This window comes from Ranitomeya variabilis, chromosome 2, assembly GCF_051348905.1.
Source record: "Ranitomeya variabilis isolate aRanVar5 chromosome 2, aRanVar5.hap1, whole genome shotgun sequence".
Lineage (NCBI taxonomy): Eukaryota > Metazoa > Chordata > Amphibia > Anura > Dendrobatidae > Ranitomeya > Ranitomeya variabilis.
The window spans coordinates 391366401-391431046 of record NC_135233.1 but is presented as its reverse complement, the minus strand read 5'-3'; the positions used below and the strand labels follow the sequence as shown (position 1 = coordinate 391431046).

Here is a 64646-nt window from a genome sequence, read left to right as displayed (position 1 = left end):
ATACTGCTCCCTATGCACAAGAGTATAACTACTATAATACTGCCCCTATGTACAAGAATATAACTACTATAATACTGCTCCTCACGTAAGGAATATAATAGGGCGATAAGCTCTAAGGGTTTTCGTGCAGATATACATGTCCCTTTACTTGTCTTTAAAATTTGGGAGGAAATATATATATATATATATATATATATATATATATATATATATATATATATATATATATATATATATATATATATATATATATATATATATATATACTAGCTGTACTACCCGGCTTCGCCCGGGGTAATGGCTGCTGTTAGCAAAATAGAATGTCTTAACAAAAATTTATTCTGCACAAAAAAACCACAAAACAAATAGATAGAAATGTAATTCTTAAAAGGCAAAAACTAAGCTAATAGAAGCATTTTACAACATATATTTCAACACCAGAGATATTCCACACAGATTTAACTAAATTGGCCAAGTAATGTGAAGTAATCTTCTACTACTTATTCGAGAGCCTTTTGATAAACGACATTCTTAGTTTTTCCTTCAGGTGCAAAGACAAACAGATTTTTGGCTGTTCCAACTCTTGAACAGGCCACATAAAGTTGACCATGAGAAAAGCATGGAGATTGAAAATCTAAGCTAGCTGAAGAGCCCGGCGTTGCCTGGGCATAGTAAATATCTGTGGTTAGTTATAGCACCTCACTTCTCTTATTTTCCCAGATCGCCTCTCATTTTCCCCATCACATCTTTCATTTTCCCCCTCACATCTCTCATTTTCTCCCTCACACCTCTCATTTTCCCCCTCACTCCTCTTATTTTCCCCCTCACTCCTCTCATTCCCCCCTAACACTTGTCATTTCGACCTCACATCTGTCATTTTCCGATCACTCCACTATTTTCCCTCACTCCTCTCATTTTGCACTCACACCTTTTCATTTTCACCTCACACCTCTCATTTTCACCTCAGTATATACATGTTTGTCATCTCCCTTATATATAGTATACACCTGTATGTCATCTCCTGTATATAGTATATACCTGTATGTCATCTCCCCTGTATATAGTATATACCTGCTGTGTGTCATCTCCCCTGTATATAGTATATACCTGTATGTCATCTCCTCCCATATATAGTATATACCTGTATGTAATCTCCTCCTGTATATAGTATATACCTGTGTGTCATCTCACCTATATATAGTATATATCTGTGTGTCATCTCCTCCTGTATATAGTATATACCTGTATGTCATCTCCTCCTATTCATAGCATATACCTGTATGTCATCTCCTCATGTATATACTATATACCTGTAGGTAATCTGCTCCTGTATATAGTATATACCTGTGTGTCATCTCCTTCTGTATATAGTATATACCTGTATGTCATCTCCTGCTGTATGTAGTATGTACCTGTATGTCATCTCCTCCTCTATATAGTATATACCTGTTGTGATTTTGCTTTTTGCTCCCTCTAGTGGTCATTAGTGATTTGACTCTGGAGCTTCTGTCTTTTCCTATATCCTCACCTGGGCCGTTAGTTCAGGGGCGTTGCTATATAAGCTCCCTGGACCTTCAGTTCAATGCCTGGCATCGTTGAAATCAGAGCTAATCTGTTGTGCTCTTGTCCTATGATCCGGGTTCCTGTATTTCAAGCTAAGTCTGCTTCCTTGCTTTTTGCTTTTGTTTTGTTTGGTATTTTTGTCCAGCTTGTTCCAATCTGTATCCTGACCTTTGCTGGAAGCTCTAGTGGGCTGGTGTTCTCCCCCCGGACCGTTAGACGGTTCGGGGGTTCTTGAATCTCCAGCGTGGATTTTTATAGGGTTTTTGTTGACCAGATAAGTTATCTTGCTATATTCTGCTATTAGTAAGCTGGCCTCTCTTTGCTGAACCTGGTTCATTTCTGTGTTTGTCATTTCCTCTTACCTCACCGTTATTATTTGTGGGGGGCTTGTATCTTGCTTTGGGGTTCCTTTCTCTGGAGGCAAGAGAGGTCTTTGTTTTCTTCTCCTAGGGGTAGTTAGATTCTCCGGCTGGCGCGAGTCATCTAGCGATCACCGTAGGCATGATCCCCGGCTACTTCTAGTGTTGGCGTTAGGAGTAGCTATTTGGTCAACCCAGTTACCACAGCCCTATGAGCTGGATTTTTGAATCTCGCAGACTTACACGTTCCTCTGAGACCCTGTCCACTGGGGTCATAACATATACCTGTGTGTCATCTCTCCTGTATATAGTATATATCTGTGTGTCATCTCCTCCTGCAGCTAGTATATACCTGTGTGTCATCTCCCCTGTAAATAGTATATAACTGTGTGTCATCTCCTCCTGTATATAGTATATATCTGCAGCGCCCCAGAGTCCTGGTCGTTGCAGTACTGTGGCTCCGCCACTATGGGGAGCTACGGTGCGTCTGATGGCACTGAAGGGGTTCATCTGATCAGGTATCACAGACACCAATACATTTCACAGCTGGGCCTCCGGGGGGAGCTAAGGGTGCTATTCATTAGGCCACTCCCCACCATAGTGGGTAAACTGGGGGTCAGGCAGGAAGTTAGATCAGAAAGCTGACTGGATTGGACGAAGCAACACCTGGTGGCAGAGGGTGTTGTGGAGGAAGAGACAGTAGGGTCTCTGTCAGGGGTGGGATCCTGACAGAGGCTTGGCATTGGAAAGAACGTAACGGGTCCGCGCCAGCTCCGGGAAGCGGCGGGGCCCAAGAAAGGACTAAGAAGCAAGATAGATTGTGCTGAGTGAGAAACGAGATCAAGCGATAGGAGAATACCAGTAGGGGTCGTGCTGTAAGACCAGAGCAACACCCTACTGAGGCGCAGGCAATACTCTAAACAGCGGCAGGACAGTCAGTCTAAGGCGGGCTGTCTCACACAAATCACCTATGAAGTCTTGGGGGGCACCTTGTGGAGAGGGGCGACTCTAGGGTCCCGGAAGAGCTCCGAGCCTACCCGTCAAACGGGTGCCGTCCCAACCAGAACAACAGGGAGGGACGGAGGATTAGAAGAACATCATTTAATCGAGTTGTGAGGGAACTTAAGAAACAGACACAACGGTTGTGGGGACTTTCCGTAAGCACAGCAGGGGAGGACCGCAACACATAGCGCTAGAAGGAAGGCACCGATTTCCACCTGTGAAGTGAGCTCTGGAGGTGCCATCGGACCGGCCGGACTTGCGCAGCCTGGTGAACCGTATTCCGGACTGAGGACCCAGAGATCTTCAGTAAAGAGGTAAAGAGACTGCAACCTGGTGTCCTCGTTATTTACTGCACCGCATCACCACTAACATCATCCACACCTGTTATAGAACTGTGCGCCCCACGGCAGGGTCACGGACCGGGGCCTAGCCGCCGTGACAACCCCAGAGCAGAGACTCCGAGGCTTGGTACCGGGTACCCCTCGGCCCTGCGGCGGTGGGGGCGCTACAACTTGGCGTCACGAACAGGATCTACTTAAGCCTGAAGAATCAGGTCATGTGTGCCTTGGAACTGTAATTTGTTGTGCTTGGACTGTACTTTATTGAGAGACTGTGTGCTGTGCCATTTGCCGCCAAAATCCGCCGCCATTACAGCGCTGAGGAGAGCGCGGGAGAAAAAGAGGGGCGTGAAGTAGGCGTGGGCAAGCTGGAGAGCGCGAACAGCAATGGCCGCCCAGTCTAAATATTTCTGTGTCCTGAGGACGTGTCCGTCAACAGCTGAGGTCCGCCTCCTGATCCTGTTTGGAGGGTGGAGACCATGGAGACGGGGCCGCCCACGAAAGAGACCGCGGGAAGAGGACATTGGAGAGAAGGCAAAGATGGCGACACCAGGAACCCCGCGTGGGACTGACCCGATCCAGCCTGAGGCCGCGCAACCCGACACAGCCCCAGAAGCGCCGACGCTGCGGGGTCTGACCCTTACGGAACCACCGGTGGGCCGACCCCCTTTGCCGCTGTCTGAGGAGTGTGTGGCTGCAGCCGAGGCCCGACAGCTAGCCCGCCGGCTGGAGGCTGATGCCCGCGTGCTTACTCGGCTAGGCCAGCCTACGGAGATCCGTTTGTCCCCAGTGTCCCCTGTTCCCTCCCGCCTGGCCGCGGCTGGAGGTACGCTACAGACGCCGGACCTGAAGATCTTGCCGGACGCCGAACATCTACGGCGTCTGATGGCAGCATGGCGGAGCCGGCCCCAGCCTGCAGCGCCGATTGACTTGGTCAGAGCTCCGGAGATCCCGCTGTCCCACTGGGGTGTAGTGGTCTCCTTCAACCCCCGATATGGACGCGGGGTTATCCAAGAAATCGGGGAGCCGCTACAAATTCACGTGGATCGGGAGGAGGTGGAGCCCTGCAGCGGAAGATTTCCCCGCGACCTGGAGCCAGGTGATGCGGTGACTTATACCAGATGGAGGAGGGCTACGGGAGAGGCTGGCTGGATGGCGCGAGGCGTGCAGCGATGCATTGCCCTCCAGGCTGCTGCCGGAACACCGGAAGAAGATGATCCCGTGGGGAAAACAGCAGAGCCCGGCCCCGCGGAACCTCGAGAAGCCCGGCCTTGCCGTGCCCCGGAGGAGCGTGTGCATCTGCCAGCGAGAAGGGCTTCCCGGCGAGGGATTTTATCGCTGCTGGGACCGGAACTGCTTCCTGGCTCACCAGTGCGATCCGTTGGCCTGGTGAGGCCAGATCGGAGACCACCACAGTAAGATTTTACTGTTCTTTTTTACTTGTAAATAGTTACTGTTTTACTGCTTTTATGTTGCTGCTAAAACCCGTTCAGGGTAAACTTTAAAAGGGATCCCTTTGTTGACCCGGGATCCCTATTGTTTTTGGTTATTTTCTATTTTTCTACGTTATTTAAAAAACTGCTGAAATCATGAACAGTGCATGATCCGAACTTCGTGTATATAGTTTGCACCTTATTAAAGGCGCTCCCTATTGGTTTTACCTAAATAAGGACTCTTTGCGAAGATACCGCACTGGAACCTTTGCTGAGTATGGACTGGTAGCTTGAGAAGATACGCTACCTAACAGAGACTTGGTCCCCTCTTAAAGGGGATGTTCATTTGCCGCACTTCAGTAGTAATATTGCCAAGACAAGTAGCAATAATGTTGATGAGAGAAAAGTGATGATAATGTTTGTACGAGAAAGTTATATGTGTTCAACTGGTTAATTGTGAAGAAATGTTAAGGATGTTATCTGAGAGGAAAAAGGTGAAAGATAGAAGAAGGATGCAGTGGACCCGTAGGGATAGACGTGGTGTCCAGCATGCATGATAGAAAGAAAGAGAGAAAGATAATGAGAAGGCTTAACGTTCAATAGAAAATGTTTTGATAATGCTGATAGATAGTTAGGATAGAAGGTAAACCCTGAGGCCTCATAGGAGTCATGTAGAGATGACTTAGTGCTCTTAAACTGAAAGTAATGTTATGTTCTATACTGTGTATAGTAGTTGAAAAGGCAGTAGGCCCGGGCTGAACGGGGCGGTCCTGTAACAGAAAGGAGAGGCAGTAGGTCTGGTGCCGATAGGACAGGCGGTCCTGCAGATTTAAAGAAGGAGAATGTAAAAGTTAAATTGCCTTATAATGTGATTATAGGAAGGTCTTTAGTGGATGCAGAGTGTATGTCCTTAAAGGCAACGTTAAATTATTGTTTAACAATTTTGTACTTAGTAGAATACTCGGTTGGGTAAGAGAAGCTAATTATAGCATGTTGCTATGATCTTTAACCATGTTTGTAACGTTCAAGTGTCCATACCTCCCATAAAGGGAAGCCTGTTCAAGTATACTTATTGTTATTGCACTCAACAAAATTGTATGTCTTTTTGCTAACTTGTATTGTTGTTTTCTTCCCAGTCCCGGAGTACTGTGTTTAACCAGGGGGGAGTGCAGCGCCCCAGAGTCCTGGTCGTTGCAGTACTGTGGCTCCGCCACTATGGGGAGCTACGGTGCGTCTGATGGCACTGAAGGGGTTCATCTGATCAGGTATCACAGACACCAATACATTTCACAGCTGGGCCTCCGGGGGGAGCTAAGGGTGCTATTCATTAGGCCACTCCCCACCATAGTGGGTAAACTGGGGGTCAGGCAGGAAGTTAGATCAGAAAGCTGACTGGATTGGACGAAGCAACACCTGGTGGCAGAGGGTGTTGTGGAGGAAGAGACAGTAGGGTCTCTATCAGGGGTGGGATCCTGACAGAGGCTTGGCATTGGAAAGAACGTAACGGGTCCGCGCCAGCTCCGGGAAGCGGCGGGGCCCAAGAAAGGACTAAGAAGCGAGATAGATTGTGCTGAGTGAGAAACGAGATCAAGCGATAGGAGAATACCAGTAGGGGTCGTGCTGTAAGACCGGAGCAACACCCTACTGAGGCGCACTACCGGTGGCCGGAACGCCGAGGGAGTATCATAACATTCAGCTTCAGGCAATACTCTAAACAGCGGCAGGACAGTCAGTCTAAGGCGGGCTGTCTCACACAAATCACCTATGAAGTCTTGGGGGGCACCTTGTGGAGAGGGGCGACTCTAGGGTCCCGGAAGAGCTCCGAGCCTACCCGTCAAACGGGTGCCGTCCCAACCAGAACAACAGGGAGGGACGGAGGATTAGAAGAACATCATTTAATCGAGTTGTGAGGGAACTTAAGAAACAGACACAACGGTTGTGGGGACTTTCCGTAAGCACAGCAGGGGAGGACCGCAACACATAGCACTAGAAGGAAGGCACCGATTTCCACCTGTGAAGTGAGCTCTGGAGGTGCCATCGGACCGGCCGGACTTGCGCAGCCTGGTGAACCGTATTCCGGACTGAGGACCCAGAGATCTTCAGTAAAGAGGTAAAGAGACTGCAACCTGGTGTCCTCGTTATTTACTGCACCGCATCACCACTAACATCATCCACACCTGTTATAGAACTGTGCGCCCCACGGCAGGGTCACGGACCGGGGCCTAGCCGCCGTGACAACCCCAGAGCAGAGACTCCGAGGCCCGGTACCGGGTACCCCTCGGCCCTGCGGCGGTGGGGGCGCTACATATCTGTATGTCATCTCCTCCTGTATTAGACCTCGTTCACACGTTATTTGGTCAGTATTTTTACCTCAGTATTTGTAAGCTAAATTGGCAGCCTGATAAATCCCCAGCCAACAGTAAGCCCACCCCCTGGCAGTATATATTAGCTCACACATACACATAATAGACTGGTCATGTGACTGACAGCTGCCGGATTCCTATATGGTACATTTGTTGCTCTTGTAGTTTGTCAGCTTATTAATCAGATTTTTATTTTTGAAGGATACCAGACTTGTGTGTGTTTTAGGGTCGAGTTTCGTGTGTCAAGTTGTGTGTGTTGAGTTGCGTGTGGCGACATGCATGTAGCGACTTTTGTGAGATGAGTTTTGTGTGGCGACATGCGTGTAGCAACTTTTTGTGTGTCGAGTTGCATGTGACAGGTTAGTGTAGCAAGTTGTGTGCAGCAAGTTTTGCGCATGGCGAGTTTTGCGCGTGGCGAGTTTTATGTGTGGTGCCTTTTGAGTATGTGCAAGTTTTGTATGAGGCAACTTTTGCATGTGTTGCAACTTTTGTGCATGTGGCAATTTTTCCGCGTGTGCAAGTTTTGCGTGTGGCGAGTTTTCCATGAGGTGAGTTTTGCACGTGTGGAGAGTTTTGCATGTGGAGAGTTTTGCGCGTGGCGAGTTTTGAGCGGCGACTTTTGTGTTTCAACTTTTATGTGGCGAGGTTGGTGTATGTGTGGTGAAATGTGCGCTGAGGGTGGTATATGTGTTCGAGCACGTGGTAGTGTGTGGCGCATTTTGGGTGTGTGTTCATATCCCCGTGGTGGTGTGATTATCCCATGTCGGGGCCCCACCTTAGCAACTGTACAGTATATACTCTTTGGCGCCATCGCTCTCATTCTTTAAGTCCCCATTGTTCACATCTGGCAGCTGTCAATTTGCCTCCAACACTTTTCCTTTCATTTTTTCCCCATTATGTAGATAGGGGCAAAATTGTTTGGTGAATTGGAAAGCGTGGGGTTAAAATTACACCTCACAATATAGCCTATGACGCTCTCGGGGTCCAGACGTGTGATTGTGCAAAATTTTGTGGCTGTAGCTGCGACGGTGCAGATGCCAATCCCGGACATACATACATACACACATTCAGCTTTATATATTAGAGATATATATATACATACATATATATATATATATATATATATATATATATATATATATACATACATATATATATATATATATATATATATATATATATATATATATATATATATATATATATATATATATATTTCATTTGGGAAGGTCCCCAAATGAAACTGTTGCTGTGGGACCACACAATTTCTATTTAGGTCCCTGTCACAGACATCAGTGCAGCAGGTGGAGGCTGAGAGAAAACTTGCGTACGTACAAAGTCTAAAATAATGCCTTTGGAGTCCTTAATAAAGTTGTATTTGTCTCTGCTGAATTGTGATTGAAACCAAGATAAATCTGTTGGAAATCCATGAAGTTTTCACATTTTTTTTTAGCCATGGAACAGAGGACAGAGTCTTGTGACAATAAAGATAAATCACCCAGATCTCCATACCAGAAGATGTCATTCATTTTACTTACAGTCCTTCCTGGGCTTGTGTCTCACCCTATATATAAGAACATCACAAGAGAGTTCATCAACCCATTGCATCATCTGCACCCAAATCTTAACAGCTATTTGAAAAGAAAAGAAATGGCTAGGCGCTCTTAGCAGCAGTGCTGAATTGGTACCTCTGGTTTCATCCTGTATTTTCCCCAGAGCTGCAATAATTATTCAGCTGGTATAGTCACTATGTACATACATTACTGATCATTAATTACAAACTGTATCATACTCCAGAGCTGCATTCACTATTCTGCTAGTGCAGTCACTGTGTACATACATTACATTACTGATCCTGCGTTACATCCTGTATTATACTCCAGAGCTGCACTCACTATCCTGCTGGAGCAGTCACTGTGTACATACATTAATGATCCTGAGTTACATCCTGTATTATACTCCAGAGCTGCACTCACTATTCTGCTGGTGCAGTCACTGTGTACATACATTACATTACTGATCCTGAGTTACATCCTGTATTATACTCCAGAGTTGCACTCACTATTCTGCTGGTGCAGTCACTGTGTACGTACATTACTGATCCTGAGTTACATCCTGTATTATACCCCAGAGCTGCACCCACTATTCTGCTGGTGCATTCACTGGGTACATACATTACATTACTGATCCTGCTGTATTATACTCCAGAGCTGCACTCACTATTCTGCTGGTGCGGTCACTGTGTACACACATTACATTACTGATCCTGAGTTACATCCTGTATTATACCCCAGAGCTGCACTCACTATTCTGCTGGTGCAGTCACTGTGTACATACATTACATTACTGATCCTGAGTTACATCCTGTATTATACTCCAGAGCTGCACTCACTATTCTGCTGGTGCAGTCACTGTGTACATACATTACATTACTGATCCTGAGTTACATCCTGTATTATACTCCAGAGTTGCACTCACTATTCTGTTGGTGCAGTCACTGTGTACATACATTACTGATCCTGAGTTACATCCTGTATTATACCCCAGAGCTGCACCCACTATTCTGCTGGTGCAGTCACTGTGTACATACATTACATTACTGATCCTGAGTTACATCCTGTATTATACTCCAGAGTTGCACTCAGTATTCTGTTGGTGCAGTCACTGTGTACATACATTACTGATCCTGAGTTACATCCTGTATTATACCCCAGAGCTGCACCCACTATTCTGCTGGTGCAGTCACTGTGTACACATACATTACATTACTGATCCTGATTTACATCCTGTATTACACCCCAGAGCTGCACTCACTATTCTGCTGGTGCAGTCACTGTGTACACATACATTACATTACTGATCCTGATTTACATCCTGTATTACACCCCAGAGCTGCACTCACTATTCTGCTGGTGCAGTAACTGTGTACATACATTACATTTCTGATCCTGAGATACATCCTGTATTATACTCCAGAGCTGCACTCTCTATTCTGCTGGTGCAGTCACTGTGTACATACATTACATTACTGATCCTGAGTTACATCCTGTATTATACTCCAGAGTTGCACTCACTATTCTGCTGGTGCAGTCACTGTGTACATACATTACTGATCCTGAGTTACATCCTGTATTATACCCCAGAGCTGCACCCACTATTCTGCTGGTGCATTCACTGGGTACATACATTACATTACTGATCCTGCTGTATTATACTCCAGAGCTGCACTCACTATTCTGCTGGTGCGGTCACTGTGTACATACATTACATTACTGATCCTGAGTTACATCCTGTATTATACTCCAGAGCTGCATTCACTATTCTGCTGGTGCAGTCACTGTGTACATACATTACTGATCCTGAGTTACATTCTGTATTATACCCCAGAGCTGCACTCACTATTCTGCTGGTGCAGTCACTGTGTACATACATTACATTACTGATCCTGAGTTACATCCTGTATTATACCCCAGAGCTGCACTCACTATTCTGCTGGTACAGTCACTGTGTACATACATTACATTACTGATCCTGAGTTACCACCTGTATTATACCCCAGAGCTGCACTCACTATTCTGCTGGTGCAGTCACTGTGTACATACATTACATTACTGATCCTGTGTTACATCCTGTATTATACTCCAGAGCTGCACTCACTATTCTGCTGGTGCAGTCACTGTGTACATACATTACATCACTGATCCTGTGTTACATCCTGTATTATACTCCAGAGCTGTACTCACTATTCTGCTGGTGCAGTCACTGTGTACATACATTACATTACTGATCATGTTGTATTATACTCCAGAGCTGCGCTCTTGGTTGACATCTGTCCTCTGTGTCCTCCTCAGTGTGGTCACTTTGTTGCAGCCACCTCCCCTCTATAAGACATACAAGATGTGTGAGCTTTGAGTGAAAAGTTACTTGTGTAAGATATTTTTCTTCTAAAATGCAACTTCTTATCTGGCAAAGAGAAGAGATGTGTAAAATGATACAATTCTGGTACAATTATCTGTGTGTTTTCAGGATCACACAGAATATTGCTTTGCTGTCTCTATTGTTATTTACACTGTCAGGCGCCTGTAATTATTTGTCTTTGTATTGTAGTAGCCGTGAGATAGGATAATATATAATTCTCCATCAGTCGCTCGTGACGGCATCACAACAATGGACCAGACCTCAATCAGTGGAAAATAAAACTTTCACGCTTTGCTCTGATCTGCTGCAGTATTCACCATCGCAGCAGTGTGCTCTCCTTCTCATACTGACAGTCCTGCTTCCGTTAGTCATCTCATCACGGCATTATTCCTGTGCCTGGTTGTGTAGAATGTGTTATACCTGAAGCCTGAGGAAGAGACCTGCTGTCCGCTGTCTGGAAGCCGCTATTTGGCGCTGCGGAATATGTTGGCGCAATATAAATAAAGATTATTATTATTATTTATCATCTCCTTCTCAGTTCACCATTCAATGTATCAACCACAGTGGACCCTCCATTGATAGGTTTTAATGTCAGGAGTGAGTAATTTCATTATTTTGGGGATATTTTGCTATTATTCCCTGTCCCAGAACTGTTAGATACAGGGCGGCTTTATCCATAAGGTGGAGACAATAAAAATGAGAGCAGGAGAAAAGAAAACTAAAAAAACGGAATCTTCATTGATATATTCTAACAACGACTTGTAAGGATCAGGAAAACCAGACTCCAGACTACAAAGGGCTCCTCTTCAGGAGGGAGACAATGTCTGAAGAATCACAAAGCGGGGCGGACATACTATCGGTGCAGCCACACAGGGACCCAGACATGAGCGGCCCAGGGCCACGACCAATACAGCAGCTTGTCACAGACACAATATTGGGCAGCAAAGGGCCCATGTACTGTTACTGATCATGCACAGGGGCTCTCTTCTGTCTGAGACCTCCCCGACTCTTGGACGTATACAATCATTTTTCCAGCTGGTGTCATAAAGTATTCTAATTTACTGAGATAATGACTTTTGGGTTTTCATTGGCTGAAAGCCATAATCATCAACATTAACAGAAATAAACATGTGAAATCGATCACTCTGAGTGTAATGACTCTATAGAATATACGAGATTCACTTTTTGTATTGAAGAACTGAAATAAATGAACTTTTTAATGATATTCTAATTTTGTGAGAAATACTTGTAGTATAAATACATAAGGAGAATAAGGCAAGTGATGCGAAAAAGATCAATTTAAGGAGGAGCAGTAAACGGATACGGAGGGAAAAGGTTTTATTTCTTCTGATGGAGATCAGTTCTATGGTTGTGATGCCCCCATCAAGTCTGAAGGGCACATCATAAGGAATGGCATCACGTCTGCCACACATTTATTCCTGGTCTTTATGGCGACAGGTGGCCACCAGATACTGATGATGGAGGCGCAGGGCAGTCACCAGATACTGATGATGGAGGTGATGGGCGGTCACTAGATACTGATGATGAAGGTGATGGGCGGTCACCAGATACTGATGATGGAGGTGACGGGCAGTCACTAGATACTGATGATGGAGGTGACAATAAATCTTGTTGGATTGTTTATCGGCGTGGTGTCTCTTTCTGCTCTGTCGCACACACCGTCACAAACTGGTGGCAAGCAGTGGGGTCAGAGCAGAGGGAATGGAGGACAGCGGCTCATCAATGTCTGGAACCGGAACCTCAGGATACAGGAACTGGGCTGTGGGGAGTTTACAAACTAAGGCCCGTGAATTAGGAGTCTGCTATAAAGGACTGACCAAGGACCAACTAAATAAGGCTTTGGAAGGAGCTTACCTGCAAGATGGAACCGAAGAAGATTCCCACAGCAAAGGAATGAAAGACAGGAGCTGTAGGTAAATACCCAAAAAAGTCAGTGGGTTGTGTGGTATGAGGAGATGGCATTGCTTGGAGATGAGGCCACCATAGAGGATAAGAGAGAGGCTATTCGCACAGCTAAGGAGAGACAGCACATGGTGGAAGCAGCTACAACCCCTGGCAAAAATTATGTAATCACCGGGCTTGGAGGATGTTCATTCAGTTGTTTAATTTTGTAGAAAAAAAGCAGATCACAGACATGGCACAAAACTAAAGTCATTTCAAATGGCAACTTTCTGGCTTTAAGAAACACTAAAAGAAATCAAGAGCAAAACATGTATTAGTCAGTAATGGTTCCTTTTTTAACCAGGCATAGCGAAAAATTATGGAATCACTCAATTCTGAGGAAAAAATTATGGAATCACCCTGTAAATTTTCATACCCAAAAATAACACCTGCATCAAATTAGATCTGCTCGTTAGTCTGCATCTAAATAGGAGTGATCACACCTTGGAGAGCTGTTGCACCAAGTGGACTGACATGAATCATGGCTCCAACACGAGAGATGTCAATTGAAACAAAGGAGAGGATTATCAAACTCTTAAAAGAGGGTAAATCATCACACAATGTTGCAAAAGATGTTGGTTGTTCACAGTCAGTGGTGTCTAAAATCTGGACCAAATACAAACAACATGGGAAGGTTGTTAAAGGCAAACATACTGGTAGGCCAAGGAAGGCATCAAAGCATCAAGACCAGAAACTTAAAGCAATATGTCTCCAAAACAGGAAATGTACAACAAAACAAATGAGGCACGAATGGGTGGAAACTGGAGTCAACGTCTGTGACTGAACTGTAAGAAACAGCCTAAAGGAAATGGGATTTACACACAGAAAAGCTAAACGAAAGCCATCATTAACACCAAAACAGAAAAAAACAAGGTTACAATGGGCTAAGGAAAAGCAATCGTGGACTGTGGATGACTGGATGAAAGTCATATTCAGTGATGAATCACGAATCTGCATTGGGCAAGGTGATGATGCTGGAACTTTTGTTTGGTGCCATTCCTATGAGATTTATAAAGATGACTGCCTGAAGAGAACATGCACATTTCCACAGTCATTGATGATATGGGGCTGTATGTCAGGTAAAGGCACTGGGGAGATGGCTGTCATTACATCTTTAATAAATGCACATGTTTATGTTGATATTTTGGACACTTTTCTTATCCCATCAATTGAAAGGATGTTTGGGGATGATGAAATCATTTTTCAAGATGATAATGCATCCTGCCATAGAGCAAAAACTGTGAAAACATTCCTTGAAAAAAGAGTCAGTCATGGCCTGCAAATAGTCCGGATCTCAATCCAATTGAGAATCTTTGGTGGAAGTTGAAGAAAATAGTCCATGACAAGGCTCCAACCTGCAAAGCTGATCTGGCAACAGCAATCAGAGAAAGTTGGAGCCAGATTGATAAAGAGTCCTGTGTGATGCTCATTAAGTCCATGCCTCAGAGACTGCAAGCTGTTATAAAAGCCGGAGGTGGTGCAACAAAATACTGGTGATGTGTTGGAGGGTTTTTTTGTTCGTTTTTCATGACTTCATAATTTTTTCCTCAGAATTGAGTGACTCCATAATTTTTCTCCTATGCTTGGTTACAAAAAGTAACCATTACTGACTACCACATTTTTTGTTCTTGACTTCTTTTAGTGTTTCTTAAAGCTAGAAAGTTGCCATTTGAAATTATTTTAGTTTCGTGCCATGTCTGTGATCTGCTTTTTTTTCTACAAATTTAAACAACTGAATGAACATCCTCCAAGGCCGGTGATTCCATAATTTTTGCCAGGGGTTGTAGAAGCTCCAGACAGACTGTAACCACAGCACCCACCATAAGGGAATTCCCAAGGCTGTCCCGTGAGTACTGTAAGCGAGGCTGCAGGTGACATTGAGGGCTTCTTCCAGGACATCGAACATCAATGTCAATTAATGGAAGTTCGTGAAAGGGAGCGAGTCAGACATCTGGTGGGGCTCTTAGATGGTGGAGCTGCCAAAGCCTACAGAGCTATGGACCCCCAGTGGAGCAGTGAGTATGAGGAGGTAATAGAGGCCATTCTTGAACATTATGCTGTTACTCCAGACACTTGATGAGCGCAGTTCCGCTCCTTAGCCTGTAAGGGGAAAGTGTCTTTCAAGATATATGCCCACAGGCTCAAACAAGTATGTCACCGCTGGCTGGAGGGAGAGAGGGCCTTAACTTGGGATGCCTTCCTCCAGGTCATCCTAAAAGAACAGTTCTACACCAAATGCCCTGCTGAGATCCGGGAATGGGTGCGTGAGAGGAGACCAGCGACAGTGGAGCAAGCTGCTGCTTTAGCTGATGAGATTCTCACCATCAAGCCTCAGTGGAAAAATTTACTGGTGGATGAAGTAAAAACTGCCAACACCCCACTACCAGTGGTCTCTTGTTCTTCAGTCCCCAAAGTTTGCTGCCCCCCTAGACCACCACCTCATGTTGATACCCATGTGACTCACCTTCCAGCTAGTCCTGCCTCTTCCTCTGAAATGCTACCAGGAGAGAAAGTAGTTGTGCGCAGGTGTTATGGATGTGGGCATCCTGGGCATCTTCAGGCCACCTGCCCAGATATACAGTGGAGAAATCGGTCTCAACCCCAACAACCACCTCATGCACCATCACATAGATATCAGCCTCCAGGTTCCCTTACCTCCATCCCCAGAGTGCACATGTGAAGGACACCTGCCCTCAGAGTCAATTGAGGATTGACTCTGCACCAAATCGGCCTATCAATTATATACAGCCAAACATAATGGAGGAAGAGGTGCCACCCCTACAAATTGATTTGCCTAATAGCTCAGAAAACCATGTTTGACCATTAGGGGTTTATGGGGTGCGGGCCACAGCCACAAGTTCCTTTAATCCTCAAAGAAAGCACTTACAGGAGGTCATGCTGGATGGTCGGAGAGTTCTTGGCTTTTGTGACTGTGGGGCATTTCTCACCATAGCTGATCCCAGAGTGGTTCGGCCAGAGGCAATACAGCATGGACCTGGGATTACCATTGAATTAGTTGGAAGGCCAATGGAAGAATATCCCAAAAGCAAGTGTAGAACTGGACTTTGGCTTTGGGGTCAAGCAATGCGTGGTTGGGGTGATGAGGGGCCTGCCTGCAGATATTGTCTTAGGAAATGATGTGGGAGAGCTACAATGTCGATTTGTGGGTGCAGGAAGCAGAGTTTAAGTCAAAGAGGAGGTAAAATGGAGCCCACCTTTAAGCCTACAACTGCACCATACAATAAAGATGAGGCAGTCGACACAAACGCTAATGGATTGTCCAGGCAGGAGCCATGAGTTGTCTTGGCCACATGTTTACGTGTACTTGACAAGCGACCTGTTGAGGTCACTAGTATGTACACTACTTGAGGGGGGAAGGGGTTGTAACAGCATGTCCCTCCCCCGGCCTGTGTCCCTGGACTGCCATGTAATCAGGCTGGAGTCAACAACCAATAGGGGGGAGCCCTCCCCCATGGAAGGGTGGATCCCAGGACACAGAACAATAGACTCATGTGTTGGCTGATTCAATTGTGTGGTGACTGTGGAAGGGCTGGGATCTTAGGCTGAGTCGAGATCCCTGTGACCGTGTGTATTGTTGGAAGCTGCCACGTGGGACTGTGTTGTGCTCCTCATCTGCTGGATCCATTGAATTCACTCATGGACTATTGCTATTTTCCTGGCATCGGATTGCTGGGTGGCGCCACCGGATCTACTCCCTTTCTGTGGACTCATTGTGGACGCTACAGAATTACTTTCATTTGCGTTGTTCCAGTTCCCTGTTCCAATAAATCTTGTTGGATTGTTTATCGGCCTGGTGTCTCTTTCTGCTCTGTCGCATACCCAGTCACAGAGGGGATAGGTGGTCACCAGATACTGATGATGGAGGCGACAGGCGGTCACCAGATACTGATGATGGAGGTGACAGTTGGTCACCAGATACTGATGATGGAGGTGACGGGCGGTCACCAGATACTGATGATGGAGGTGACAGGTGTCACCAGATACTGATGATGGAGGTGACGGGCGGTCACCAGATACTGATGATGGAGGTGATGGGCAGTCACCAGATACTGATGATGGAGGTGACGGGCGGTCACCAGATACTGATGATGGAGGTGACGGGCGGTCACCAGATACTGATGATGGAGGTGACAGGTGTCACCAGATACTGATGATGGAGGTGACGGGCGGTCACCAGATACTGATGATGGAGGTGATGGGCAGTCACCAGATACTGATGATGGAGGTGACGGGCGGTCACCAGATACTGATGATGGAGGTGACGGGCGGTCACCAGATACTGATGATGGAGGTGATGGGCGGTCACCAGATACTGATGATGGAGGCGATGGGCGGTCACCAGATACTGATGATGGAGGTGACAGGTGGTCAGCAGATACTGATGATGGAGGTGACGGGCGGTCACCAGCTACTGATGATGGAGGTGATGGGTGGTCACCAGATACTGATGATGGAGGTGACGGGCGGTCAGCAGATACTGATGATGGAGGTGACAGGTGGTCACCAGATACTGATGAAGGAGGTGATGGATGGTCACCAGATACTGACGGATTTATATTCTTTTCTTCACTCATTGATAACGATGCACTGTAGCCTTTTCCATGTCTGACGCTTCTCACTCCACAGCATAGTTTCCACACCTGCCTATCTCTTTTGCACAGTGCTGTTTGTCTGCAGCGGTCTCCCACCATTGTGCTCCCCTCCCCCGCACACACTGTCCGCTCCCCGTCTTTTCTTGTCGGCAATATCTCATATTTGGCACGATCTCCCTGACAGTGATGGCGGCTGTCACGTTTCTCACCTCAGCTCCCGATATTGAGACGGAAGTTGATCGTAACATCTGTGTCTGCATTGTGAGCCGCTGTGAAATGAATTGCGCTGCATTAATGGCGCCTGAAACGGAATCAATAAATAACGGATCAGCACTGATTGTGACGGAGCGATCTGATAATTCCTATTGTCAGCCATGATAAATAATCAGCTCATTTATACTCTATTATATTAATTAGAGCGTCGCTGCTCTTCCATCCATCAGCAGTGAAGGATCGCAGGGACATCTGGAGCTCAGTATGAGGGGAATCAGCCATATTGGTGACAGAGGTGGCAGACGTGATGTGCGGGGAGCGACTGTCACTCATCCACCTTACGCTTCATCCAGGAGCCGCACCTGAAAACTCTCTGCAGAAGAATGTTCTTCATTGTATGAACTCCTAGGGGAGGAAGCCTGCAAGGCATCAAACGCATCATAAAGGAGCAAATCAGCGTAAGATCGTGTGCAAGGCCCACAGCTGCACAGAGTATTTCAGGAGTGGATCTCATGAGAGGTCATAGACAGAGTTAGGGCTGTCCCACACGTCCAGATAATTCCGGTACCGGAATAAATCGGTACCGGAGTTATCCGTGTCCGTGTGCCTGGGAACTCACGGAGGCCATACGGGCGGCACACGTGTGCCGCCCGTATGGCGAGTGGGTACCACACGGAGCGTGTGGTACCCACTCTGCATGGTGCTGAAGCTGCGATTCATATCTTCCCTGCAGCAACGTTTGCTGTAGAGAAAATATGAAGAATAGTGTTAAAAATAAAGATCCATGTGTCCGCCGCCCCCCCACCCCCTGTGCGCCCCCCCCCCCGCCGCTGGTCAGAAAATACTTACCCGCCTCCCTCGCTGCTTCCTGGTCTGGCCGCGGCTTCTCCTGCATGCGGTCACGTGGGGCCGATCATTTACAGTCATGAATATGTGGCTCCACCTCCCATAGGGGCGGAGCCGACTATTCATGATTGTAAATGATCGGCCCCACGTGACCGCATACAGTAGGAGGCGCGGCCAGACCAGGAAGGAGCGAGGGAGCGGGTAAGTATTTTCTGACCAGCGGGGGGGCGCACAGGGGGTGGGGGGGCGGCGGACACCTAAATCTTTATTTTTAACACTATTCTTCATATTTTCTCTATAGCAAACGCTGCTACAGGGAAGATATGAATACCGGCTTCAGCACCATGTGGGGGGGACAGCGCTTACTGTAGCGCTGTCTCCTGCACGCACACGGACCCCAGACGGAGAATGTCCGTGTGAGGTCCGTGTTTTACGCGGACCCATTGACTCTATTGGGTCCGTGTAAAACGTGCGCTCCCACGAACACTGACATGTCTCCGTGTTTGGCACACGGAGACACGGTCCGCAAAAAATCAATGACATCTGCACAGATGCATTGATTTTTATGGGTCTACGTGTGTCAGTGTCTCCGGTACGTGAGGAAACTGTCACCTCACGTACCGGAATCACTGACGTGTGAAACCGGCCTTACATAGTGGATGGAGAAGGATCCACAGCAGCGCAGAGTATTTCAGGAGTGGATCTCATGGGAGGTCATAGACTGAGAGTTACATACTGAATAGAGAAGGATCCACAGCAGCGCAGAGTATTGCAGAAGACATGTTTGCTACACTTGTATGAGACAGTAGACAGCAGGATCTCCAACAGCACAGAGTATTTGAGGAGAGATTGCTGATCTCATCAGACTGAGAGTAACAGAGTGGAAGGAGTGGGATTTCCAGCAGCACAGAGTTTTTCAGGAGTGGGACATCCAGCAGCACAGAGTATTTCAGGAGTGGGACATCCAACAGCACACAGTATTTCAAGAGTAGGATGTCCAGCAGCACAGAGTATTTCAGGAGTAGGATGTCCAGCAGCACAGAGTATTTCAGAAGTGGGATGTCCAGCAGCACAGAGTATTTGTGGAGTGGGATGTCCAGCAGCACAGAGTATTTGAGGAGTGGGATGTCCAGCAGCACAGAGTACTTGAGGAGTGGGATGTCCAGCAGCACAGAGTATTTCAGGAGTGGGGCGTCCAGCAGCACAGAGTATTTTAGGAGTGGGGCATGCAGCAACACAGAGTATATCAGGAGTGGGATGTCCAGCAGCACAGAGTATTTCAGGAGTGGGATGTCCAGCAGCACAGAATATTTCAGGAGTGGGATGTCCAGCAGCACAGAGTATTTCAGAAGTGGGATGTCCAGCAGCACAGAGTATTTCAGGAGTGGGATGTCCAGCAGCACAGAGTATTTCAGGAGTAAGCGTCCAGCAGCACAGAGTATTTCAGGGGTGTGGCGTCCAGCAGCACAGAGTATTTCAGGGGTTGGGCGTCCAGCAGCACAGAGTATTTCAGGGGTGGGGCATCCAGCAGCAGAGAGTATTTCAGAAGTGGGGCGTGCAGCAGCACAGAGTATTTCAGAAGTGGGATGTCCAGCAGCACAGAGTATTTCAGGAGTGGGATTTCCAGCAGCACAGAGTATTTCAAGAGTAGGATGTCCAGCAGCACAGAGTATTTCAAGAGTAGGATGTCCAGCAGCACAGAGTATTTCAGGAGTGGGACATCCAACAGCACAGAGTATTTCAAGAGTAGGGCATCCAGCAGCACAGAGTATTTCAGGAGTGGGACATCCAGCAGCACAGAGTATTTCAAGAGTAGGGCATCCAGCAGCACAGAGTATTTCAGGAGTGGGACATCCAGCAGCACAGAGTATTTCAGAAGTGGCATGTCCAGCAGCACAGAGTACTTGAGGAGTGGGATGTCCAGCAGCACAGAGTATTTCAGGAGTGGGGCGTCCAGCAGCACAGAGTATTTTAGGAGTGGGGCATGCAGCAGCACAGAGTATATCAGGAGTGGGATGTCCAGCAGCACAGAGTATTTCAGAAGTGGGACGTCCAGCAGCACAGAGTATTTCAGGAGTGGGATTTCCAGCAGCACAGAGTATTTCAGGAGTGGGATGTCCAGCAGCACAGAGTATTTCAGGAGTAAGCGTCCAGCAGCACAGAGTATTTCAGGGGTGTGGCGTCCAGCAGCACAGAGTATTTCAGGGGTGGGGCGTCCAGCAGCACAGAGTATTTCAGGGGTGGGGCATCCAGCAGCAGAGAGTATTTCAGGAGTGGGGCTTGCAGCAGCACAGAGTATTTCAGAAGTGGGATGTCCAGCAGCACAGAGTATTTCAGGGGTGGGGCGTCCAGCAGCACAGAGTATTTCAGGAGTAGGATGTCCAGCAGCACAGAGTATTTCAGGAGTAGGATGTCCAGCAGCACAGAGTATTTCAGGGGTGGGGCGTCCAGCAGCACAGAGTATTTCAGGAGTAGGATGTCCAGCAGCACAGAGTATTTCAGGGGTGGGGCGTCCAGCAGCACAGAGTATTTGAGTCAGAGAACACTGCAGTGATTCTTTTACTTCCTCCGATTCTATTCTTCTGTAATGATTTCTAGGTGACTACTACTCCTGTCGTGTGCTGTGCTCGGCTGTCTCCGTCAGTCCTGGGAATAGAGGAGCCTCTGACTCTACTGATCGGGGGTCCTGCAGATTCTTCGCACTGTTCCTCCATCCTGTCTATAAACTCCGGGCTCAGATTCTGGGTTACATGTGAGGGGTCTCCTGTGTCCTGCAGGTGGGTTTTTCTCATCATCTCTTCAGTTTTGTTATTAAAAGGCATCAACTACTGGTGACTCTAAACCAGCAGACAGGATCCTCACAAAGTGCCACCCAGTGGACACATCTTGTACCGCATTCTTGCTTTGATACTTTGTAACTGAAAATGCTTTATAAAGACTCCAAATATATTACCATATTACAGCCTCCTTGTCTATAGCACCTATATACGCTGCACAGGAACGCCTCACACATCATAATGAGATTTATAGGCAGATTCAAGTTTAACCCCTTCACCCCCAAGGGTGGTTTGCACGTTAATGACCGGGCCAATTTTTACAATTCTGACCACTGTCCCTTTATGAGGCTATAACTCTGGAACGCTTTGACGGATCTTGGCGATTCTGACATTGTTTTCTCGTGACATATTGTACTTCATGTTAGTGGTAAAATTTATTCGATATAACTTGCGTTTATTTGTGAAAAAAATGGAAATTTGGCGAAAATTATGAAAATTTTGCAATTTTCCAACTTTGAATTTTTATGCCCTTAAATCACAGACATATGTCACGCAAAATACTTAATAAGTAACATTTCCCACATGTCTACTTTACATCAGTACAATTTTGGAACCAAAATTTTTTTTTGTGACGGAGTTATAAGGGTTAAAAGTTGACCAGCAATTTCTCATTTTTACAACACCATTTTTTTTTAGGGACCACATCTCATTTGAAGTCATTTTGAGGGGTCTATATGATAGAAAATACTCAAGTGTGACACCATTCTAAAAACTGCACCCCTCAAGGTGCTCAAAACCACATTCAAGAAGTTTATTAACCCTTCAGGTGTTTCACAGGAATTTTTGGAATGTTTAAATAAAAATGAACATTTAACTTTTTTTCACACAAAATTTATTTCAGCTCCAATTTGTTTTATTTTACCAAGGGTAACAGGAGAAAATGGACCCCCAAAGTTGTTGTATAATTTGTCCTGAGTACGCTGATACCCCATATGTGGGGGTAAACCATTGTTTGGGCGCATGGCAGAGCTTGGAACGGAAGGAGCGCCATTTGACTTTTCAATGCAAAATTGACTGGAATTGAGATGGGACGCCATGTTGCGTTTGGAGAGCCCCTGATGTGCCTAAACATTGAAACTCCCTACAAGTGACACCATTTTGGAAAGTAGACCCCCTAAGGAACTTATCTAGATGTGTGGTGAGCACTTTGACCCACCAAGTGCTTCACAGAAGTTTATAATGCAGAGCCGTAAAAATAAAAAATCATATTTTTTCACAAAAATGATCTTTTCGCCCCCAATTTTTTATTTTCCCAAGGGTAAGAGAAGAAATTGGACCGCAAAAAATGTTGTGCAATTTGTCCTGAGTACGCTGATACCCCATATGTGGGTGTAAACCATTGTTTGGGCGCATGGCAGAGCTTGGAAGGGAAGGAGCGCCATTTGACTTTTCAATGCAAAATTGACTGGAATTGAGATGGGACGCCATGTTGCGTTTGGAGAGCCCCTGATGTGCCTAAACATTGAAACTCCCTACAAGTGACACCATTTTGGAAAGTAGACCCCCTAAGGAACTTATCTAGATGTGTGGTGAGCACTTTGACCCACCAAGTGCTTCACAGAAGTTTATAATGCAGAGCCGTAAAAATAAAAAATCATATTTTTTCACACAAATGATCTTTTCGCCCCCAATTTTTTATTTTCCCAAGGGTAAGAGAAGAAATTGGACCCCAAAAAATGTTGTGCAATTTGTCCTGAGTACGCTGATACCCCATATGTGGGTGTAAACCATTGTTTGGGCGCATGGCAGAGCTTGGAAGGGAAGGAGCGCCATTTGACTTTTCAATGCAAAATTGACTGGAATTGAGATGGGACGCCATGTTGCGTTTGGAGAGCCCCTGATGTGCCTAAACATTGAAACTCCCTACAAGTGACACCATTTTGGAAAGTAGACCCCCTAAGGAACTTATCTAGATGTGTGGTGAGCACTTTGACCCACCAAGTGCTTCACAGAAGTTTATAATGCAGAGCCGTAAAAATAAAAAATCATATTTTTTCACACAAATGATCTTTTCGCCCCCAATTTTTTATTTTCCCAAGGGTAAGAGAAGAAATTGGACCCCAAAAAATGTTGTGCAATTTGTCCTGAGTACGCTGATACCCCATATGTGGGTGTAAACCATTGTTTGGGCGCATGGCAGAGCTTGGAAGGGAAGGAGCGCCATTTGACTTTTCAATGCAAAATTGACTGGAATTGAGATGGGACGCCATGTTGCGTTTGGAGAGCCCCTGATGTGCCTAAACATTGAAACTCCCTACAAGTGACACCATTTTGGAAAGTAGACCCCCTAAGGAACTTATCTAGATGTGTTTTGAGAGCTTTGAACCCCCAAGTGTTTCACTACAGATTATAACGCAGAGCCGTGAAAATAATTTTTTTTTTTTTTCTCAAAAATGATTTTTTAGCCCCCAGCTTTGTATTTTTACAAGGGTAACAGAATAAATTGGACCCCAAAATTTGTTTTCCAATTTGTCCTGAGTACGCTGATACCCCATATGTGGGGGGAACCACTGTTTGGGCGCATGACAGAGCTCGGAAGGGAAGGAGCGCCATTTGGAATGCAGATTTAAATGGATTGGTCAGCAGCCGTCACGTTGCATTTGCAGAGCCCCTGATGTACCCAAACAGTACAAACCCCCCACAAGTGACCCCATATTGGAAACTAGACCTCCCAAGGAACTTATCTAGATGTGCTTTGAGAACTTTGAACCCCCAAGTGTTTCACTAAAGTTTATAGCGCAAATCCGTGAAAATAAAAATTCTTTTTTTTTTTCACAAAAATGATTTTTTAGCCCCCAGTTTTGTATTTTCACAAGGGTAACAGGATAAATTGGACCCCAAAAGTTGTTGTCCAATTTGTCCTGAGTACGCTGATACCCCATATGTGGGGGGGAACCACTGTTTGGGTGCATGACAGAGCTCGGAAGGGAAGGAGCACCATTTGGAATGCAGCCTTAAATGGATTGGTCTGCAGGCGTCACGTTGCATTTGCAGAGCCCCTGATGTACCCAAACAGTACAAACCCCCCACAAGTGACCCCATATTGGAAACTAGACCTCCCAAGGAACTTATCTAGATGTGTTGTGAGAACTTTGAACCCCCAAGTGTTTCACTACAGTTTATAACGCAGAGCCGTGAAAATAAAACATCTTTTTTTTCCCACAAAAATGATTTTTAGCCCCCCAAATTTTTATTTTCCTAAGGATAACAAGAGAGCTTGGACCCCAGAAGTTGTTGTTCAATTTGTCCCGAGTACGCTGATAACACATATGTTGGGGTAAACCCCTTTTTGGGCGCACGGGAGAGCTCGGAAGGGAAGGAGCACTGTTTTACTTTTTCAACGCAGAATTGGCTGGAATTGAGATTGGACGCCATGTCGCGCTTGGAGAGCCCCTGATGTGCCTGGACAGTGGAAACTCCCCAATTCTACCTGAAACCCTAACCCAAACACACCCCTAACCCTAATCCCAACGGTAACCCTAACCACACCCCTAGCCCTGACACACCCATAATTCTAATCCCAACCCTAATCCAAACGTAAATGTAATCCAAACCCTAACCCTAACTTTAGCCCCAACCCTAACTTTAGCCCCAACCCTAACTTTACCTCCAAACCTAGCCCTAACCCTAACCCTACCCCTAACCCTAAACGTGACTGAAATACGTGGCACTGAAATACGTGGCACTGAAATACGTGGCACTGAAATACGTGGCACTGAAATACGTGGCACTGAAATACGTGGCACTGAAATACGTGGCACTGAAATACGTGGCACTATGACTGTCAGAAAATGTTCATTAAACGGTTAGGGGTGAGGTTAGGGGTAGAGTTAGGGTTAGGGTTTGGATCCCTTTATCACAATGATGGTGGTGGGTGGCTTTTCAGTGTGTTTTCTGGTTTTTTTTCGATAAAAATGCATGCGTTTTTAACGCAAACAAACGCATGTGCTTAAAAACGCAAGAAAATACTGCAGGTTGTATTTCTGAAAATTAACGCATGCAGAAAAAAACCGCATGCGTTTGAAAACGCGACCAAACGTGTACAAAAAAACCGCATGCGTTTTCAATGTTAAATATAGGGAAAAAACGCATGCGTTTTTTTGTGCAAAAAACGCTGCAGACAAAAACGCAAGTGTGAAACCAGCGACGCTTTTTATAGCAAAAAAGTTTTTGCGTCTCCACATTTTGAGAGCTATAATTTTTCCACATTTTGCTCCACAGAGTCATGTGAGGTCTTGTTTTTTGCGGGACGAGTTGACGTTTTTATTGGTAACATTTTCGGACACGTGACCGTTTTTGATCGCTTTTTATTCCGATTTTTGTGAGGCAGAATGACCAAAAACCAGCAATTCCTGAATTTCTTTTGGGAGAGGCGTTTATACCGTTCCGCGTTTGGTAAAATTGATAAAGCAGTTTTATTCTTCGGGTCAGTACGATTACAGCGATATCTCATTTATATCATTTTTTTATGTTTTGGCGCTTTTATACGATAAAAACTATTTTATAGAAAAAATAATTATTTTGGTATCGCTTTATTCTCAGGACTATAACTTTTTTATTTTTTTGCTGATGATGCTGTATTGCGGCTTGTTTTTTGCGGGACAAGATGACGTTTTCAGCGGTACCATGGTTATTTATATATGTCTTTTTGATCGCGTGTTATTCCACTTTTTGTTCGGCGGTATGGTAATAAAGCGTTGTTTTTTGCCTCGTTTTTTTTTTTTTTTTCTTACGGTGTTTACTGAAGGGGTTAACTAGTGGGGCAGTTTTATAGGTGGGGTCGTTACGGACGCGGCGATACTAAACATGTGTACTTTTATTGTTTTTTTTTTTTATTTAGATAAAGAAATGTATTTATGGGAATAATATATATATTTTTTTTTTCATTATTTTGGAATATTTTTTTTTATTTTTTTTTACACATTTGGAAATTTTTTTATATACTTTTTTACTTTGCCCCAGGGGGGGACAATACAGATCGGTGATCTGTCAGTTTGCATAGCACTCTGACAGATCACCGATCTGCGAGAGGTGCAGGCTGCTTCACAGTGCCTGCTCTGAGCAGGCTTCTGTGAAGCCACCTCCCTCCCTGCAGGACCCGGATCCGCGGCCATCTTGGATCCGGGTCTGGAGCAGGCAGGGAGGGAGGTAAGACCCTCGCAGCAACGCGATCACATCGCGTTGCTGCGGGGGGCTCAGGGAAGCCCGCAGGGAGCCCCCTCCCTGCGCGATGCTTCCCTGCACCGCCGGCACATCGCGATCATGTTTGATCGCGGTGTGCCGGGGGTTAATGTGCCGGGAGCGGTCCGTGACCGCTCCTGGCACATAGTGCCGGATGTCAGCTGCGATATGCAGCCGACACCCGGCCGCGATCGGCCGCGCTCCCCCCGTGAGCGCGGCCGATCGGCTATGACGTACTATCCCGTCGGCGGTCATGGGGGCCCACCCCACCTCGACGGGATAGTACGTCGGATGTCAGGAAGGGGTTAAAGATGACTTATCTGATGACGTGCCTTCATATTATGCGTCATGCAGGACACAGACACACAGATGTAGGGCTCACACATATAATTCTTAGCTTTGCCATCAGTCTGCAAAATTGGTAGATCATTATTTATTATGCTTACAAAGCCACATCATATTCCACAGAACTTTACAGACATCATCACTGTCCATCAGAATTCACAATCTAGATTCCCAATCAGTCTTTGGAGGGTGAGATGAAGCCCGCTCAAACATGGGGAGAACATACAAACTCCTTGCAGGTGCTGTCCTTGGTGGAATTTGAACTCAGGACCCCAGCACTGCAAAGCAACAGTACTAACTATTGAGTCACGGTGCTGCCCTATATACAGTACAGTGCTAACCACTGAGCCCCCGTGCTCCCATTATATAGTACAGTACTAATCACTGACCAACCATGCGGCGGTATATATAGTACAGTGCTAACCACTGAGCCACCATGCTGCCCTATTTATAGTACAGGGCTAACCATTGACCCATCGTGCAGCCTTATATACAGTGGGTACGGAAAGTATTCAGACCCCTTTCCATTTCTCACTCTTTGTTTCATTGCAGCCATTTGGTAAATTCAAAAAAGTTCATTGTTTCTCATTAATGTTCACTCTGCACCCCATCTTTCACATATAGGATGCGGCCACCACCATCAGGGGCTTATATACAGCATTCTGTAATGCTGTAGATAAGCCCCCGATGTAACCGTAAAGATAAGAAAAACAAATTAGATTATACTCACCCAGGGGCGGTCCCGCTACGGTCCGGTCTGATGGGTCTCACGGTCCGGGTCCAGCACCTCCCATATTCATGCGATGACATCCTCTTCTTGTATTAACGCTGCAGCTCCGGCGCAGGCGTACTTTATCTCCCTGTTGAGGACAGAGCAAAGTACTGCAGTGTACAGGTGCCGGGAAAGGTCAGAGAGGCCCGGCACCTGCGTACTGCAGCAGGGCAAATCAGTACGCCAGCGCCGGAGCCGCAACAGAAGCAAGGAGGATGACATCATCGCATGAAGATGGGAGGCGCCGGACCTGTGATGCCCATCGGACCTGGACCGCCCCTGGGTGAGTATAATATAACTTGTTTTTCTTATCTTTCAGGTTACATCGGGGGCTTATCTACAGCATTACAGAATGCATTCCAGAATGCTATAGATAAGCCCATAATGGCTGTGGCCACATCTTATATGCGAAAAAAGAGGTGACAGATTCCTTTTAATACATCCTAGAACTGTGTTTGCCATTTTTGCTGCTGCATCACACTGCTGACTCATGTGCAGTCTGTGATCTATTAGTATACACAAGTCTTTTTCACACGTGATGTAGAATCCTGCATTTCTCCCTGTTAAATGCCATTCAATTAGTCGCTGCCCTTTGTAGATGCTTCTCTAGATCCTTCTGAATCCTTTCTCTGTCTTTCTAGTGTTAGCTATCCCTCCTAGCTTTGCATTGTATGAAAAATTTAGATCAGTTTACCTTCAGTTTCCTTGTGTACATCATTTATAAAAATGTTGAACACTGAGGCCAGGATAGAACCTTGTGGTCCTCACTGGAAACACTCATCCAACTGGATGTGCAACCATTTATTACCACTCTTTTAAGTACGATCACTGAGCCAGTTATAAATCCACCTAACTGTAGCCTTGTCAATCCCATTCTTGGTAGTTTTTCAATACAGATAGTATGAGATACTTTATCAAATGCTTTGCTGAAGTCGAGATATACTATATCTACCGCATTTCCCTGATCCACCCAGTCAGTGATTCCATCATGTAAGGAAATTAGATTAGTCTGGTTGCTACAAACCCATGCTGGCTCTGGTTAATTACTGTATTCTTATTCAAGTACTTACATACATGCTGTTTAATAATTTGTTCACAGATCTTTCCTAGTATAGAAGTAAGGCTCATTGGCCTGTAATTTCCTGGCTATGTCTTCTTTCCTTTTTGAAGATAGGGACAACATTTGCCCTTCTCCAATCTTCTGGGACTTCTCAACATTATTTTTGATCACTTCACCCTTCATCCTGTAAAAATCCTATAGCACCGTTGACTTTTCTTTTGCTTTTAACATAGCACTCAAATCCTTTTTTGCTGCTTTTGTCTCCTTTACCAACCATTGGACCTTTCCTACCCTCTTTCTGAGTCCATTAAAATCTGCCTTTCTGAAGTCCAACCTTAAAGTCTGAGTCCTCGATGGTCTTCCTCCTCTTGTATTCCAAAATTTGAGGATCGCATGATCACTGCCTCCTAAATTCCCGGACACCTTTACTTCCCCAACCCTGTGCTCCTTGTTGTTAAGAATTAGGTCCAAGATTGCAGATCCTCTTGTTTTCTCTTCTACCTTTTGAAAGATAAAGTTATCAGCGAGAGAGGATAAGAATTTTCTGGACCCAGTACTTTTGCTGGAGAGAGATTCCCAACAAATATCTGAATAGTTATAATCTCCCATGATCACCATGTCTTACTTTTCTGAGAACAGAGACATCTGATGTAAAAAGAGTCCATCCATATCTTCATTCTATAGTAAACGCCTACAATAGTGTCCTTTCTGTTCATGCTCATACAATGGTATTTTCTTACTTAGGTTGTAATTGGATGGAGCTGTAAATCCTCATGAGAAACTCATTCATATACCTTCTGGTTACTCTTCCTGTTGATTTCAGTGGGAATGCACGTTGCGGTTCATAGTAACACAGTGGTCACCAGGTACAGGGTGCAGAAATGTAACCATTAACCCTTTCAATAAAACAGACAACCAATGAATACTACACTGATTAATTAGGATACATTGTAATTATCTGCACAGGGTAACAAAATGCCTGACCTAACCCTAGAGCAGATCACTGTTATTATAGGTGCAGACAATGAGGCCGCAGGCGGTGTAACAACATCGTGCAGCAACGATATCTGTCCGGACAGTCTGACGGGCACATACCTGCGATACATCTGTCACGACCCCTCCCCCGCTCAGGTGAGTAATCACTTCTGACGTTCCCTGTATGGCAGAACAGAGGCAGAATATTATCAATTCTCTTTGTTATTTTAATACCTGGCAAGAGAAACATCTGATTTGCATTTATGTGCTAAACATATGTTCAAAATCCAGATGAGAGCGAGTAAATAAAATCCCAATTCTCAGGTGTCATCTGTTACAGGGCTCACAGGATACATTAACCCTCCATGTCCCTCTGTTCTGCTGCTTCACATCATAACTCAGGGCAGAAAAGAAAGAGAATAAGATCAGAAATAACCTGATAAGCTAACATTTAAAATGTTTTCCTCCTTTCTCCAGCTGCATACAGTTTATACATATTGTATATACACTGCTCAAAAAAATAAAGGGAACACTTACACAACAGAATATAACTCCAAGTAAATCAAACTTCTGTGAAATCAAACTGTCCACTTAGGAAGCAACACTGATTGACAATCAATTTCACCTGCTGTTGTGCAAATGGAATAGACAACAGATGGAAATTATTGGCAATTATCAAGACACCCTCAATAAAGGAGTGGTTCTGCAGGTGGGGACCACAGACCACATCTCGGTACCAATGCTTTCTGGCTGATGTTTGGTCACTTTTGAATGTTGGTTGCACTTTCACACTCGTGGTAGTGCAGCGCCCCAGAGTCCTGGTCGTTGCAGTACTGTTGCTCCGCAACTAAGGGGGGCTATGGTACGTCTGATGGCACTGAAGGAGTTCATCTGACCAGGTATCACAGACACCAATACATTTCACAGTCTGGCCTCCAGGGGGAGCTAAGGGTTCTATTTATTAGGCCACTCCTCACAATCTGGTAAAACTGGGGGTTGCATAGGAAGTTAGATAGAAGCTGACTGGGTTGGAACCAGGCAACACCTTGTGGCAGAGGGTGTTGTAGGGGGAAGATTCAGAGGGGTCCCTGTCAGGGGTGGGATCCTGACAGAGGCCTAGCAAACAGAGAAGAACGTTAGGGGACCGCGCCTGCACGATATAGCGGCGGTACCCCAAGAAAGGACAAGAAGCGAGGTATATTGTGCTGAGTGAGAAACGAGATCAAAGCAACAAGGAGAATACCAGTAGGAGTCGTGCTGTAAGACGAGGCAACATCCTATTGAGGCGCATAACCGGTGGCCGGAACGCAGAGGAAGTATAGAGCTCAGAGCCAAACTTCAAACCTACGGCAGGACAGTCAGTTACAGGCGGGCTGTCTCACCCAGACCCAGGAAGACACAGGGGGGTAACAACAGGAGTGGGGCGACGCTGGAGTCCCGGAAGAGCTCCGAGCCTCCCCGTCATACGGGTGCGTCCTAACCGTAAGATCAGGGGGACGTAGAGGGAGAACATCAGAATCGAGTTGTGAGGGAACACGAGAAACAGACACAACAGTTGTGGGGACTATCCCGTAAGCACAGCAGGGGAGGACCACAACACACAAGCGCAGGAAGGTAGGCACAGATTTCCACCTGCAAAGGGAACTCTGGAGGTGCCATCGGACCGACCAGGCTTGCGCAGCCCGGTTAACCGTATTCCGGATTGAGGACTCAGAAGCCTTCAGTAAAGAGGTAAAGAGACTGCAACCTGGTGTCCTCGTTATTGACCGCAACCGGCACTACACCGCACCATAACCTCAACACCATATCACCACCTTTCATTGGGCGCCCCTCAGCAGGGTCACGGGCCGGGTCTAGCCACCGTGACAACCCCAGAACAGAGACTCAGAGGCCCGGTACCGGGTACCCCTCGGCCCTGCGGCAGTGGGGGCGCTGCAGTAGCATGAGACGGACTCTACAACCCACACAAGTGGCTCAGGTAGTGCAGCTCATCCAGGATGGCACATCAATGCAAACTGTGACAAGAAGGTTTGCTGTGTCTGTCAGCATAGTGTCCAGAGGCTGGAGGCACTACCAGGAGACAGGCCAGTACACCAGGAGACGTGGAGGGGGCCGTAGGAGGGCAAGAACCCAGCAGCAGGACCGCTACCTCAGCCTTTGTGCAAGGAGGAACAGGAGGAGCATTGCCAGAGCCCTGCAAAATGACCTGTCATGAATCCCAATGGCTAGGGATAGCACAGGACAAGCAAAGTACAAGTAAATAACGGACGAGCTCTAGGGTGATGGAACCTGGGCTGACCGCTGCCCTACGCCTGACAAACGCAACTAGAGATAGCCAGGGAGCGTGCCTACGTTGGTTCTAGACGCCACGCACCAGCCTAAGAGCTAACTAGTACTGCAGAGAAAATAAAGACCTCACTTGCCTCCAGAGGAATGAACCCCAAAAAGATATAGTTGCCCCCCACATGTATTGACGGTGAAATGAGAGGAAGGCACACACATAGAGATGATATATATAGTTTTAGCAAATTGAGGCCCGCTGTAAACTAGAAAGCAGAACGATACAAAAGGGGACTGAGCGGTCAGCAAAAAACCCTAATAAAAAAAAACCATCCTGAGATTACAAGAACCCATGTGCCAACTCATGGCACATGGGGAGAACCTCAGTCCACTAGAGCTACCAGCTAGCATAGAGACATAATAAGCAAGCTGGACAAAAAACCAAACAACTGAAAATCAGCACTTAGCTTATCCTGAAAGATCTGGGAGCAGGTAGGCAGGAACCAAACAGAGCACATCTGAATACATTGATAGCCGCCAAGGGAGTGACAGAAAGGCCAGGTAAAATAGGAAACACCCAGCCTCTGATGGACAGGTGGAAACCAAAGGCCGCAACCCACCAAAGTCACCCAATACCAGCAGTAACCACCAGAGGGAGCCCACAAACAGAATCCACAACAGTACCCCCCCCTTGAGGAGGGGTCACCGAACCCTCACGAGAACCCCCAGGGCGATCAGGGTGAGCTCTATGGAAGGCGCGGACCAAATCAGTCGCATGAACATCGGAGGCGACCACCCAGGAATTATCCTCCTGACCATAACCCTTCCACTTAACCAAATACTGGAGTTTGCGTCTGGAAACACGAGAATCCAAGATCTTCTCAACAACATACTCCAATTCTCCCTCCACCAGCACCGGAGCAGGAGGCTCAACCGAAGGAACAACGGGCACCTCATACCTCCGCAACAACGACCGATGGAACACATTATGAATAGCAAACGATGCTGGGAGATCCAAACGAAAAGATACAGGGTTAAGAATCTCCGAGATCCTATAAGGACCGATGAACCGAGGCTTGAACTTAGGAGAAGAGACCTTCATAGGGACAAAACGAGAAGACAACCACACCAAATCCCCAACAAGAAGTCGGGGACCCACGCGGCGACGGCGATTAGCAAACTGCTGAGTCTTCTCCTGAGATAACTTCAAATTGTCCACCACCTGATTCCAAATCTGATGTAGCCTGTCCACCACCACGTCCACTCCAGGACAATCCGAAGGCTCCACCTGACCAGAGGAAAAACGAGGATGAAACCCCGAATTACAAAAAAAAGGAGAGACCAACGTGGCAGAACTAGCCCGATTATTAAGAGCAAATTCGGCCAGTGGCAAAAAAGCAACCCAGTCATCTTGATCAGCAGAAACAAAACACCTCAAATAAGTTTCCAAGGTCTGATTAGTTCGCTCCGTCTGGCCATTCGTCTGAGAATGGAATGCAGACGAGAAAGACAAATCGATGCCCATCTTGGCACAAAACGTCCGCCAAAATCTAGACACAAACTGGGATCCCCTGTCAGAAACGATATTCTCCGGAATCCCATGCAAACGAACCACGTTCTGAAGAAATAAAGGGACCAACTCAGAGGAGGAAGGCAACTTAGGCAAGGGCACCAAATGAACCATCTTAGAAAAGCGGTCACACACAACCCAGATAACGGACATTTTCTGTGAAACCGGGAGATCAGAAATAAAATCCATGGAAATGTGCGTCCAAGGCCTCTTCGGGATGGGCAAGGATAACAACAACCCACTGGCCCGAGAACAGCAAGGCTTAGCTCGAGCACATACTTCACAAGACTGCACAAAGGTACGCACATCCCTAGACAAGGAAGGCCACCAAAAAGACCTGGCCACCAAGTCTCTAGTACCAAATATTCCAGGATGACCAGCCAACACAGAAGAATGGACCTCGGAGATGACTCTACTGGTCCAATCATCCGGAACAAACAGTCTTTCTGGTGGACAACAATCCGGTTTATCCACCTGAAACTCCTGCAATGCACGTCGCAAGTCTGGGGATACGGCGGACAATATTACCCCATCCCTAAGGATACCAGTAGGCCCAGAGTCTCCAGGAGAGTCAGGCACAAAACTCCTGGAAAGAGCATCTGCCTTCACATTCTTTGAACCTGGCAGGTATGAAACCACGAAATTGAAACGAGAAAAAAACAACGACCAACGAGCCTGTCTAGGATTCAAACGCCTGGCAGACTCAAGGTAAATGAGATTCTTGTGATCAGTCAAGACCACCACACGATGTTTAGCACCCTCAAGCCAATGACGCCACTCCTCAAATGCCCACTTCATGGCCAAAAGCTCCCGATTACCCACATCATAATTGCGCTCGGCGGGCGAGAATTTTCTAGAGAAGAATGCACATGGCTTCATCACCGAGCCATTAGAACTTCTCTGTGACAAAACCGCCCCCGCTCCAATCTCGGAAGCATCAACCTCAACCTGAAAAGGAAGTGAAACATCTGGTTGACACAACACAGGAGCAGAAGAAAACCGGCGCTTAAGTTCCTGAAAGGCCTCCACGGCCGCAGGAGACCAATCAGCAACATCAGCACCCTTTTTAGTCAAATCAGTCAAAGGTTTAACAATACTGGAAAAATTAGCAATGAACCGACGATAAAAATTAGCAAATCCCAAGAACTTCTGAAGGCTCTTAACAGATGTAGGTTGTGTCCAGTCACAAATCGCCTGAACCTTGACGGGATCCATCTCAATAGTAGAAGGAGAAAAAATGTACCCCAAAAAAGAAATCTTCTGGACTCCGAAGAGACACTTTGAGCCCTTCACAAACAGAGAATTGGCCCGCAGAACCTGAAACACCTTCCTGACCTGTAGAACATGAGACTCCCAGTCATCAGAAAACACCAAAATATCATCCAAATACACAATCATAAACTTATCCAGATATTCACGGAAAATATTGTGCATAAAGGACTGAAAGACTGACGGAGCATTGGAGAGTCCAAAAGGCATTACCAAATACTCAAAATGGCCCTCAGGCGTATTAAATGCGGTTTTCCACTCATCACCCTGTTTTATCCGCACCAGATTATACGCACCGCGAAGATCTATCTTAGTGAACCACCTAGCCCCCTTAATGCGAGCAAACAAATCAGTCAATAATGGCAGTGGATACTGATATTTGACTGTAATCTTATTCAGAAGGCGATAATCTATACAAGGCCTCAGGGAACCATCTTTTTTTGCCACGAAAAAAAAACCTGCTCCCAGAGGGGACGAAGATGGACGAATATGTCCCTTTTCCAAGGACTCCTTAATATAATTCCGCATAGCAGTATGCTCTGGCAGTGACAGATTAAATAAACGACCCTTAGGGAACTTACTGCCAGGAATCAATTCTATAGCACAGTCACAATCTCAATGAGGAGGGAGCGAATTGAGCTTAGGCTCCTCAAAAACATCCCTATAGTCAGACAAAAACGCAGGGATCTCAGAAGGAGTAGATGAAGCGATTGAAATCGGAGGTGCATCATCATGAACCCCCTGACATCCCCAGCTTAACACAGACATTGTTTTCCAGTCCAGGACAGGATTATGAGTTTGTAACCATGGCAGACCAAGCACTAGTACATCATGTAAATTATACAGTACAAGGAAGCGAATCACCTCCTGATGAACGGGAGTCATGCGCATGGTCACTTGTGTCCAATACTGTGGCTTATTCATAGCCAATGGTGTAGAGTCAATTCCCTTCAGAGGAATAGGAACTTCCAGAGGTTCCAGACTAAAACTGCAGCATTTAGCAAACGACCAATCCATAAGACTCAGGGCAGCGCCCGAATCCACATAGGCATCGACGGAAATTGAAGACAGTGAAAAAATCAGAGTCACAGACAAAATGAACTTAGGCTGCAGAGTACCAATGGCAAAAGATTTATCAACCCTTTTTGTGCGTCTAGAGCATGCTGATATAACATGAGCTGAATCACCACAATAAAAACACAATCCATTTTTCCGCCTATAACTTTGCCGTTCACTTCTGGACTGAATTCTATCACATTGCATAGTCTCAGGTGCCTGTTCAGAAGACACCGCCAACTGGTGCACGGTTTGCGCTCCCGTAAACGCCGATCAATCTGAATGGCCATAGCCATAGACTCATTCAGACCTGTAGGCGCAGGGAACCCCACCATAATATCCTTAATGGCCTCAGAAAGACCATTTCTGAAGTTTGCAGCCAGGGCGCACTCATTCCACTGAGTAAGCACCGACCATCTCCGAAATTTTTGACAATATATTTCCGCTTCATCATGCCCCTGAGAGAGGGCTAATAAAGCCTTTTCAGCCTGAATCTCCAGGTTAGGTTCCTCATAGAGCAATCCCAATGCCAGAAAAAACGCATCCACACTGAGCAACGCAGGATCCCCTGGTGCCAATGCAAATGCCCAATTCTGAGGGTCGCCCCGCAGGAAAGATATTACAATCTTGACCTGTTGAGCAGGGTCTCCAGAGGAGCGAGATTTTAAAGAAAGAAACAATTTACAATTGTTCCTGAAATTCAGGAAGGTAGATCTATCTCCAGAAAAGAACTCTGGAATAGGAATTCTAGGTTCAGACATGGGAGTGTGAACAACAAAATCCTGTATGTTTTGAACTTTTGCCGCGAGATTACTCAGGCTGGAAGCCAAACTCTGGACATCCACAGCTAAGATCAGAGCCATTCAAGGGTTAAGAGGAGGTAAGAAGCAGCTAGACAGCAATTAAGGGCTAGGCAGCAAAACTCTGAAGGGAAAAAAATAAAATAAAATTTCCCTTAAACACTTCTTTTTCTCCTGCTTCAGCCCAAACAATTAACACTTTGTGGGCCGGCTATACTGTCATGAATCCCAATGGCTAGGGATAGCACAGGACAAGCAAAGTACAAGTAAATAACGGACGAGCTCTAGGGTGATGGAACCTGGGCTGACCGCTGCCCTACGCCTGACAAACGCAACTAGAGATAGCCAGGGAGCGTGCCTACGTTGGTTCTAGACGCCACGCACCAGCCTAAGAGCTAACTAGTACTGCAGAGAAAATAAAGACCTCACTTGCCTCCAGAGGAATGAACCCCAAAAAGATATAGTTGCCCCCCACATGTATTGACGGTGAAATGAGAGGAAGGCACACACATAGAGATGATATATATAGTTTTAGCAAATTGAGGCCCGCTGTAAACTAGAAAGCAGAACGATACAAAAGGGGACTGAGCGGTCAGCAAAAAACCCTAATCAAAAAAAACCATCCTGAGATTACAAGAACCCATGTGCCAACTCATGGCACATGGGGAGAACCTCAGTCCACTAGAGCTACCAGCTAGCATAGAGACATAATAAGCAAGCTGGACAAAAAACCAAACAACTGAAAATCAGCACTTAGCTTATCCTGAAAGATCTGGGAGCAGGTAGGCAGGAACCAAACAGAGCACATCTGAATACATTGATAGCCGCCAAGGGAGTGACAGAAAGGCCAGGTAAAATAGGAAACACCCAGCCTCTGATGGACAGGTGGAAACCAAAGGCCGCAACCCACCAAAGTCACCCAATACCAGCAGTAACCACCAGAGGGAGCCCACAAACAGAATCCACAACAGTACCCCCCCCTTGAGGAGGGGTCACCGAACCCTCACGAGAACCCCCAGGGCGATCAGGGTGAGCTCTATGGAAGGCGCGGACCAAATCAGTCGCATGAACATCGGAGGCGACCACCCAGGAATTATCCTCCTGACCATAACCCTTCCACTTAACCAAATACTGGAGTTTGCGTCTGGAAACACGAGAATCCAAGATCTTCTCAACAACATACTCCAATTCTCCCTCCACCAGCACCGGAGCAGGAGGCTCAACCGAAGGAACAACGGGCACCTCATACCTCCGCAACAACGACCGATGGAACACATTATGAATAGCAAACGATGCTGGGAGATCCAAACGAAAAGATACAGGGTTAAGAATCTCCGAGATCCTATAAGGACCGATGAACCGAGGCTTGAACTTAGGAGAAGAGACCTTCATAGGGACAAAACGAGAAGACAACCACACCAAATCCCCAACAAGAAGTCGGGGACCCACGCGGCGACGGCGATTAGCAAACTGCTGAGTCTTCTCCTGAGATAACTTCAAATTGTCCACCACCTGATTCCAAATCTGATGTAGCCTGTCCACCACCACGTCCACTCCAGGACAATCCGAAGGCTCCACCTGACCAGAGGAAAAACGAGGATGAAACCCCGAATTACAAAAAAAAGGAGAGACCAACGTGGCAGAACTAGCCCGATTATTAAGAGCAAATTCGGCCAGTGGCAAAAAAGCAACCCAGTCATCTTGATCAGCAGAAACAAAACACCTCAAATAAGTTTCCAAGGTCTGATTAGTTCGCTCCGTCTGGCCATTCGTCTGAGAATGGAATGCAGACGAGAAAGACAAATCGATGCCCATCTTGGCACAAAACGTCCGCCAAAATCTAGACACAAACTGGGATCCCCTGTCAGAAACGATATTCTCCGGAATCCCATGCAAACGAACCACGTTCTGAAGAAATAAAGGGACCAACTCAGAGGAGGAAGGCAACTTAGGCAAGGGCACCAAATGAACCATCTTAGAAAAGCGGTCACACACAACCCAGATAACGGACATTTTCTGTGAAACCGGGAGATCAGAAATAAAATCCATGGAAATGTGCGTCCAAGGCCTCTTCGGGATGGGCAAGGATAACAACAACCCACTGGCCCGAGAACAGCAAGGCTTAGCTCGAGCACATACTTCACAAGACTGCACAAAGGTACGCACATCCCTAGACAAGGAAGGCCACCAAAAAGACCTGGCCACCAAGTCTCTAGTACCAAATATTCCAGGATGACCAGCCAACACAGAAGAATGGACCTCGGAGATGACTCTACTGGTCCAATCATCCGGAACAAACAGTCTTTCTGGTGGACAACAATCCGGTTTATCCACCTGAAACTCCTGCAATGCACGTCGCAAGTCTGGGGATACGGCGGACAATATTACCCCATCCCTAAGGATACCAGTAGGCCCAGAGTCTCCAGGAGAGTCAGGCACAAAACTCCTGGAAAGAGCATCTGCCTTCACATTCTTTGAACCTGGCAGGTATGAAACCACGAAATTGAAACGAGAAAAAAACAACGACCAACGAGCCTGTCTAGGATTCAAACGCCTGGCAGACTCAAGGTAAATGAGATTCTTGTGATCAGTCAAGACCACCACACGATGTTTAGCACCCTCAAGCCAATGACGCCACTCCTCAAATGCCCACTTCATGGCCAAAAGCTCCCGATTACCCACATCATAATTGCGCTCGGCGGGCGAGAATTTTCTAGAGAAGAATGCACATGGCTTCATCACCGAGCCATTAGAACTTCTCTGTGACAAAACCGCCCCCGCTCCAATCTCGGAAGCATCAACCTCAACCTGAAAAGGAAGTGAAACATCTGGTTGACACAACACAGGAGCAGAAGAAAACCGGCGCTTAAGTTCCTGAAAGGCCTCCACGGCCGCAGGAGACCAATCAGCAACATCAGCACCCTTTTTAGTCAAATCAGTCAAAGGTTTAACAATACTGGAAAAATTAGCAATGAACCGACGATAAAAATTAGCAAATCCCAAGAACTTCTGAAGGCTCTTAACAGATGTAGGTTGTGTCCAGTCACAAATCGCCTGAACCTTGACGGGATCCATCTCAATAGTAGAAGGAGAAAAAATGTACCCCAAAAAAGAAATCTTCTGGACTCCGAAGAGACACTTTGAGCCCTTCACAAACAGAGAATTGGCCCGCAGAACCTGAAACACCTTCCTGACCTGTAGAACATGAGACTCCCAGTCATCAGAAAACACCAAAATATCATCCAAATACACAATCATAAACTTATCCAGATATTCACGGAAAATATTGTGCATAAAGGACTGAAAGACTGACGGAGCATTGGAGAGTCCAAAAGGCATTACCAAATACTCAAAATGGCCCTCAGGCGTATTAAATGCGGTTTTCCACTCATCACCCTGTTTTATCCGCACCAGATTATACGCACCGCGAAGATCTATCTTAGTGAACCACCTAGCCCCCTTAATGCGAGCAAACAAATCAGTCAATAATGGCAGTGGATACTGATATTTGACTGTAATCTTATTCAGAAGGCGATAATCTATACAAGGCCTCAGGGAACCATCTTTTTTTGCCACGAAAAAAAAACCTGCTCCCAGAGGGGACGAAGATGGACGAATATGTCCCTTTTCCAAGGACTCCTTAATATAATTCCGCATAGCAGTATGCTCTGGCAGTGACAGATTAAATAAACGACCCTTAGGGAACTTACTGCCAGGAATCAATTCTATAGCACAGTCACAATCTCTATGAGGAGGGAGCGAATTGAGCTTAGGCTCCTCAAAAACATCCCTATAGTCAGACAAAAACGCAGGGATCTCAGAAGGAGTAGATGAAGCGATTGAAATCGGAGGTGCATCATCATGAACCCCCTGACATCCCCAGCTTAACACAGACATTGTTTTCCAGTCCAGGACAGGATTATGAGTTTGTAACCATGGCAGACCAAGCACTAGTACATCATGTAAATTATACAGTACAAGGAAGCGAATCACCTCCTGATGAACGGGAGTCATGCGCATGGTCACTTGTGTCCAATACTGTGGCTTATTCATAGCCAATGGTGTAGAGTCAATTCCCTTCAGAGGAATAGGAACTTCCAGAGGTTCCAGACTAAAACTGCAGCATTTAGCAAACGACCAATCCATAAGACTCAGGGCAGCGCCCGAATCCACATAGGCATCGACGGAAATTGAAGACAGTGAAAAAATCAGAGTCACAGACAAAATGAACTTAGGCTGCAGAGTACCAATGGCAAAAGATTTATCAACCCTTTTTGTGCGTCTAGAGCATGCTGATATAACATGAGCTGAATCACCACAATAAAAACACAATCCATTTTTCCGCCTATAACTTTGCCGTTCACTTCTGGACTGAATTCTATCACATTGCATAGTCTCAGGTGCCTGTTCAGAAGACACCGCCAACTGGTGCACGGTTTGCGCTCCCGTAAACGCCGATCAATCTGAATGGCCATAGCCATAGACTCATTCAGACCTGTAGGCGCAGGGAACCCCACCATAATATCCTTAATGGCCTCAGAAAGACCATTTCTGAAGTTTGCAGCCAGGGCGCACTCATTCCACTGAGTAAGCACCGACCATCTCCGAAATTTTTGACAATATATTTCCGCTTCATCATGCCCCTGAGAGAGGGCTAATAAAGCCTTTTCAGCCTGAATCTCCAGGTTAGGTTCCTCATAGAGCAATCCCAATGCCAGAAAAAACGCATCCACACTGAGCAACGCAGGATCCCCTGGTGCCAATGCAAATGCCCAATTCTGAGGGTCGCCCCGCAGGAAAGATATTACAATCTTGACCTGTTGAGCAGGGTCTCCAGAGGAGCGAGATTTTAAAGAAAGAAACAATTTACAATTGTTCCTGAAATTCAGGAAGGTAGATCTATCTCCAGAAAAGAACTCTGGAATAGGAATTCTAGGTTCAGACATGGGAGTGTGAACAACAAAATCCTGTATGTTTTGAACTTTTGCCGCGAGATTACTCAGGCTGGAAGCCAAACTCTGGACATCCACAGCTAAGATCAGAGCCATTCAAGGGTTAAGAGGAGGTAAGAAGCAGCTAGACAGCAATTAAGGGCTAGGCAGCAAAACTCTGAAGGGAAAAAAATAAAATAAAATTTCCCTTAAACACTTCTTTTTCTCCTGCTTCAGCCCAAACAATTAACACTTTGTGGGCCGGCTATACTGTCATGAATCCCAATGGCTAGGGATAGCACAGGACAAGCAAAGTACAAGTAAATAACGGACGAGCTCTAGGGTGATGGAACCTGGGCTGACCGCTGCCCTACGCCTGACAAACGCAACTAGAGATAGCCAGGGAGCGTGCCTACGTTGGTTCTAGACGCCACGCACCAGCCTAAGAGCTAACTAGTACTGCAGAGAAAATAAAGACCTCACTTGCCTCCAGAGGAATGAACCCCAAAAAGATATAGTTGCCCCCCACATGTATTGACGGTGAAATGAGAGGAAGGCACACACATAGAGATGATATATATAGTTTTAGCAAATTGAGGCCCGCTGTAAACTAGAAAGCAGAACGATACAAAAGGGGACTGAGCGGTCAGCAAAAAACCCTAATCAAAAAAAACCCATCCTGAGATTACAAGAACCCATGTGCCAACTCATGGCACATGGGGAGAACCTCAGTCCACTAGAGCTACCAGCTAGCATAGAGACATAATAAGCAAGCTGGACAAAAAACCAAACAACTGAAAATCAGCACTTAGCTTATCCTGAAAGATCTGGGAGCAGGTAGGCAGGAACCAAACAGAGCACATCTGAATACATTGATAGCCGGCAAGGGAGTGACAGAAAGGCCAGGTAAAATAGGAAACACCCAGCCTCTGATGGACAGGTGGAAACCAAAGGCCGCAACCCACCAAAGTCACCCAGTACCAGCAGTAACCACCAGAGGGAGCCCACAAACAGAATCCACAACAATGACCTCTAGCAGGCCACAAATGTGCATGTGTCTGCACAAACTGTTAGAAACCGACTCCATGAGGATGGTCTGAGTGCCCGACATCCACAGATGGGGGTTGTGCTCACAGCCCAACACCGTGCAGGACGCTTGCCATTTGCCACAAAACACCAGGATTGGCAAATTCACCACTGGCGCCCTGTGCTCTTCACAGATGAAAGCATGTTCACACTGAGCACATGTGACACACGTGACAGAGTCAGGGGATGCCGTGGAGAGTGATTTGCTGCCTGCAACATCCTTCAGCATGACCGGTTTGGCAGTGGGTCGGTAATGGTGTGGGGTGGCATTTCTTTGGAAGGCCGCACAGCCCTCCATGTTCTCGCCAGAGGTAGCCTGACAGCCAATAGGTATGGAGATGAGATCCTCAGACCCCTTGTGAGACCATATGCTGATGCTGTTGGCCCTGGGTTCCTCCTAATGCAGGACAATGCCAGGCCTCATGTGGCTGGAGTGTGTCAGCAGTTCCTGCAAGATGAAGGCATTGAAGCTATGGACTGGCCCGCCAGTTCCCCAGACCTGAATCCGATTGAACACATCATGTCTCGCACCATCCACCAACGTCACGTTGCACCACAGACTGTCCAGGAGTTGGCGGATGCTTTAGTCCAGGTCTGGGAGGAGATTCCCCAGGAGACAATCCAGCGCCTCATCAGTAGCATGCCCAGGCATTGTAGGGAGGTCATACAGGCACGTGGTGACCACACACACTACTGAGCGTCATTTCCTTGTCTTGAGGCATTTCCACTGAAGTTGGATCAGCCTGTAACTTCATTTTCCACTTTGATTTTGAGCATCATTTCAAATCCAGACCTCCGTGGGATATTAGTTGTGATTTACGTTGATCATTTTTAGGTTTTATTGTTTTCAACACATTCCACTATGTAATGAATAAAGATTTACAACTGGAATATTTCATTCAGTGATATCTAGGATGTATACATATATATAAACACTCAGTCATCCCCACAGACTCTGACTTCATATGTAACAATCATAGTGTGAATAAAGTATCAACAATTTACCTGAAAAATGCGTATCAGGATTGTAAAAACAGATTACATCTAACCCACATTTTATTTATTACTAAATGTATTCTATATAAACAGTGGAATCTATGTGTACATACATTACATCACTGATCCTGAGATACATCCTGTATTATACTCCAGAGCTGCACTCAATATTCTGCTGGTGCAATCACTGTGTACATACGTTACATTACTGATCCTGAGTTACATCCTGTATAATACCCCAGAGCTGCACTCACTATTCTGCTGGTGCAGTCACTGTGTACATACATTACATTACCGATCCTGAGTTACATCCTGTATTATACCCCAGAGCTGCACTCAATATTCTGCTGGTGCAATCACTGTGTACATACATTACATTACTGATCCTGAGTTACATCCTGTATTATACCCCAGAGCTGCACTCACTATTCTGCTGGTGCAGTGACTGTGTACATACATTACATTACTGATCCTGAGTTACATCCTGTATTATACTCCAGAGCTGCACTCACTATTCTGCTGCTGCAGTCACTGTGTACATACATTACATTACTGATCCTGAGTTACATCCTGTATTATGCCCCAGAGCTGCACTCACTATTCTGCTGGTGCAGTCACTGTGTACATATATTACATTACTGATCCTGAGTTACATCCTGTATGAGGGTATGTTTCCACGTTCAGGAAACGCTGCGTTTTTGACGCTGCGTTTTTCCGCAGCGTCAAAAACGCAGCGTCCAGATGTTACAGCATAGTGGAGGGGATTTCATGAAATCCCGACTCCACTATGCGTTAAAAATGCATGCGTTTTTGCCGCAAAAACGCATGCGCGGTGCGTTTTTTCAAAACGCAGCATGTTGCTACATTGAGCAAAACACGCAGGCACACCGCAGGTGACCTGCCAGTGACCTCAGGTGCAGTTTTGGTCAGGATTATACTTGCATAAAATCCTGACCAAAGCCTGAAGCAAGCCTGAACGTGGACACATACCCTTATACTCCAGAGCTACACTCACTATTCTGCTGGTGTAGTCACTATGTACATACATTACATTACTGATCCTGAGTTACATCCTGTATTATACTCCAGAGCTGCACTCACAATTTTGCTGGTGCAGTCACTGTGTACATTCATTACATTACTGATCCTGAGTTACATTCTGTATTATACCCCAGAGCTGCACTCACTATTCTGCTGGTGCGGTTACTGTGTACATACATTACATTACTGATCCTGAGTTACATCCTGTATTATACTACAGAGCTGCACTCGCTATTTTGCTGGTGCAGTCACTGTGTACATTCATTACATTACTGATCCGGAGTTACATCCTGTATCTCTTTTTTATTATAAAAGTACAAAACAAAACTTACAGGCAAAACTTACAGACAAACTCAATAACAAAACAAATTATTCACAGTCCCCAAAAGTCCAATGTCCAGCATATTTATACAAACAAAATGTTCCTCCATTTCATTAATACCCCCCAGCAAGGGAAGAGACCTCAACCTACCGTATTTTCCGGCGTATAAGACGACTTTTTAACCCCTGAAAATCATCTTAAAAGTCGGGGGTCGTCTTATACGCCGGGTATCGCATTGCCGGGTGTATATGGTGGGTGGGGGGGGAGTGGGCCTGATGACGACGAGGGGGCGTCTCACAGGAAAGTGAGTATCCCCCATTACCTCATTGTATCATTGCAGCGTGGGGTCTCTGCTGGGAGCGGCGGCGGCTGCTGTGCTGTGCGTGGGGCGGCGGCTCCTCTTCTTCAGTGTGGGGCCTCAATGCTGCTGGGCGGCGGCGGCGGCTTATCTTCAGGCAGTCGGGGCTCCTCCGGTATCTCCTTAAAGCCCGGAGGCCCTGCCGGCAACTCCATCGGTGCAATGCAGTGGCCTCCGGGAACATGGCCGCTGCTCAGATTCAGAGATCTGAATCTGAGCATGCGCAGCCCCCAGCGGCCGGGCCACCGCATAGCAGCAATGGAGCTGTCTCCGGGAAAATGGCCGCTGCTCAGATTCAGATCTCGTCTCCCGAGATCTCGGGACGAGATCTGAATCTGAGCAGCGGCCATGTTCCTGAAGGCCACTGCATTGCACCGATGGAGTTGCCGGCAGGGCCTCCGGGCTTTAAGGAGATACCGGAGGAGCCCCGACTGCCTGAAGATAAGCCGCCGCCGCCGCCGCCCAGCTGCACAGAGGCCCCACACTGAAGAAGAGGAGCCGCCACAGCACAGCACCCACGCTGCACAATGAGGAGCAGCAGCCGCCGCTCCCAGCAGAGACCCCACGCTGCAGCGATACAATGAGGTAATGGGGGATACTCACTTTCCTGTGAGACGCCCCCTCGTCATCATCAGGCCCACTCCCCCCCCCCCAAAAGGCACATTAGTTACCGGTCCTATAAGACGACACGGTTTATAAGAAGACCCCCGACTTTTAAGGAGATTTTACATTTTAACTGGAAAAGTTGGGGGGTCGTCTTATACGCCCAGTCGTCTTATACGCCGGAAAATACGGTATATCCTTTTTCCTCTCCCCTTGTACCTTTTTCCCTCATACACACATACCCATGCATTCATCCCTAGAAAAATAAACAAAAGTCGGCCAACTGCCCTAAAGAAAGCAAATAGGCCACCTGGCCAAAACTTATTCATATATTTTATATATATATATATATATATATATATATATATATATATATATATATATATATATATATATATATTTTTTTTTTTTAACCTCCTAAACTAAACCACCACCATTCCCCCAAAGGTCCCACGAAAGTCTGTGGCCTATCACACCAGGTCCCACGAGAGTTTGTGGCCTATCACACAAGGTCCCACGAGAGTTTGTGGCCTATCACACAAGGTCCCACGAAAGTTTGTGGCCTTCACTATAGAACAAGGTCCATAGAAGTTTATGGCCCTTTTTTCCTCTTCTTGGCATCCCGCCGGACGTCCATTCTCCAAAACCCATCCCCCCACCCCCCAAGAAACCCCCCACCCCACCTAAACTAAATCCCCCCTACACGCATCATAGTACACATGTAACATGTATACAACCTTATAATAACATATAATCAATAATAACATAATAACCAATACACACCTTAACCATGACCAAAGAACAGGCCCAAGTTCAATGCTTGCAAGCCCTATACCCGGGTTACCAATTACAAAACAAAAATCTATAAGTGAGGGTTACAGCCCACCACCAGGAACTGGAGACCATAGAGGCTCTCACCCTAATCTACCGCACATCACCCTGACCCTCCCTAACAACACAAAAGAGAAAATCCTGTCCCTATAGCCCTACCAATCTCTCCCTACCTGCCCCTACCTGTCCCTCACTGACCCTCACTACCAACCTAATACTAACTACCTGTCCCTAAAGACTGTCCCTATCTGTCCCTCCCTGTCCCTACACATCTATCTGACCCTACAAAATAAAGATAAAAAGATAAAAAAGACTAACTCAACCCTATCACAGGCACACAGAACCTAACTCTCCCTAGGGCACATTAAAGGAGAAACCCCTCCAAAGAAGAGAGGCCCTCCCTGCACCCAGCCTCTCAAACTCCAGCAAGCGCACTTTTGCCAGGTCACCCAGGATGTTCCTAATCACCTCTTCCCTGGGGAGGACTTTCCGCTGAGTAGACACTAGACACCGTGCATTCCACGTGTGGAACCTAGTTACTAAACTAACTAAGAAAACAGTGCCCCGATCTCGGCCACCAAGGGACCTGAATGCCCCATAGGCCCACTCCGCATAGGAAAGGCCTGCCAGCCTAGGCCAGCCAATGGAAGCACCCACCCTGCTGTAGACCTCTGTATTAAAGGGACACCGAAGCAGGAAATGCTCCATGCTTTCAAGCATACCGCCACACTCTTCGCGGGGACAATCCCGGTCATCAGAGCATCTGCACTTCAGGTTGTCCCTCACATACAGCTTCCCATGGAAGCAGCGCCAAGCCAAGTCCCAAAACTTCAAGGGGATCCGCTTAGAGTTCAATAACCCGAGCCCCACCTCCAGATCCCAGCTTGGGCAATCCCTGAGCGCCAGGGGCTTCTGAAAGTGGGTCAACAGGACCCTATTGTCAAGTAACCTTCTCGACATGGTCCTGATCTCCCACACTCCCAGACCCCACCGACGGATCACCTTCAGAACCGGGGTAGCATAAGCCGGAAGATGCCCATGAGGTGTTCGAAGGTCCTTTACCTGCCCTCCTGTCTCCCATTCCTGGAAGAAAGGCCGAAACCACCCCCTACAGGAGAATACCCACAGAGGAGCCGTCTCTGACCAGAGGTTGGCGATGTTTGCCTTAAGAAAGGTGTTTACTAGAAACACCACTGGGTTGACCATACCCAACCCTCCTAGTCTCCTCGTGCGGTACGTGACCTCCCTCTTGATTAGGTTCAGCCTATTTCCCCATAACAATTGGAAAAACAGGCTGTAGACCCGTGTCCAAAGAGGCTCTGGCAAGATGCAGACGCTGCCCAAATATATTAGCAAAGGAAGCAAATAGCCCTTGGCAAGACTAACCCTTTCCCTTAGGGTCAAAGACCAACCCTTCCACTGATCCACCTTCTGGGCGGCAATCTTAAGTCTGCCCTCCCAGTTTTGCTGGGGATAGTCCCCCGGGCCGAAACTGATGCCTAATATTTTTGCTGTGGCCTGAGGCCCTGGAAGGGTGTCCGGGAGATCAAAACTTGGATCTCCCCCTCCCAGCCAGAGACTCTCACACTTGTCCCGGTTGATCATGGAACCGGATGCCACCGAGTAGCGTTCAACCTCAGACATCACCCAATCTGCCTCCTCTCTCGAGGATACAAAAAGGGAAACATCATCAGCGTACGCCACTACCCTCAAGGCGGCCTCTGGCTCCGCCTGGTCCATCCTGACTCCCACCAACGGTCCACGCTCCACCCTCCTTAAAAGGGGGTCGATCGCAAACACGTATAACAGCGGGCTCAGAGGACAGCCCTGGCGGACACCAGACCTCACCTCAAAAGGGTGTCCGACCCAACCGTTCACGAGCGGAAAAGTCTCTGCCCCATTGTATAAAACTCTCAACCAATCAACAAACCTCCCAGGCAGACCATACCTCAGAAGGACGGACCAGAGGTACTCATGGTTAACCCGGTCAAAGGCCTTCGCCTGGTCTAAGGACAGCAAGTACCCCTTCCAGTGACCTGCCCTGCCCTGCTCCACTGCCTCCCGGACACCGAGCACAGCACTAAATGTACTGCGGCCTGGAACAGAGCAGTGCTGGGCCCCCGAAAGGAGCCGGGGCGCAAACTGCACCAACCGATTAAAAAGCACCTTTGCCAGAACCTTTCGGTCCGTATTGAGAAGCGCTATGGGACGCCAATTCTCAATACGGGACGAGTCTTTACCCTTTGACAGGATAATCAGGGCTGACTTCCTCATTGAACTGGGTAGAATGTCCGAGGAGAGGCACTCATTAAAAACCTCAGTCAAGAGGGGGACCAAAGAGTCCCTAAAAGTCTTGTAGAACTCGGATGTTAAGCCATCCGGACCGGGCGACTTTTTGGGCCGGAGCCCATCAATCGCCCGTCTCACTTCCTCTTCCCTGATTGCTTCTGCCAAAACATGAAGAGAGGGGTCATCCCCTGGCTCAGGGATGGTTTCAGTCAGGAAAGCCGACATCTCATCCCGATCAGGATCCCTCCTCCCCAAGAGGTGCAAGTAGAAGGATCTGACCACCTCCAGGATCCCTGATTTGGATCTGTTCAGGGACCCCGTACTGTCAATCAGTCCTCTCACCATCTTACAATTCACTGACAACCTGCAGTTTCTGTAAGGGTCGGGCGAGCGGTACCTCCCGAAATCCCTCTCAAAAACCAAGGATGTGTGCCTATCATACTGGCACCCCTTGAGCAAGGTCTTCACCCTGGAGATTTCCTCTCGGTCCCCTCCAGTCGAGACGAGCTGCTCGAGTTTCCTCCCCAGCTCCCGATACAGGCGGTACCTGTTCAGGCCTCTGAGGCTCGAGAGCTGACGGAAGAACCCTGCGACCCTTCTTTTGAAGATCTCCCACCACTCAGACTTACTGCTACAAAGACCCAAGAGAGGTACCTGGCTCTGAAGAAATTCCTCAAAGGACTGTCTTACTTCCGCCTCTTCCAGAAGGGACGAATTCAGCTTCCATAGGCCTCTCCCCATCCGGGGGGTCTCTGTAACATTCAAAGTAAAGAAAATGAAACAGTGATCGGAGAACTCCACCTCAACAGCGGACACTGCAGAAGAGACGGCTTCCTCCTTTAAAAAAAACCTATCTATCCTAGACCTACTGCTTCCCCTAAAAAAGGTGAAACCCCCGTGACCTGGGGTGTGCCGGATGTGGACATCCACCAGGCGAGCTTCGCTTACTATGCTATTCAAGGCTACGCTATCATAAGCCAGCCGGTCTCCGGGGCCTCCCCTATCACGGAGTCTGGTTACAGTATTAAAATCCCCACCGAAGACCACCTGCCGGCTCGTAAAAAGATAGGGCTTGATCCTCAGGAAGAGACATTTACGGTCCCACTTGGATTGTGGGCCATAGATATTGATGAGCCGAAGCTCCTGTCCCCTCATGAAGACGTCAAGGACCAAACATCTCCCCATTTCTACCTCGATCACCCGTCTGCATTCCACCTCCACGGTCTTAAAAAGGACCGCTACCCCGCTATACGGCTCGGCCGCAAGAGACCAGTATGAGGGCCCACTCCTCCATTCCCTCTTTGCTTTGTAGATGGACCCCAGGTCCGTTAGTCTGGTCTCCTGCAAAAATAAAATATCAGCCTCAACCCGGGTGAAAAAATCAAAGGCCGTAAATCTAGCCGTATCTGACTTTATGCTGGCGACATTAATCGACGCCAGAGTCAACGGGGTAGGTTCCGCCATCATGGGTGATTGAGTTAGATGGCCTGTTTTTTAACCGTACCCCCTGATTTCCTCTCCCCTTCTGAGGAGGAGCCCGACTCACCCCTCCTCTTTAAAGATACCGAGGTGTCCATATCCTCTTTTATAGCACTGGATTTCCCAGAAATAGATTCCTTGCCCCTGGACCCCGAGGTGGTCCCCCCTCCAGAGGAGTGTGAATCCCCCGGAGGACAGACCTCACCACTCCCCGAAGGCACCCCAGATGTTGCGACCGGCCCCTCACCCCCGACCTCCGACACAGCAGAGTCATCGAGGGCTTGGAACCGATTGGAGAGGGGGATCAGAGGGGAGTCAGCGAGCCCTTCCGTAGGCACCCCAGTGGCCAGGGGGGGGGGCTTAGATTTTTTAGCCCTGTTCTTCCTCTTCTTCCGACTCTTACCGGTACGATTGTCACCCGTTTTTTTAGGCTGCTTCACCACCTCTTCATCCAGACTTTCATACTGGGAAGAGTTATCAGAAGCAGCCAACTCCTCCCTCTCCATCCTCCGGATCTCCTCGCTCACCGCCTTCTCCCCCAGGGCCTCAGAGGCTTCGGCTGCCGTCTCCAGGGTGGGGGCAGTCATCACCCCAGTTGCCTGAGGCTTATCCTGCCCCCTGCCCTTACGGCTCCTCACCTGTTGCCACTGGTGGACAGATGTACCAGCCTCGCCTTTCCTCACCGACCCCTCAGCTCCCCTCATGCCTCCACCCTCAGCCACAGCAGAAGTTGCACCACCGGGGACCCCCCCTTGGCTCCCCCCTGCCGGGCCAGAGATGGTGCTGGAAAAGGAACGGGGGCAGCGGCTATACGGGTGACCTAGGTCACCACACAGGTGACACCTAATGTCACCACAGGCCGCGGCAAGATGGCCTACCCCGCCACACAAGGCACATTTCTGTACCTTGCAGCCTGCGCTGAAGTGGCGGGGATCACCGCACCTGTGGCAGACCTTCGGTTGCCCCTGGTAGAAGATCTGGATTCTGTCCCTCCCCAGAAATGCTGAGGAAGGGATGTGGGTGACCGTACCTCCTGAAACCTTCAACTTTACCATGAAGGTCCAGCCCCCTGACCAAATGCCAAACTCGTCCCTATTTTTTTTAGGGACCTCGGTGACTTCCCCATAACGGGAAAGCCACGTCATTATGTCGACCCCAGAGAGTGACTCGTTACTTGTCAGAACGGTCACCCTCTTTACACTATTTTGGCGAGACACCGCCTGCACGGCAAAGTCTCGCCAGCCGGGCTCCCCCTTTGCCAGTTCGAAATTCGACCAGAAAAGCTCCAAGCCCTCTGGCCGAACAAAACTGACATCGAAGAAGGAGGTGCCAAACGGATGAATCAGGGCAAAGATGTCCGTCGCCCTGAAGTCCATCTTCAGAAGGAGCTCCACAACCCTCGCCCTTGGCGGGCACGCCTCACTGCCCCTCCACCGAAGACGGACCACATTCCGCCTGGCCACCCCCTGCCCGGCTGTCGGGAGGGACCAAACCGTTTCCCCTTCCCTTTTATCTTGGAAGGCAGCCTGGCCGTGTCTATCCAGCCAAAAGGCCAAGTCCACCACTCTTCCCTCTACTTCGATCGTCCGTTCTCCCTTTTTGAGGGCCTCCAGGAAGCGGCGCCGCAAAACGCTATCCCTGAGGTCCAGAGGCGAGGAAACCCCCTGACTAGACCCCGGGGCTCCAGCCACCACCCCCGAATAACTCCGAGAACCTGTGGCTGGGGGGGCAGATGGACCGACCCCCTCCCCCCTTCTCCCACTACCATCAGACACCGTACTCACACTTGCCACCTTAGACGCACTGCCACTCGCATCCTCAACCATAGACACTTCCATACCCGCACCCTCCTCATCCACTCCATCAGTCACCCCACTCTCACTCACATGCACACTGGGGTCAGTTTTATTTTGCCTCACCTTTTGGGTATTTCCAGGTTCACGGCTACCGCCACCTACTGGTGGCATCCTCCCTGCTGGGGGGTTTGGCACACACAGCGCTGCTGTCCCTTTAAGAGTCCTGCTGCCATGGGACTTAAGCAGCACAGCCTGACTTTGCACCACAGCAGGCACAGAGCCTCCTCCCTCACTGGCAGGTAGGAAGCCAGGTGCAGACCCACCTCCAGCTACATCCTGCCTTGTCACCGGAGCCCCCACCGCAGGTAAGCCCCCAGACTCAGGGGACCCCGCCAGGCAGGCGCCCTTGCTGCTATCTGCTGCAGTCCCTGCTCCATTGCTGGCTAAGACCATTTTTTTTTCCTTTCTTTGGGAAGCCACACCCCCAGCCTTCAGCCGCACAGCAGAGCTATTCAAAGCTGCACCTGCATGGGCAGCGGGTGCCGAGGAGGCCACGCCCCCTGAGACTGGCCGCAGCGGGACCCCCAGAGCCGACCCAGAGCTGGATCCACCCCCCGGAATCCCCCCAGCGGTACCAGTCCCCTGAGGCACAGCACCCTCCACCACCACACCCTGGGCCACAAACAGCCTGGCCACAGCAACTCCAGCAGCCGGCCCCAGGCTAGGCCACTCTCCCTCAGCATCCACCAGCGGCGGTGCCCCCAATGCAGGAGGCCCCGACTTCACCGCAGACCCCGCCTTCACCGCAGGCCCCGCCCCCTTTACTTTACTAGGTGCCTGGGTCCCCAGAAGCGATCCAGATTTAGCGGATCCGTAAGTGGGGGACCCGGACACCCCAGCGCTCACCGCCGGAGATGCGGTCCCGGCTGCCACTCTCTTGCCCACCGCTGGGCCACCTTCCACACCATGCTCCATATCAGACACATCACTACCCCCTCCGTTACCACAAACAGAGGCAGCGCCCTGCGTGTCATGGCCTGTAATCTCCCCGCTCCCTCGCTGCGGACCCACAACAGAGGCCGAGCCGGGGTGGGTAGCGGGTGCCGCACAGCGGGATCGGGGGGCCCCAGAGAGGGGGACATACACATATTTCTCCACAGTAGATGTTTTCTTCTTCTTACTTTTTTTTGCCTTTCTCTTCATCCCCCTCCTGGTTGCCTCGTCCTCACAGATCTCATCCCCGAACCTCAGCTGGTTAAAACGGACCGGGGACTCGATCTGCCGGATCTGCTGCATGACGAGGCAGCCCCCCTCGCTGCTACTACCACCATCCTCATCCTCCCCCTCGCTCCCGCTGTCCCCTGAAGGGCCAGAATCTGACGGGAGAGCCACCTGCTCGGGGGCTATCCCGCTATGCGACGCCTGGAGATCTCTTACCAGGCCACCAGGCGGTGGGTAGGGCGCGACCTCCTCCTCGCATTCCTCATCATCCTCCTCCACCACCTGGCCGGAGCTCCGTGACCCCTCCGGAGCCCCACCGGTCATGGCTCTGAACCGGTCGTCGTTCTCCAGCTTTTCACGGAAGGGCCCGCTGCCATCCAGGATCTCACACCTCCGGCTTTCCAGGTCTTGTATGGATTGTTTTATCTTCTTGACCGCGGCGGATAGCTCGGCCTTCTTATTGCCGGAGGCCCTGTCAGACCTGTCCTTAGCTACCCTCAACTCCCCCCAGAGGGATTTTAGCTTCCTTGAGGCGTCCTCATACTCGCAGAGGTGCGCATGGATGCGTGAACCATAGCCCACGGCGGATTCTCTAGCCGCCTTAGTACCCCAACCAAGGGGCACCGCTGCAGCACCCCTGCTCGTACTCGGCCTACCTCCGGGGGAAGGAGCCGCCGCGGCCTCAGGGGTCCTACGGGTCTTCATGCTGGATCCCTTGCCTGATTCTTGGCCAGATCTTGTAGCCCTAGCCGGAGTTGGAGTCCTCCCACCCCCCGCCGGCTTGGACCGGGAGGCGGGAGCCGGGGGCCCAGCCCCAGAGGCCAGTCCCAAAATGAGCCTTCTTTCCTGGGAAGGGGGCAGACAAAAAGTCCTGGATGAAAAACTTTACCTCCCTTCCCAGGAGCTCTCCCTAGGCAGCACACAGAGCACACGGCAAGCAGGCTCCACCTCTTCCTGCTGTGCAGTCACTGTGTACATACATTACTGATCCTGAGTTACATCCTGTATTATACTCCAGAGCTGCACTCACTATTCTGCTGGTGCAGTCACTGTGTACATACATTACATTACTGATCCTGAGTTACATCCTGTATTATACTCCAGAGCTGCACTCACTATTCTGCTGGTGCAGTCACTGTGTACATACATTATATTACTTATCCTGAGTTACATCCTGTATTATACTCCAGAGCTGCACTCACTATTCTGCTGGTGCAGTCACTGTGTACATACATTACATTACTGATCCTGAGTTACATCCTGTAATATACTCCAGAGCTGCACTCACTATTCTGCTGGTTCAGTCACTGTGTACATACATTACATTACTGATCATGAGTTACATCCTGTAATATACTCCAGAGCTGCACTCACTGCACTCACTATTCTGCTGGTTCAGTCACTGTGTACATACATTACATTACTGATCCTGAGTTACATCCTGTAATATACTCCAGAGCTACACTCACTATTCTGCTGGTGCAGTCACTGTGTACATACATTACATTACTGATCCTGAGTTACATCCTGTATTATACTCCAGAGCTGCACTCACTATTCTGCTGGTGCAGTCACTGTGTACATACATTATATTACTTATCCTGAGTTACATCCTGTATTATACTCCAGAGCTGCACTCACTATTCTGCTGGTGCAGTCACTGTGTACATACATTACATTACTGATCCTGAGTTACATCCTGTAATATACTCCAGAGCTGCACTCACTATTCTGCTGGTTCAGTCACTGTGTACATACATTACATTACTGATCATGAGTTACATCCTGTAATATACTCCAGAGCTGCACTCACTGCACTCACTATTCTGCTGGTTCAGTCACTGTGTACATACATTACATTACTGATCCTGAGTTACATCCTGTAATATACTCCAGAGCTACACTCACTATTCTGCTGGTGCAGTCACTGTCTACATACATTACATTACTGATCCTGAGTTACATCCTGTATGATACTCCAGAGCTGAACTCACTATTCTGCTGGTGCAGTCACTGTGTACATACATTACATTACTGATCCCAAGTTACATCCTGTATTATACCCCAGCGCTGCACTCACTATTCTGCTGGTGCAGTCACTGTGTACATACATTACATTAGTGATCCTGAGTTACATCCTGTATTATACCCCAGAGCGGCACTCACTATTCTGCTGGTGCAGTCACTGTGTACATACATTACATTACTGATCCTGAGTTAAATCCTGTATTATACTCCAGAGCTGCATTCACTATTCTGCTTCTTGAAGATATAAAGCTGTATATAAGCTGTATACTGATGCTCAGGGTGGAAATTGGTTTTACATAGAATTCCGTCTCCGCAGCCTTTCTTTCCGCGGTGTGGCTGCAGGTAGCTGCCGGTATATACATATGTGATGTTTCTGTACTTTTCCGCTTTTCCATAGTGTGAGATTAATACCGGGTTCCTGCCTTGTGACCGTCATGTCCTTCTGATCAACAGTCTGAGCTGCATGGACTTGCATTTGTCCTTCACATTTCTGACCCATGGCCGACCTGAGCCCATCATCCTGCTGACCGCACTGCCCCAGCCCCGACCAACGAGGAGGTGAGAGCACGATTTCACCTCATCCTCTGAATCAGAGCCCATCAGTTCATTAAGCAAAGCGAGAAGATGCAGTAAACACATGATGACAGTCTGAGCCGCAGGAATTAAAGGGCGACTCTGACCTCCTACATATAAAGGGCGACTCTGACCTCCTACATATACACGGCGACTCTGACCTGCTACATATACAGGGCGACTCTGACCTGCTACATATACAGGGCGTCTCTGACCTTTTACATATAAAGGGCGACTTTGACCTGCTACATATAAAGGGCGACTCTGACCTCCTCCATATACAGGGCGACTCTGACATGCTACATATACAGGGCAACTCTGACCTCCTACATATAAAGGGCAACTCTGACCTCCTACATATATAGGGCAACTCTGACCTCCTACATATAAAGGGCGACTCTGACCTCCTACATATAAAGGGCGACTGACCTCCTACATATAAAGGGCGACTCTGACCTGCTACCTATACAGGGCGACTCTGACCTCCTACATATAAAGGGCGACTCTGACCTCCTACATATATAGGGCGACTCTGACCTCCTACATATAAAGGGCAACTCTGACCTCCTACATATAAAGGGTGACTCTGACCTCCTACATATACAGGGCGACTCTGACCTGCTACATATAAAGGGCGACTCTGACCTCCTACATATAAAGGGCGACTCTGACCTCCTACATCTACAGGGTGACTCTGACCTCCTACATATACAGGGCGACTCTGACCTGCTACATATACAGGGCGACTCTGACCTGCTACATATACAGGGCGACTCTGACCTGCTACATATACAGGGAGACTCTGACCTGGTGCTACATATAAAGGGAAGCCACAACTCCCTGCACATTCTTTACTATTAGCTCATGTAGGAGACAAATGGAGAGAAAATGACTGCAGGATCAGACTACACAGAGTGTGCACATCATCTGTGAGCATGAACATACATAAATCTGCATAAGGGCTGCAAACACTAAATGGGAGAGAAGTTTTAATGAAGACTAATAAGCTGCCCTGTGCGAGTCTCCCATCCTGACAAGGACCGTGATCAAGTTAGGTCCTGTCCTAGATAATGTCCCTTCCCTCCCAACTCGTTTCATTCACCAGTCCACATGGATTCATCAGGGGAGTATGAAACGTAATAAGAGTCATAAGGAACTAAGAAAATCATGAAGGGCTGAGAAACGTAAGGGAAAGTGGTCAGAGTGCTGCAACCAGCAGAGCAGCATCTAGGAGAAGGATAACGACAATCAGGGTACAGGATAATGACACTGACACTCGGGGTACAGGATAATGACACTGACACTCGGGGTGCAGGATAATGACACACACTCGGGGTACAGGATGATGACACTGACACTCGGGTTACAGGATAATGACACTGACACTCGGGTTACAGGATAATGACACTGACACTCGGGGTACAGGATGATGACGCGGACACTGGGGGTACAGGATAATGACACTGACACTCGGGGTACAGGATAATGACACTGACACTCGGGGTACAGGATAATAATACGGACACTCGGGGTGCAGGATAATGACACTGACACTCGGGGTACAGGATGATGACGCTGACACTCGGGGTGCAGGATAATAACACACTCGGGGTACAGGATAATGTCACTGACACTTGGGGTACAGGATGATGACGCTGACACTGGGGGTACAGGATTGAAATAATTATAGGGGATAACTCAGGAGACTGCGTGGAACAAGACAACTACAGGACACAGTTTTATAAGTGGTAAAGTCTATATTATCACACGGTGATTCAAACAGGTGCAGAGAGAAACTCAAGTCCACAACACTTGGTGTAAATATTAAATGCAGCTTAGCAGTCTATAGGAAACTTCAGAGGAAAATGCAATCAAGCAGAAAGTCTATGAAGCACAGTTATTCTTGAGGATACTTGACAGGAATAAATCCTTGCCTTAGTCCAAACACAGATAGATAAGCTTATAAAGCAGTTCAAATCATATCTTAGCTCAACCAGGGAGGCCTGGTTAATAGTCTCAGGTTTTTGCAGAGCAGAAACAGCTTACATGTCCAGCAAGTGAGATGGAAGTAAACACGAGCAGCAGATGAAGGAGGATTACTGGAAACTGGTGTATGCAGCAGGAACTCAGAGCAGAGTAGCAGGATCACCACACAGGTTCACAGGTGCAGGTATATAGCCAGGGAGTAATCAGAGGTCAGGAGCTGGATGCAAAGCAGAATGCTCTAGCACAGACTGAAGGCTGGGGTGGAGTTTTATAGCAGGAAGACACAGTGCACATGAGACCAAAGACGCCATCTTGGAAAAGGGCAGTAATGCACAAAAGGTAAAAAATGTTCAGAGTCCTGACATTACTCCCTCCTTAGAAGCGGCCTCAGGACGATCCTGGACCTGGTTTCTCAGGGAATCTCTGATGAAAACGAGAAATCTTCTGTTGGGCATTGATGTTTTCCAAAGGTTCCCAGGAGTCTTCCTCAGGGGGATATCCCTGCCATCTTATCAGATATTGGAGCCGATTCCTGCCAATCCTGGAATCAATAATTTCCTCCACCACAAATTGTTCTTGCCCATCAATCACCACAGGCTGCGGAGGTGGCACAACACGTCCCTGGAAGGTATTAGGAGATACAGGCTTTAGTAAAGATACATGAAAAACTGGGTGTACCTTCATAGTCCTAGGCAGCTTCAGCCGGCAGGCCACAGGGCTCACAATACCGTTGATCTTGAAAGGGCCAATGAATTTCTGTCCAAGTTTTTGTGAAGGAACGTTTAACTTCAGATTCTTAGTTGATAACCACACGGAATCTCCTACCTTGAACATGGGTGCAGGTTTATGGAATCTATCAGCTGATCTCTTATAACGTTCTTGAGCTGTGGTCAGGGATTCTTTCAGAACCTCCAGATTTTGTCTCATCGCAGTCAGCCTTTCCTCCACTGCCGGAACCGGAAAATTAATTGGAGACCTAGGTAAAATACACGGATGATAACCCAGATTGGCAAAGAAAGGTGTAAATTTAGTGGAGGAACTCTGAGAATTGTTATATGAAAATTCGGCTAACGGCAGCAACTCCAACCAATCATCCTGGAGATGGCTGACATAGCATCTTAGATATTGTTTCAGCGTCTGGTTGGTACGCTCAGTCTGACCATTTGTCTGGGGATGGTAAGCAGAAGAGAGACAGACATTAATATTGAGTGCAGAGCAAAACCCCTTCCAGAATCTTGAAGTGAACTGTACTCCACGGTCAGAGATGATCTCATCCGGAACCCCATGCAACCGAAAGACATTCTGTATAACCAAGTTCACTGTATCTTTAGCTGAGGGGAGGCCGGTGCATGGAACAAAATGAGCAGCTTTAGTCAGGCGATCAACTACCACCATGATTGTATTCATGCCCCCCGATGTAGGCAGCTCCACAATAAAGTCCATTGATATAGACCCCCAAGGGCGGGACGGAACAGATAATGGTTGTAGAAGACCCGTAGGTGCCACATGAGGAGTTTTGTAACGGGCACATACCTCGCAAGAGAGAACATAGTCCTTGGTATTCTTCAGGCAAGTTGGCCACCAGAAGAATCGGCTCAGGAACTCTTGTGTCTTCTGTACCCCCCTGTGACCAGCCAACTTGGAGTCATGTAACAACTTGAGGATCTGCAGACGGATGACCTCAGGGACGTAGATACGTCGATCTCTGAACCACATGCCACCCTTAAAGACAAGATTAATATCCACAGGTGGGTTGGCCAGAAATACATCTCTGTCATAAGCCTCCCTGCACTCCTTCCACAAGTCCTGATCGTGGATAACTCAGATGAAATTGGCATCAGATAGAATGGTCTTGGACGGGGCTCCAGGTACGGAATCCGCAGCATGGATTCGGGATAAAGCATCAGCCTTCCCATTACGAGAACCTGGATGGCACGAGATAACAAAGTTAAATTGATTTAAAAATAAGTTCCAACGAGCCTGATGAGGAGAAAGACATCTAGCGGATCTAAGGAACTCTAAATTGCGATGGTCAGTTAGCACTATGATCTGTTGTGCAGCTCCTTGCAGATGATGCCTCCATTCTTTGAAAGTGAGGTTAGTCTATGGGAAAAGAAAGCACAAGGATGTAGCAGACCCTTCTCTCCAGTTCTTTGGGAGAGAATAGCCCCCAAAGCATTATCAGAAGCGTCTCACCTCCACAACGAATGAAAGTGTTGGATCTGGGTGTATCAACAGAGGTGCTGATGTCTAACAGATCTTAAGCTGATCAAAAGCTTCTTGAGCCTGTGATGACCACTTAAAGGGCTTTTCCTTCTTTGTCAAGGAAGTAATAGGACAGACAATATCAGAAAAATTTCGAATGAAGCGTCTGTAGAAAATTGCAAAACCAATAAAACGTTGGACCTCCTTAACGTTCTTGGGTACCGGTCAGTCAAGGATAGCCTGAATCTTACTAGATTCCATGTTCAGCCCCTGGGGAGAGATGATATAACCTAAGAACTGTATCTCAGAATGATGGAACTCGCATTTCTCCGGCTTGATATACAGATGGTTCTCTTTCAGACGTCTTAAAACAGCTTTGACATGTTCTTCATGTTCCTGTAGAGAGTCAGAAAAGATTAGAATATCATCCAAATAGATCACCACAAACTGGTCCAACAAATCTCTGAAAATGTCATTAGCAAGGCGTTGAAACGTTGCAGGGGCATTACAAAGCCCGAAGGGCATCACGAGATATTCAAAGTGTCCATACCAGCATCGGAATGCTGTCTTCCACTCATCCCCTGGACGAATACGCACCAAATTATAAGCCCCACGAAGATCCAGTTTAGAGAACACCTTAGCATGGCGGACTCTTTCCAGTAATTCGGGAATCAGAGGCAAAGGGTAACGGTTTCGTACGGTTACCTTATTGAGTTCCAGATAGTCAAGACAGGGTCTCAGGGTCCCATGCTTCTTTTTTACAAAAAATATAGGTGCCCCTGCTGGTGAGGAAGAAGGACGTATGAAGCCTTTGGCCAGATTTTCATCAATATACTCCTTTAAGGCTTGAAGCTCAGGTGCCGCCAAAGGGTATACGTTACCAAAAGGAATAGCTGCCCCAGGAAGCAGCTCAATGGGACAGTCATAATGCCTGTGTGGAGGAAGCTAATCTGCATTCTTCTTGTCACAGATGTCAGAGAACTCTTTATATGCTGGAGGTAAAGAAAATACCTGTACATGTGTTCCGTAGCCGTGGACTCAGGGACAGCTTCTGTTAACGCTGAGTTGTTCCTTGTTGGAAAGATAATCTCCTTGGTCTCCCAGTTGATAATTGGGTTCTGAGAACGCAACCAAGGAATGCCTAAAATCACAGGAAAATGAGGAGAAGAAATTAGCAAGAAAGAAAGTTGCTTCTGATGATTAGGCTCCAACAAAATTTCAAGGGGTACGGTCTCCTGATCCACAGGCCCAGAGATTAAAGGTGACCCATCCACTGTTTCCATGGTAATTGGAGAGGCTCTTTGCTGAATTTCAATACCATGTTCCTTGGCAAATGCGATATCCATGAAATTGCCACCTGCATCAGAGTCAATCATAGCTGCACTGGAAATCCACTGTCCTGAACACAGGATCTTAATAGGGAGAGAACAGTGAGAGTTCTTCTCTTTCAGCTCCTTGGGGGGTGAAGTCATAGAAAGTGAATGGAATACAGCGTTTAAAGGCAGGCTACATTCAGAGATGTCAGATTCATCATCACAGTTGTCATACTCCCTTACTGCTGCTAGCACCTTGTTAGGCCGTCTAGGACACTTAGGACAATTGATCAAGAAGTGGTCAGACTGGCCGCAGTAGATAGACTTTCACGAAGGCGATGCTCCCGGCGCTCATTGATCTCGCGCCTCTGAATGAAATCAATTTGCATGGGCACCTCCTCCACCTCCCGAGAGGTTTTACCTGCAGGCTCTTTGGAAGGAAGGGAAAAGTTAGAATTACAGTTATATGCAGCAAATTTCTCCTGCCTACGCTCAGTAAGGCGAATGTCTACGCGCACACAATGCTGTATAAATGTCTCTAGCTCTTGTGGTGACTCAGAGCGAGCTAGTTCATCTTTTATAATACTAGACAGACCCCTTTTAAAAATAGGCAATTGTGCATAACTGTCCCAATTGGTATCTACCGCTAATCTCCTGAATTCAGTGGCATACTCAATAACAGAACGTTTAGACTGGTGTAAAGACAACAAAGCAGATTCAGCGGTTGCACGGCTATTAGGGTCATCAAACATTAATGCCATAGGGGCCAAGAAATCATCCAAGTTATTTAACCGTGGGTCACGAGACTGAATCATCGGATTCGCCCAGGCTAGCGCTCGTGAGGTCAGTAGCATTATTACACACAATAGTTTGGATCTATCAGTAGGAAAACGGTCAGCATGCACATCAAAATATAGCATACATTGATTCACAAAGCCACGAAATTTGTCGCGATCACCATTAAATCTGAATGGGGGCAACTTAGGTGGGCTAGCTGGTGGCGGTTGCCCATAGGGTAAAGTCACTTGTGCAGCTATTTGCGTGCTTATGTCCTGAAAAGCCGGTCCATACTGGGACTCTATGCCAGCAAGTTTGTTTTCCTGGGCTGCCATGCGGTTGCTTAAGTCCTGCAAAGTTTGTCCAAACACTTGTTGATTGTGTTCAAAGCTTCCAAACTTCTTTTGCAGACCTTCCACATCTTTCTGCAGTGATCTAATTATGGAAAACACCTGCTCTAATCTGCTCTCTGCAGTCATTGTTCCAGCAGTCTCCTTTTTTTATGGCCAGAGTATCCTGTAATAATTATAGGGGATAACTCAGGAGACTCTTTGCTTGGAACAAGACAACTACAGGACACAGTTTTATAAGTGGTAAAGTCTATATTATCACACGGTGATTCAAACAGGTGCAGAGAGAAACTCAAGTCCACAACACTTGGTGTAAATATTAAATGCAGCTTAGCAGTCTATAGGAAACTTCAGAGGAAAATGCAATCAAGCAGAAAGTCTATGAAGCACAGTTATTCTTGAGGATACTTGACAGGAATAAATCCTTGTCTTAGTCCAAACACAGATAGATAAGCTTTAAGGCAGTTCAAATCATATCTTAGCTCAACCAGGGAGGCCTGGTTAATAGTCTCAGGTTTTTGCAGAGCAGAAACAGCTTACATGTCCAGCAAGTGAGATGGAAGTAAACACGAGCAGAAGATGAAGGAGGATTACTGGAAACTGGTGTATGCAGCAGGAACTCAGAGCAGAGTAGCAGGATCACTACACAGGTTCACAGGTGCAGGTATATAGCCAGGGAGTAATCAGAGGTCAGGAGCTGGATGCAAGGCAGAATACTCTAGCACAGACTGAAGGCTGGGGTGGAGTTTTATAGCAGGAAGACACAGTGCACATGAGACCAAAGATGCCATCTTGGAAAAGGGCAGTAATGCACAAAAGGTAAAAAATGTTCAGAGTCCTGACATTACTCCCTCCTTAGAAGCGGCCTCAGGACGATCCTGGACCTGGTTTCTCAGGGAATCTCTGATGAAAACGAGAAATCTTCTGTTGGGCATTGATGTTTTCCACAGGTTCCCAGGAGTCTTCCTCAGGGGGATATCCCTGCCATCTTATCAGATATTGGAGCCGATTCCTGCGAATCCTGGAATCAATAATTTCCTCCACCACAAATTGTTCTTGCCCATCAATCACCACAGGCTGCGGAGGTGGCACAACACGTCCCTGGAAGGTATTAGGAGATACAGGCTTTAGTAAAGATACATGAAAAACTGGGTGTACCTTCATAGTTCTAGGCAGCTTCAGCCGGCAGGCGACAGGGCTCACAATACCGTTGATCTTGAAAGGGCCAATGAATTTCTGTCCAAGTTTTTGTGAAGGAACGTTTAACTTCAGATTCTTAGTTGCTAACCACACGGAATCTCCTACCTTGAACATGGGTGCAGGTTTACGGAATCTATCAGCCGATCTCTTATAACGTTCTTGAGCTGTGGTCAGGGATTCCTTCAGAACCTCCAGATTTTGTCTCATCGCAGTCAGCCTTTCCTCCACTGCCGGAACCGGAGAATTAATTGGAGACCTAGGTAAAATGCACGGATGATAACCCAGATTGGCAAGTCCTGACAAGGATGATGACACTGACACTTGGGGTACAGGATAATGACACTGACACTCGGGGTACAGGATGATGACGCTGACACTGGGGGTACAGGATAATGACACTGACACTCGGGGTACAGCATAATGACGTGGCAAACAATGCTTCTGATCGGCAGTAAAATTATCCCCGTCGGTCAGAGACCCGCGGTTCCCACATTGTCAAAAGACAG

The 64646-nt window shown here is 47.4% G+C and overlaps 1 long non-coding RNA gene across 1 annotated transcript; it reads left to right on the top strand.

Moving 5' to 3' along the window:
- Nucleotides 1-21223: 21223 nt before the first annotated feature.
- LOC143809505 (uncharacterized) lies at nt 21224-56283 on the top strand. Its single transcript, XR_013222296.1, has 3 exons — nt 21224-21387; nt 29805-29936; nt 56134-56283. It is a non-coding gene; the product is annotated as an uncharacterized LOC143809505 (long non-coding RNA).
- The last annotated feature ends 8363 nt before the right edge of the window (nt 56284-64646 follow it).